The sequence below is a fragment of the Lotus japonicus genome, chromosome 1 (assembly GCF_012489685.1).
Source record: "Lotus japonicus ecotype B-129 chromosome 1, LjGifu_v1.2".
NCBI lineage: Eukaryota > Viridiplantae > Streptophyta > Magnoliopsida > Fabales > Fabaceae > Lotus > Lotus japonicus.
Window position 1 is genome coordinate 92,102,834 of NC_080041.1, and position 69,360 is coordinate 92,172,193.

The window sequence follows — 69,360 nt, forward strand, 5'->3', positions numbered from 1 at the left end:
AATACTCGTGAAATTTCAACATTTATCTAACTAGTCATAAGTATTATTCAATATCTTTTTCAGCTCATGCTTATGTCCCATGGTTAGTCTAATAAGAATATTAGATCAAACTCAATTCTGAAGTTTCCTTTCTTGCCAGGTTTCTTAGAAAGACATTCCTTCATTTGGGACCACAATTACATAATCCGACTATACAATTTCTATCACTTCAATTTTGAGATCTCTTCCATCCAAGGTTGTTATGTGTAGAGTCTTTCTAAAATCATTTTCCAACTAAACATACCTTCAAAAGAGCATGAGGTTTTCATCCAGTACAAAAATTAGATCTGATCTTCTTCTTGGTTTCTTTTCTTAGAAAAAAATGTTATCTTTGCTCCCTTCTTCCAACCAAACATACCTTCAAGATTTCTTCAACATACTGCAACAAAAACAAAAAAAGAGTACAAAAACATAGATCTCATAATGAAAACTATACTAGGAATGGTGATGGTAGATGTCTAGTTCCATTAGAAAAATTGGATTCAAATTCTTGCTTCTGAATTCTCACTTTTGGGAATTTAATTTTCAAAAGATTAATTTACCCAAAGTATTTTGGGAATTACACGGTGCAGATGGTATAAATAGGTTTTTTGTTGTTCAAAGAATAGGGTGCTTTTGGGCTTTTCCATCCCTGTTGTTATCATCGTAAGTAAATAGGTCACATCACTTAGTGCATGTAAAAACCAGGATAAATTTTTAAGTTGAAATAAGAATTAATTATTGAATAAACTATTTCCAGTAAGTCAGTAACTTTTATAGAAGTAAAATTGATCCTAACCAACGAAAAACATGCATTCAAATAAGTGACGGATCCAGAAATTTTATGTTATGGGGGAAATATATAAATACAAATTTGCCACACTAAAATCAGAACATAAATAACAAAAATTTAAAAAAATATTAGAATTATTCTTTACAAGTTTTCAAATTCTTAAAAAAATTTGCTCCTGCAATTCTAACTCGGGTGTGGTGAATGTTAAAGTCTCCCCAAAAATACAGTTTATAGGATTTGAACTCTCATCTTAAGGATTTAAACAACTACTTTCTACCACTGCCACCAACACTCATTGGATAACTTCATAGTCTCTTAAACAACAAAATAACTTTACAAGAAAAAAAAAGAGAAAAATAACAATCAATGGTAAATAGTAAACTTGGAGGACAACTTTGAAAACCAAACGTCAATAAATGTAATTAGAAGTAAAGCCATAAATCATAAGTTAACAAACACAAATCACATGTATTAGTCCATGAAAGAAAAAAGGAATAGAATGTCATGGGGGCAATCTACTACTTCTTATTCATGAGTTTGGATTTCACTATTCCTACAAAACAACCAATCACATTATGCCATCTGTCCTTATTTTTGTTACTTTTTCAAATTTTGTTTATCTCCACCGTTCATCTGATCTTCTTCTTTTTCCTGATTTCCTGTTTTTGGACCTACTTCTACGTCACATGAGTGTACTCTCATCCATCCATCGCAGCTCAATGTTTCCTCTCCAATGTCGTCATCGTCCGCTGGCTACTTCTATTGCTTGCTCATCCATATCTACAGCTCAGTTTCTCATCTGCTCCCGTCTAATCGCGTCTCTGCTTCATTCAATTGCATCATCGCCGACCTTCCGTGTTCAAGGAGGTTTCGCTCGCCGGAAATGGTGGAACCAGCCATATTTCGACAGGTACCTCCATTCATTGTTATTTGTTCATCCTTCTTTCTAAATTCCAGATTTGAGTGCATTCCCAAGGAGCAAATCTAGGATGAGCAATCCTTTGGTATGTTTCCAGTCTAAATCACTTTAAATGTTACTGATTTAATTTTATTTTTTCATCCAGAATGTGAACTTGATTTTTGGAGTAAACATTTTAGGTAGTAGATTTCTCTATAAATACTCCCTATGTGGTGAAGGGAGAGTCATCTACCACCGCCGCTTTCCCTCTCTGAGCGGAGTCATCGTTGGGTCGCAGCGGAAAAAGCCACCAAAATGCATTCATTCAGGTACAGAGCCAACGCTCTGCTCACATTTGCCATAATCATTATGGCCTTTATGTGCGGCATGACTTCCTTCTCTGATACACTCAATTCCCCTTCTCCCTCTGTCCAAGTCCCGGTCCTGAAGATCAACTGGTTTCAAAAACAGCCCAACGGCAATGACATTGAATATATCAGAAGATTTGCAGTCTCTTTTCACGTGGAACACAAAACAGGTTTTTGCATTTATAGCTGCTGAATGTGAAACTCCAAAACATTCCTTGAATCAGATATCCTTGTGGGATGGTATCATTCCCTCTAAAAAGCATGCGAAGTTTTGGATCCACATATCAAATAAGTACCACTTCATTGATCAGGGAAGCAATTTGTGTGGTAAAGAATTCAACTTGACTGTGCACTGGCATGTTATGCCAAAGACTAGCAAAATGTTAACAGATAAAATAGTTATACCAGGTTACCGATTTCCTGAGGAATATAGATGATGATGCCTTCTTGTCATGTTAATGTTTTTGCTGTAACTTTAGCCTTTTCTATAACAGAGATAAAAGGTTACTTTAAAAAGCTAGGATTAGGGGAAAGGATTTCATGTTTTGGATGTTGGAAATCAATATGATTTGTAACTTTGAACACTTGCACATCCGAAATTTGGTTGTGAGTATTTTCATTCATCCTGCTTTCCCCTATCCCATTTGTACCTTTGTTCAACCATTTGTGTACTTTCACTGATTTCTCAGATGTCTGAAATAGCTGCAGGCTGGAAAAAGTTATCAAACTGAATTGCTTTCAGGGTAAAAGATCCTCATAAGCATAACTGTGCAATCTTTCAATGGGTTTCCACATATCTAATGCTTTTACTGACATGCTGAATTTATTTTTTAACCTTACCTCCACATCCTTCTGTTGAAACAATTTCCCTTTTAACATGAACTCGTGCTCCAGCAAATCACTTTTTGGATCATATTCAGCTCTGCATATCAGTAAAAGATGCAATCATATCTCAGTAATTTAAAATTTGAAATGAAAATAATGCAAATAAATTAGTGATACATGTAAGTCCTTGTGAGTTCATCTAATCTAACTCCATGATTGCAGAAAGATACTGAAGCGTGTAGCCACTCTGTCACAGGCATACCACATACAGCTGCATAATTAGCATAACCATGCCTCAAGCTATATATTGCAGCTGAAGTTCATCACATATTATTAAAATTACAACTTAAAGGCATTCTATGGCTTACTTTATATAGACTAACCACTACATTATTTAACAAAATGTTTTATGTTTCCTTACTCCTTAGTTTTGAGTACCTTATAACATTCATTATGTCCTACATCTTATAATTTTCCATGTGCATATGTCCCTCATGGGGAAATGATGGATGGAATTTTTCATCCATTTTCTAAATTCTGTGAGCATTCTCTCATGCACCTTGTCATCCATAACACTTTTATTTTTATGGTTTCTTCTTCTTTGGTTCTCAGCCCTTATCCCCATCTACCCATAGAAAATTCAGGTCCAACAATATCACAATGTTTCAAGAAATTTTGTTGAGTAAAGCCTACTGTACATTTCAGGTTGTTGTAGAATGTAGACTGTCTAAGGAGACACCTGGTTGTTTCTGCCATTTAATGTAGAAAACTTGAACCCAAGGCAGTGGAATATAGATGTTTTAATTGAATTTTGATAGAAGGAAGTGAGATAGACATCACCACAGTATAGGATAATAGACATAGGGAGTAAGGAATTTAATTAGCTTCTTTCAAGTTATTTTTCTACATCATTGGCTGGCTACTTTCATATATTGGTTGGCTACTTTCATGTATAGTTTTGTTCTACTATTTTTTTAAATCTTATTGAGGTAATAAAATGCTGATGTTCCTCATAGATTCCAAAGGCCTTCAGGAGTAATTCCTTCTTCAATGCTGGGTTTGGAGGCTTTTACAGGAAGTCTTGATGACTTTGGCTTTGAAGATTATCTAAGTTGTAATTATATGAATTTGACTTAATAATGCAGTTGCAGATTTTTTCTTTAAAATCAATACCAAGTTGTTGTACCTTCTCTTTTCGGTGTTTCACTACCAAATGTGTGTGTGTGAGAGAGAGAGAGAGAGACATACAGACAGAGTTCAGTGACTGTGTTAAAGAATTAGTGAATTAGTTTTGATCCATTAAATTGGCATGTATATTAGGACTAAGTTTATGATGTGGATGAAGTTAAGCAGCAGCTTTTGTGTTCCCACATTTTATTCTCATCCTGAGCCTTTCAGGTTGTGCATGATAAGTGTGACTGATGATTCTTGTGATTAATTTTGGTTGAATGACTACAGATAATTATCTTAATGAATTTCTCCGTTTAAGCATACAAATGGCAGAGTTTCACATAATATGGCTTCACTTGAATGAGCTGAAGTTACAGACCTTTGGACACACACACATTTGATTTGGTCCAACTAAAGGCATGGCAGTGGATTCGGGCAAGAGTAAAGGGCTTCACTTATACCTGGTATGAATGGAAAAACAATCCTTCAACTTGTATCTTGCTGTTGTAGACATCTTAGAAGGTGGGATTGAAGTGGGTAATTTAACCAAGTTTGGGATTAGTAAAATAGTGGTACCGTGATGCTATTCATGGCTGTGGGTGTGGGCATTTTAATTTAAAATTTTGTAATTTAGTATAGGCTACATTTTCTTTGCTTCCTTTTTGTTTTGTATTATGGGTTGGAGTACCTCTTGTACTTCCTTTTAATACATCATTGGCTTATTAAAAAAAAAAACAGACCTTTGGACATTCTCTTCAATAATATTGATGACATTCATTGTTTGGTGTTGCTTCTTATTGCAATCTCTTGCTATGCTTATATTTTTTGTGTCGAAAGTAACATATCCTGATGATTGTTGTAGTTCTTTCTTAGTCGACTGTAACACACATCTCTATATGTTTTAAATTTGAGTCTTCACTTCGGACAATGAAACTATATTTATATACCCTCACTAGTACTTTTACCCGTGCGATGCACGGGGGTAATTCATTTTTGTTTATCGTGTATATTTTTCTTTATAAATTTGTGTTTTTTTATGTTTATTTGAAGAAAATTTATTATAAATTAAAAGAAAAAAAATTAATTTTAGATATAAGCAAACATAAATTTGTATTTTTTTGAGCGATAATGTATTTGTTTTTAATTTGCATAAGCAAAATTATTTTATTTTATTTTATTTTTAATCAGCTCAAATGGCTAAATTTTAAAACAACAACTACGCGTGGAGGACAAAACTTACGATTGTTATTGCATAACACAGCTCTTGAAAATGAAAACATGAATTAATACTTATTAGTAAAAACTGTGTGTAATGCTCAAATATAATACTCCAGTACTACAAAACCTTAGTACCGTGAAAAAATTCGATAAGAGTCTCAAAAGTAAAAATCTCAATTTGGGTTAAGTTTAAAATTTTCAACAATTGACCTTGAAAGTCTTAAACCTTTGCCATGAATCATGAGTACTTAACTATAGAGGTGGTCATACGGATGGCAACGGATAGGATCGGGCACGAGTTTTACAATTACCAAACCCAAACCCAAACCCAAATCCCAGAACCCAAACCCAAACCCAAACACAAATCTTATGGGCGATAAAATGAAATCCATGCCCAAATCCATTGGGTTTCGGATTTACCTGAAACCCAAACTCATTAGTTACGTAGCAACTCAATTCAGAACTTACTTTCATATAAAAAAAAAGTGAAATTTATATAAAGAAAAAAAAAACAAATACTATTCATCATCCTCATCAAATACTATATATGTGTGTATGAGGGTTTTTTTGTAATTTTATGTTTCGGGTATCTTTGGGTTCGGGTTTGGACGGGTATGGGCACAGATTTAACTAATACCAAACTCAAACCCATAAATGGCTACAGTAACGGGCAAAACTCAAACCCAAATCCATTCAACTCGGATTTTGCCCGTCAAATCGGATCGGGTTCGGGCAGGTACCCATGGGTTTGGGCAAAATTGCCATCATGCTTGGTGCTTTCACTTAAGTTACAATTGAAATTTGTTGTTTTCACAACTTTTTAAACCGGGCTTTCATTGTTATTTACAATTTTCCTTCTATTTACTATCAACATATTATTCTATGAGACTCATTTGTAGCTATTTCTTTTTACCTCTCACCAGTTAAAAATTAATCATTTTTAAGTCTCTCATCTATTACAAATTAATCGCTTTGAAATTTTCTTCACACATTAAAAATTAATCACCTTTAATAAATATCTTTCGTACAATGTAATCATTTTTAATGTCTCTCATCTGTTACCCGTTACAAATTAGCTAGTCACTTTTAATGTCTCTTCATCACCTATAGTTACAATATATGTTAGACTCACCTACCAATCATTATTTTCTTGGTTTAATACATCAGAAGACCCCTAAAATTGTAAAGGGAATCAGTTCCAGGGTCTGAAAAAATTTCACATTAAATTGGGTCCCTAAGAATTTTTTTTTTATTCAATTAAGGTCAAATCTCAATTTTAACCTAGTCATCAATTACACGTGGCTTTTATAAATTAAAAAAATTTAAAAATTATTTTTTTAGAAAATTAAATTTTGCCTTAAAAAAAATTAAAAATATTTGCCCTTAAGAAAATTAAAAATTTGGCTTTTAATTCAATTAAAATTTATTTAATAAAAAAAAATAATGAGTTGGAATTAAAAATAATTTTTTTTTAATTTTTTAATTAAAAAAAATTATAAAAGCCACGTGGAATTGATGACTGGGATAAAATTGAAGGCTGACACACTTTGGCCTTAATTGAATTAAAAAAAAAAATTCTAGGGACCCAATTTGATGCAAAAAATTTTCAGACCCTGGATTTGATTCCCTTTACAATTACAGGGGCCTTCTGATGTATTAAGCCTTATTTTCTTAGTCCTTCTAATTCCAAAGACTATTTCATCCAGTCTTTCATTAGGAAAATTTGTGCTCCATTTTCCCCACACTTTCCAACCACAACCCAACCAACAATGCATAAACAACCAATGAAAAATCGTAATCAAACCTTGAAAAGTGAAAACTATGATTCTATTGGGCAAAAAAAAGGTCTGGAAACTTATAATTAAAACCATGATGGGCCTCAATCGGAAAGATAAATTATTATGAGGCTGGTGTTCAGCAACTATCATACTAATCTGATTTTGTTGAGAGCTAATACATGCATGGTGATCACTAAATTGTGATGCACCTGAATTAATAGTTGGTAGCCTTACAACGTGTTGCTGCCCAATAGGTCCCGAGTTGGATCTAGCCTGCAAGGTAAAAGGTGCTCTTCGCGTAATCTTTGACATCAATGTTTAACTGCCTTGAGGAAAAATAATTGTAACACCACATTTAACATCTTCTCTACCTGCGTGTAATTGCACTTTTTCAAATGAATAAAATAAATCATTTTGGTGAGAAGGGAAGTCATCTCTACTCAGAATCCACACCAGGAAGGACTTCTATCAATACTGATATAACTAACAATTCTTTAAAGCAAAGAACGCAAAGAACTTCAACATGACCAACAAAATATTTCTTCTTCTTAATTAAAGATGTGTTTCTAGTCCATCAAGGAAACATGTATATGCTAACAATTGATGTGTATGCTTTTGTCTGTGTCAAACTGTACATGTTAAGATTATAAATGTTAAGATTCCAGCTCTTAACTTGTAATCATGATTAATGACAATATGATATGTATAATGCTATGTGTTACTTCTTACCCATCAAAGGATTAAAAATGTAAGAAAGAATGTTTCTCACTAACTGGGAAAAAGCATACTGCTGTAGGTGTCAAATTAACCCGGTTTCAAATATGTACTGCACTTGTAAGAGCTTGGAGGAGGTTAGCTTTCAGTTTCAGACTGAGACTTGCTGCAAATAACCATGCTGGTTAAGGACTGGCTCTGACCATGTATCTGCAACAGTGCACACCAGTAATGTCACAATGCATCATGGTTTGTACAATGTCGACTACACAATGTTCAAACTGCTAATGCTACAATTAGTTCCAACAACCTTCATCTGCAAGAAGATGTCATACATTTCATAGAAAAATAACTTGGAAGTTCATATTCTGATATCAACACTAAAAAATACGATCACCCACGGGGATAATTAATAACAAATTACCTATAAATGTATAAGTATTTACACTGCCATGATTCCTTTTGCAGTGGAAATAAGATTCATATTTACCATAAAAATATTTCTACACACCCCTAAAGTAGGGAAGGATCATATTTTTTTAACAGTGATGAAATTTCATAATCAATGTCTATTTTTCCATCCTGGCTCTGCCAATATTTTAAGGAAATAATGAAGAAAAAAGGCACAGGTGTTTCACAATAAGATCACCTCAATGTAAGGTGCGGCAGCTGTAGAATGGTTCTCATTTTTCTTTGAGATATGCATGACCCAAAAGACAGACCACCATTAAAAGAAATCCACAAAGTATTCAACCCCATATTAGTTCCACACAGGCACAAAAGATTTCGGTGGACAACTAAGCTGATCATCACCGCCACTGAATTGAAAAGGAAAAAGAACATAATGATTTATGAGTACCAAACAGCAGTAACATAAGAACGATAATCATAAAAATAAAAATAAAGGCCTCGTTTTCCATTAAATCTAAATTATGAATTCAAAAAATGGAAAAGAGGTCTTTCCTGGTGGGAAATGGTCAAAAAGGGAAAAAGTCCAATTTACATCATACACTACCTAAACACACATCACTTCACCAAATCATGAAACCATAAGCAATTCTATAAATTAGAATAAAACGAAAATGATAGAAAACTGAAATTTAGAAATAAAAAATCCCTGTCAATGAAATAAGCTGGCGAAAAGGCAGAGCAAGGAAACTTAAAGTGCATCTGAAAAACCTGTTTCTTCCTGGAAGCTCGACGACAACACTGCAACTGTAGAGTCATACCCAACACCACCGTAAGCACCATTTGGTGTCACTTTTCGCTTAAACTCAGGCTTCCTTCGATCAATTGATGATCTATCTCACTTTCATCATTCAGCTTTATAAGATCAAAACCAAAGAAAATAAATAGAGAAGGTTGTACGTTACTTTTAAGACATTACTCTCTGACCACATGAAAATCCATGAGCGTTTCAATTTGGCAAACACTGATGGCAGAGAGAGAGAAAGAGAGAGGTATAGAGAGAAAAAGGGGTATGCATAAATTAAGAAGATTGGAGAAGGACTACTTACTTTTTGTAACGCTTTCGAAACGATTGCTTCAGAGAGACTGTTTCGCTTTGGCATTCACTTATCTTCTAAGAGGCGTTTCGTCGCTTGGAATGCGGTTGAAACTACTAAGCAAATGAGAAGTCAAGGAAAAACCAAACCGCTGGATCAAAGAAGAGCAGTAAATATGAAGCATTGCAATGAACGGCCAAGATGGAATCTTTGCAAAATAATGTGATCTCTTACTAAAATATCCATATAGAAAATTAGATTGTAGTGCAATAAGTTATTGAATTACTGATTTAACCTTCAAATTGCCAAAACTTCTTCTTTATATATAGTATAGATTCTCATTTATGTATGTAACTTATCTCTTTAAAATACATATCCTCTCTACTTTCCTTGAAGCTTGGCTCTCACTTAAAGTTATTGTTAAAAAAAAACTTCAATTTAATTGTACGACAACAACAATGAAAGCTTTATCCAACTAAGGTCGGTTATATGGATCACTCGATCCATTTGTTACTAATTATCTTTAACGTAATTTTGTTCCCATTGAGATCACTGTGGTTCTTATTATGAGTTCAATTGAAAATCACATAAGGGAGTTTTTAATTTGTAAAAGAAAAGTTTCCGGATAAGTGTTTTCCTTTGCTCAGTTTATCAAGTTGCTACTAACTCTTTTCAAATTAATATGTTTGCTTGCTAACTGTTTTTATTTAATTTTCCATTTCTTGAATTTCTTTTTATTGGTGATGAAAGATTAATTTTACCATTCTACTTTTGAATCTTTCGATTAAATAAAAATATAAAAATATTCACGTTTTCAATGAATGAGTCCGAATTTTCCGATGCAACAAAAAAATGAATACGTCCAATGGATGGTCTAATAATATTTTTTACCAATTGTGTTTTATTCTACTAATAAAATTATATATTTTACCATTATCTTGAATTTAAGTTGAATATATAATTGAAATTTTATAAATATATAAATTATAAAATATAAATAAATATTACATGGCACAAGTATTTAGTACTTCTTATTTGTGAGTTTGAATTTCACTATTCCTAAGAAACCACCAATTACGTTGCGCCATCTGACCTAATTTTTTTGCTCTAAGGTTGGGTACTAATTCAATTAACCAACATTTGAGCAACATATATTATATACCTTATTTGTACCTCTTTGTATGAATTATTTGTTTATCTTTTACATACAAGATTGAGCTGGAAATCACACCCACAAGCTCCATAATAACTGTAAAGAGTGAACCAAACTTAATATTGCAGTGTTAGCCAATTAATGTCTATAAGTAAATGAAACATTGATACATAAAAGGAAGATAATAAGAACATATAAGTGTTCCACTAATTAAAATTGTATGTTTTAGTAAATATATCATTGTATTATTTCATATATATCAAATACTCAATAATTACCTTAAAAAAAATACTCAAAAATTATAATTAACAATTGATTTGGTAAAAAATTACCCGTGCATCGCACGGGCAAACGGGCTCTATCCTAGTTAAATATGTGTGAGGGCAATCAGGGACGGATGCAAGTTAAGGGTGATGGCCTGATGGGGGCAAATGACCCCACCTGAATTCCAAAAAATAGGCTATAGTCTGATAGAATATTAGGATACTAGTGTAATATTGCCCCCAGACTACATAAAATGCCCCCACTATCATTTCCACTAGGTAATACACTCTTTTGTTTTCTTTAATTTCTATTTGATAGTATATCCGATCCATTGTATCACTCATTCTTATTTCCATTTGATAGTATTCTTCTCTAACAATACAACACCATGTCCATCACTTCAGCCCTCTTCCCTTTTTCTCATCCAGTATTAACCCCTTCTTATTCCTTCTAAAATTTGTCTCAGTTTCTAAATGCATGCATACCAAATATTTGATAATACCAATTAATTGGTTAGGCATTTTCCCTCGAATTACATGTCCTGATCAAATGTTTTATTGTACTTTTCAATTCCTAATTCTTGCTTTTTTTTGGCACAGTTAAATTAAGTTAAAAAGGAGATAAACATTCATTCAGACCAAGTGATGTTTTCTTATATACTACTGTGATTTTTCCTTTTTTTTCCTCTCCCCCTACTTGTATTGGGTTGAAGTATCTCTTGTACTTCTTTTCAATATATTCTTTTGGCTTATAAAAAAAAAGAAATGTAAGATATGATAAATAATGTGATAAGAAAAGAAGAGAGGTAGGAAAAAAATTGAGTAGAAATGAAATGGAATTGAAAGTTATTTGTGAATAAATCAAAACGAAACATAGAAAACAATTAAAAATTGAACAAGTTACAAATATGTTATATATATGTGTGTGTGCGCGCGCGTATATATTGCCCCACAACTTAAAACTCCTAGATGCGTGACTGAGGGCAATTAACCAACTAGTATTATAGTTATAGTATATTTTGCCGAAGAAATATTGATGATTAGCTGTGTATCATGAAGGTAGCATGTGATTCATGTCAGTTCCATAACTTTTTTAATCAGATGATATCAGTCCATACACATGCTGCAACACAACGGAACGGAGTTGAGCTGATACGAACGAACGGAACGCGGACTCCAAGGCAAAATCAATAATGCAGATTTAATTACTCTCTTCAAGTCCGTAGCTCTGCAAAGAAAGCGTCTGTTTGTGTGAGTTGACAGTTGACACACTGAGTGTGAGAGAGAAAGAGGCATGGGGAAATCTACCTCCTCCTGCTTCAAACTCATTACATGCGGCGGCGGCGGCGATGCGGTGGAGAACCACGCATCTCAGGTCAGTGACTTCAACAAACTAGCGCTCTCTGCTTCTTCTTCTTGCATTCTTCAATTAGTTCGATTGTGATTCTTGTTTTCCAGATTCGCATCTTCTAGATCGTCATTCTTAATCTCTTTGATTATCATTTGTGCATGATGAAGCTAGGTATGTATGAACTATCATTCTGAATCTCTTCAATTTCATATTCCAGTTCCAGGATTCTACTGATAAGCGTGGTTGGAGTTTCCGCAAGAAATCTTCAACGCATCGTGTGCTTAGCAATACCGCGACTCCATCTTCTACTGCTAATAAGGAGAGTTCACAATCTAGTAATTTCAATTTTCAACCACTTCCTGAACCTAATCTTGTCAACAAGATTTCCACACCAAATCAGAAACCCCAAGTGTCAGAAACTAATGTCATTGATGATGCTGAGAGTAATAAGGTGGATGTGAAGAATCCACCAGAGTCTTCTGCTGCCACTGTATGTTTCTCTTTTGAGGTTTTGCTAATCAAGAATCTTGATATAGAAAGAACAACTGTAACCTTCTTGTAATGTATATATCTCTTTTGTCTTGTTAATTTCAGGCTCAGAGAGAACTGCTGCAGGTTGAGAGTATAGTGAAGTTGCAAGGTGCTGTTCGCGGGTACTTGGTTCGGAAGAATTCTGTGGGAACCCTACATTGTGTTCAAGCAGTCACAAAAGATGTGGATGAGAAAACCAAAGATTGTACTTCTGACATTGACTCAAAGCCCACTGTTGGGGATTCAGTTTTGCTTACTGAGGATGAAGGGAAGGGGATTACTTATGAGGATACTAACTTCAAGTTTCAAGCAAGCAGGCCCACATTATCTATTGTAAAAGATGACTTGGAACGGGCTCCTGCTGAAGAGGCAGTTGCTTATGATGATGCTAAGGTAGCCTCGGCGGAAACTGAGTCCTTCCAAAATGAAAAATCAGTATCAGAAGCAAGTGCCCCACCGGAGCTTAATGTGAATTATCTTGATCAGAAGCCTGAAATCCCCGGTGACAAGCAAAAAAGATCTATTAAAGGATTTGTCTCGGACCAACTAGATGCTGAAGGAAAGAAACCTATAAATGGATCAAGTAAGGCCAGTAATCCTGTATTTTTTGCTGCACAGTCGAAATTTGAAGAGCTGAGTTCAATGTCAAATTTAGGTAGGACAAGCAGTTTGCCCTATCAAGATGCTGCGAGTGAATTTGAATCACAAGGAGACACCTCTTTTGTCGTCACGGATACTGTACATAGATCAAAAGAGTTAACATCTGAAAATCCGGGTCCCCATCTTTCAAGGGTTAGTGGCTCTGAATGTGGTACTGAACTCTCTATAACTTCCACTCTTGATTCACCTGGTGTATCAGAGGTTGGCGCTATGGAAAATGAGCGAGGTGCCAAAGATTTAGTAGAAGGGACGGGTAATCTTGAAAACACGATAAAGCATGATAATGAGGGCAATGTACCATGTACCCTTCCCGCGTCTGACTTAGCTACCTCTGTTTCGAATCAGTCAGAGATTGTGGATGACATCAGTGTCAATATGGTTCCCTCAGTGGCAGCTGTGGACTCTGGAAAGCCTACTATAGAAACTGAGACAAATGCATCTGACTTCCAGAAAGAACAGGCAGAGGCTGTTCTGCATGATTTAAAATCATCTCCCGATGCTTCACCTAGAAGCCATGTAACTGTCCCTGAATCACAAGGAACACCTTCAAGTCAGGTATCTGTGAAACCTAAAACGGGCAAAACCAAGAGTAGATCCAGCAATAAACGCAGTTCCCTATCAATGGGTAACAACTCACCTGCCAATGCAAATCATGATTCAGGCTCAAGAGGCAGTGGGGAGCAACTGCCTAAAGATCAGCGCAATGATGGGAAGAGACGGAATTCCTTTGGCTCAGTAAAACCTGATCACATTGATCAAGAACCTAAAGATAATACTAGTAGCAATAATTCTCTTCCTCGTTTCATGCAAGCTACACAGTCTGCTAGGGCCAAACTCAATGCAAATAACTCTCCAAGATCAAGTCCAGATGTGCATGAAGGAGATGTCCAAGTTATAAAGAGACATTCCTTACCTGGTTCCACAGGCAGGCAGGTTTCTCCACGAATTCAACGATCAATGTCTCAAGCACAGCAGAGCACAAAGGCAAACAGTGAACAGTCTCCTCAAGGTAATTTCTAAATTCTAACATATGAGGAATCTTCTTTACTATGATTTGGAAGTAATATGTACAATAGAACTTGGGGTCCTTTTTAACATTATGGTTAACTTATAAATCATTGTCTTAGTTGTCAAGAAATGACTGTTCAACTAGAAATGGAAATCGCTAATTATTTAGGGAGAGCAACTATGGATGAAGGCTATGTGCTAAACATGAATCCTGACAATATGCTTACTGTGTCTGGAATTTAGTTTGCTGATACTATATTATCAGATTTGATTTTCTGACCATTATGGCTGTTTAGGGAAAAAGTAAATGGAATGACGCTTTTTTATGCCTAAAAATGTCACTTTATGATCATCATACAAGGTGTAAAATAATATTGAAATGCCACTTAGTCAAGGCTGAAGTGGGTGGCAGGCAGGGGAGGGTCTGAGGGAGGCATGGGTTTGGGGGAGATCTTAACCATAGTTTACTTGTTCATGAAAAATCTGGAGTGATATTTTATGCTTAAGTTGAGTCTTTTGAGCTTTAATATTTTACATCTTGCTGCCTATCTTTCTTAGGCCAACATCCTTGTCAATATATCAATGCTGCTCTACTAGAAAGATATTTGTAATTCTTGTTGCCTTTGTTACCCTTCTCTTCTCTTTGTTTTATAAAATCAGAAGGGGTGTAATGGTTATTAACTCAACACACTGGTGCATTACATATACATGCTTGTCCCCACTTTCTAGAGGGAAACCTAGTAATGAAGAAAATAAAATATTAGTGTTCTGCTTTGTGAATTGCTACTTACCACTTTACTTGTGCTTCTTCCAGAGAGGAAATGGCTGAGGTGAATTGACAGCTGAAGTGTGCTGACATGCTTCAACAATAGAGGTGGCAATTTGGAAGTTTATATTTTTTTTAATTCTTTCTTTGAAGGATAGCTGCTCTGTTTTATATTCCTTTTTGGATTTCTTGATCCTTGATTCCTTGTACCTCAAATCTGAAGGTGCATAGTTTGGTCGTGACCCGTTGTACGTATGCAGTGCATGTTTGGATATTCTTTTGCAATTGATTTCAAAGCTAGAATTATTGATGAGGAGAAACTTTTGAGTTTTATAATTGATTCTGAAAAATGAAGTTGGTCCAAACATGCTAGTAAAAGCGAGAGAGGCTTTATATATGTACATTCTTGTTGCTCACTTAATATTGTTACTGTGAGCCGCACACGATCTGTAAGTTTCAGGGTGCCGACTACAAGTGCCCATGGCCATTTTATAATATTTTGTGCGTGTTTGGGTTATAGTCAGATCAAAATTGAATATGGTAAAAGTGATTAAAAATCAAATGTTTTTTTTTTTGACATAACCAACCACTACTCACGGTGCTTGATTGAAATAAGTAGTGAAATCATTACCAACCTCTACAATAATATTGAGAAATAATCATTACCAACTACTATTAATTATTGTTAATTTTTTATTTGAGTGCATTTACAAGAAAAACAATTGTTAAAATTGCTTTTTGGGTGTGTAATTACTAAGATGTGTCTCCTGTCTTCGAATGCTAGCTCAAGTGGTAAGAGCTAGAGACATAAGCGTTTGGGGGGAAATGGGTGAAGGGTCCAAGGCCTCGAGGAGGTCTGATTTACTAACATTTCTAACAACTAACATTTGCTTATAAAAAAAACTACAATGTGTCTCCTAAGAAACTGTAATCGCCTTTTCGTATGCATGACTCTTATAGGGTTAAAACTTTTGTTTTTGCCCTTAGAGCTTGCTTACCACTATTAACACGTTGTTGGTGTAAATTAAGTATCTTTGATACATATATTAGCAAATTAAAAATAAATTAATCTCACCAATTTATTTTCTAATCTTATTCATTTGAATGTTTTCATATTCACAATTTCTAAGTTTTATTTTTAAATATATTTTTCTTCAATGTTTTGCTTTTGACAATTTTTAATAATATCATAAAGATAAATTACATCATTTAAGGATTGGTTTATGGACCTTCTCCTCCCCAACCTAAGTTATATGTCCTCTAACTCTTACCACTCGAGTTATCCTTCAAGGACGATAAATAAGATCTATTGACGATAAATATAAATTGGTAAAAAATGGTGTGATGATAGTTTAGAAATAAAGTGACTTTGACACCTCTCCACCCTCCACCCAGAGGAGAGTGAAAGGAGAGAAGACTGAGAATCGGAAGATATGAAAAGTGATTATTTTCGGACAATTTTAGTTGTTAGTAATATTAGTAAATTAGTTTCTCTCAAGGGTTCGAACCTTAGATCATTCATCTTCATCCCAATCCCACTCAACCCTTTTATGTTCTCTAACTTTTACCACAAGTGATGTGATTGCAAAAGTAAAAGAAAGATAAAAAAAGAAAATAAGTAAAAATTAGATAGGAGATAAAATAATGTGTGAACATATCATATCTGGATAATATAGCTCTGGATATTCGAATTTGTGATTATGTCATGTTTGCAAAATATTTCCGTATAAGTGACGATAGAGAAATTGTGCTGAGAAATGAGAAGTTGAAAAGGGTAGCCTGGGAAATCAAATGGAATTAGAGTTTGAGTTGAGTTGGATTCGAAGCATGTGAACAGCGAGTGACGATTAGATAGATAGAGAGATAGCGTGAGTGACGGTGGTTTTTCTGAAACAAGATTCACAAAGTTATAAATAGGTCTTCTCTGTCTCTGACTAGGGTTTACTTTCTCTCTCTTTCTCAACTCTTTGTTTGTTCTAAATATGCGTGGATCGCATAGACGAGTTTCATGGGCTTCTGATTTTAATCTTTGTCAGGTAAAAATTCTCTTCTCTTGCACAGAAATCCCAAATCTCTTTCTTCTCAACCCTGGTTTTTCATTTTTCATTTTCTTGTTTTTGCTTTCTGTTCTTCTATTAAGCCCTCTTTGCATGCCGATCTTCTTCTCTGTCTCTGATTTTGAGAACCTCCACCGACTCGTGTGCCGAATCTTCCTTGAGTACCATCTCAACCTGATCGGTGTTTATCGAAGGACGGAAGACCCGAATTGAACCCTACTTCAAATTTCGAATTCTGGAGGACTTTTGAATCAAAGTTTAAAATACTAAACTGATGATGATTGAGTTTAGGTTAAGATGCCTATAAAATTGGTCTTAATCAATGGGAAAATGAATCAAAACAAGTAATCAATTTTGGATGAACTCTAATTCAAGTCCCAAAGAAGGTGCTAAGATGATAATTAAATCTGCAAAGTATGTGAACTTAGAAGATTACATATGTGGACAATGAACTTTTTCTGAGCCCATATAACTAACTACACATTTAAGGAGCCTGATTTAAATTTGAGAACAGTTTAAGTATTTCTTTTTGAATGAAATGGTTGTGTGTGATAGAGATAGAGTATTGGTTGAATGTTCATTTTTATTTAGGGAAGCTCAGGCATTTTCAGTATCACCATTTACCAGGAGTTGATGGTTGTTGTCATGTGATTAGCACAAGGTTATTAGTTGCTTTTGCAATCTTTAATTTAATTCAAAGTAAGTTACATGGAAGACTATATCACCAGAAATCTTGCTTCTGTAATGTGAAAAAGGAACCTATCAGGGCAGAATTGAGGGTCTTATGTTAGCTGTTCTGTTGTGCCTTGTTTTTATGCCCCTTCCTGCCCTATCTTTTGTAGATTGTACAAAAGATAATAAATCCTTTTGACCTGGGCCTCTTGAAGAGAAGGTCATGGATAACCTTACATTTCCAAGATGTTGCTATTCAATCATGCCTTTTGCTTTCCATATGCTTTAAATGGCTCTGGAAAATGAAAATTCTCTTTAGTTGGATTAGATTTTAAATAGTTTGAGATGTGTTCTCATTGTATGTGCTACTACTTGCAGATTTTATTTCCAGAAAATTTTATAGTCTTGCCTTTAGCCTAGAAGTTTTTGGCCTTCAGAAATGTAGGGACTAGACGGTTTTTGTTACCCTTCAGAAATTAGTTTTTAAAGCATGTGAGCTCATCCTAAACTTATCTCAAGTTTCCATTTAAGAAAAGTACTTTGAAACTTGTTACAGTCTTTTTGTTAGCTTTCTATGATTAAAATTTAGCATAGAAATGGGCCTATGATTCCTTCCTGGTATTTCCTAATTCTTCATGGTGTATCCTTGTGGTTGTTATTTGCTAACTTCTCTATTTATGCTTTATGACTGTATATATGAATTAGTTGATTCATCCAAACCATTTTTGTTCAATTGGCTATACTTTTCTTGCAATCATTTATATTGAAAAATATTTTGAGTTTCAAATTTATGCATTTTGCTGTTAACTGTTGCCATTTTTTTTGAACTTCTGCATAACTGATAATATTAGTGTGGTTGCAAATGTGTCGATGAGTGAAGAGTTAAAAAATAAGGTGACCTTTTGTTTTTCACTGCTATTACTATTAATTAGGGTTTTCTTGTATCCAAGCTGTATTGACAGAAAAATTTGTTCTTTTTCTGTTTGAAAGGAGACTAAATGCAAGACCTCAGCCACTTTCAATGATATTTTCTGGAGATGTACTGCAGGTGCATGCAGAATTATCAGAGGAAAAGGTTACAGAAAGTCTTGGTTGGCCAGCCTATTAACTCAGATAACACTGTCAGAGTGTGACTGAATATAAGTTTTAAGATGTCTCTGTTGTCTGAAACTTGGATGAAGAGGTGGAGATGGATCTAGTCAGAGACATTTTGAAACAGCTTGCTATTTGGATTTATGAATCTCTTTATAACTTCTATTCAAGGATCTTAATTTGATGTTACCGTCCCCAAGTTTGTATGCACAGTCATTGAGAGAAGCGCAGATTCACTCATGGACAACTCTTCTACTATATGCAAGTTTTACTGAGAAGCAACTGTATCTTGTTTAGTAGCTGAGCAAGATTGTAATCTTAGTTTCCCATTGAATAGTGTTCCCGTCTAGGTTGAGGAGATTCTGGATGCAATTTTTTTTAGTCTGACACTAGGCTGTGAAAATCTTTAAAAAAATACCGTGAAGTAGAAGGTATTTGTGCTCTTTTAAGTACGTATTAGATGAAACTTATGGATAGCAAATTGAGTACCTTTTGGTCGTTTATTCAGGGTGCAGTCACAATTTGAATGCGAAAGGGCTCATGATATGATATGATATGAAATCTCTCTGTATTCTGCATCTTTGTTTGACAGAATGTGCTAATTCTTTTTAACTGTCCCATTGTATGTGTGTTCTAGTGACTACTGACAACCATTGACATTCAATCAATAAAGATTATACTTGGATAAAATCGATTAAGAATTGCTTGATTGTGTATTAGCCTAATTAATGTATTATTACGGAGTGAAAGTGATTATGGTGGTAGTAGATTCATTAGTATTTTATTTTATGAATGGCATTTGATTTTTCTCTATGTATTTGTGGTTTGTACTTTGAAGTATGTCTGTCTATCTATCTATCTATGATTTTCTATCTTCAAGTATTTGTGTATTCATAGAATCAGTAATTAGTCATTTAAGAAGATGCTGCCTAGATATTGGTAATGAATTAGTGTTAGAAGATAGCTAAAAGGCTAAATACCATTGTTGTCAAGATTAGCTTTGATCTTGAGATTGTACGATCTTGCAATCCAAGCAGTGGTCTCCAAACTAGATGGAATGTGAGATTGTGAACCAGTGGGATTGCAAGTGGGAATACGATCTTTTGCAGCCTTTTGCCACTGTTTTACCCATTTAAGATGCTGACGTGTTCTTCCCCCTGACGTTCATTCAATTCAGTGCTCCTGTATCTTCCCTCTGACTGTTTCTGTTTTAATTTTATGTTCTGCACTTGTCTTTTCTTTTGTGTGAAAAACTTATATTGTGACTTAATGTGATCCTATCTTTTAAATTTTCAGCTTAAGTTTACTTTAATGATGTGATTTAGAGGTTATTTTCCTTATGCATTTGATTTTCTATGCATATGTATATGTTTTAAGTATAGATGTAAAATTCTGCATTTCTATTTTCTAGTAGGATCTTACTATACAATCTATGATTCTTCAATTTCTTTACCTCCCTCTCTCAATCCTAAATATGATCTCCATCTTGACAACATTGCAAAATACTATTTCTTTTTTGTTAAACAGGTTAGGTTATTCTTATCAGATGAATCTCCTTCACAAGTTGGGTTAAATTCTCAAGATCACCTCCAAGCAAAGACATCATTGCTGTTGCATCCAGGTGGAGCTGGTTCTGATGACTCTCTGCCTCCTGGATTTGAGGGAACTCATGCTTCAAGTCAGTTTGAGATTAATCTGTCCCAAATACCAGTTATTAGTTGGACTAGACCTCCAAAGGTAGTTTTGTGTCTTAGTTGTTAGTTCTATGTTGAACACTTTCCTTGGAAATTTTCTTATTATCTTGATTCCAAAATGGAAGAAAGTAAGAGAAAAATGGTGAAATGCATGAGTTTGCCTTCAATATTGTATAATTTTGTGTACTTGTTATTCTTTCAGATTGTGCTAAATCTCACATGGCAAGTGGTGGCTGGAGAAGAGAGCAAAGAGGTGGAGGATCAACATAAAAGGGAGCTGAGAGTACTTGAAGCTATTTATCCTCGCATTTCGTCCATTCCTTCAAAGTTTGTGTCTTCTCTTGCCTTCTACGATGTTTTTTCTTGGTTTCCATGCTTTTTGTCATGACAATTTTTTCCTTCATGTAGCCCTGCTGTTTCAGTGGATGTGGAAAATTCCCATCACATTGATGGTCAAATTCCTTTGATACCAATTACTCCTATTGAAGACGATGATGCGGTTGCCGATACAGTATCTAATGTTTCACAGTCTCTTGAACAACCTACTGGTATATTGAAGGTTTCGAGCTCTGCTACAAATATGCACTTAGCTGGTGGTCTAGGGTCTGATGTAGCTGCTGCAGCTGCTGCTTTAACCAACATAGTCAAGAGCAATGAACGTGGAAATTTGATTGACCATGAATTACTTAAGAATATTCTCAGGAGTCCAGAAGTGATTGAGAAGTTGGTTAGAGATTATGGAGTTACTAATAATTCACAGTATGTACATAATGTGGGACCATCTTCAGCAGCTTTTTCACGTCCTCCTATTGCTACTAATCAAGGAGAAAATGCTTTGCTCTCATCGGTTACTTCTTCCTATATTCACCCAACTGGAGGCCAGGCAGCAAGCGTTTCTACCCAGTGGGTTCCTAGGCCTGTAGTGAATTCAGTTAGTGTTGCTTCCCCTGTTGAGGTCCCTTCAAAAAAAGATGCAAACTACTATAAGAGCTTAATTCAACAACATGGAGGAGACAAACAAGAAACATTTCCATACTCTAGCAGTAATCAGATCCAGCAGCCAGTAAACCAATATGAGACAGCATACAATCCTAGAGCGAAAGCGTTGAGACCAAAGATAATGAAGCCTTGTATCTTCTTTAACAGTTCTAGAGGGTGTAGGAATGGAGCTAACTGCTCATACCAGCATGATGCATCATTCCAGCAACGAGGGAGTACTGTGTCCGGGATACAAAGCTCAAAGAGAATGAAACTGGATAATGAGATTAGCAGTTAATTATCTCATTTTGATGCAGAGGGCTGAATGCAGGGTCCATATCATACACATTTGATATGGTCAAGTTTACATTTTATTTTTTAAGTTATTGTCGGGAGCCTAATTTGCTGCAAGTTTTCGCGATCTTATATTTTGTCATTTTCGGATGAAAGGCTCTTGATTTTCTTCCCTTAATTGAGAATATGCCGAAATCACTCCTCTGGGTCATTCTTCATGAGTTTATTTCAGGATGTCTTGATCTTGCATTTGATTGCAGGTACCACCAGCTGGATCATGTATTGATTTCCTTTGGGGGAAAAATCTAACGATATAGTTGGCATTTTTGCATTTTAATATGCTTCGAAGTTAATATTGGTAAAAGAAGAAAACGAAAAAGCTTTGCTCATTTGTATGTGCTGAAATATTTGTGTCGTTGACATGAAACTTATGCATGTGAGCACTACTGGTTTTTCTCTTTCTCGCTCACACTCTAACTACATCCATAATTAAAAAAGCTCATAAACCTTGTTGTACCTGTTTTTTTTTTTTTTTTACAAAAATTGCTACCCAGTTACGAGTTTGATGTTGTAATTGCGTGTTCTGAGTTCTGAACATCTCCATTCCTTTACTCATTTAGTGGCAGGGATTTACAAAAAAAGCGCCATAAAACTTACTTTTTTTTCTCAAAATCATTCATTATCCGTTTCGTTTGGGAAAAAAAAAAAAGATTAGTAGAGAAAAAGAAGTGAAAAATATGGTAGATTTTTGTAGGTAGTTTGGTATGATAGAGATTAAAAAAAATATATGTGTATCTTTATTCCATTTTTTTTGGTTGAGTAGATAAGAGAAAGAGATGAGGTGACTTTAGTATAAAATGACTTTTGTTGTTGTCATCATCTTTGATGAATGTCACCTTTGTTTGCAAAGGGAAACAGTTGTATGTTCCTTTCAACAAATGTGTTTTTCAAGATTTAAACTTGTGTTCTCATCCTTATGGAGTCTAGTTTGCTTACCACTAGATTTGTTGGTTATAAAATGACATTTTTATTGTAAGTGTAATACAATTTGAGGGATAAAATAGGTGAATGAGTAAAAAAAATATTTATCTCATCATATTTCTCTTCAATTTGAGGAGATTTTAAAAAGTAGGTGGACCTCACCACTTCATTTCTCTCTCACCTCTTCTATGTTTCAACCAAACGGGGTGATTTTTTATTTCTCACAAATCTTTGTTCAATGGACCCTAGGATCCAAAGTTGCAAATTCTTATGTTTCCTACTACCGAATGGTCAATCTTGATCCACAACGATTAGAGATCTGACTAGAGATATTGTCAGGATAATTGTAATACAATCATCACATGTAAACTAATTTTGGAGGTAGAGTTAAGCTAATTTCAATTCTAATATAACATTAGAGTATCATAAATTCGTTTGTTGGACACTTTTCATATATGAGTTACCCTGTAAATGTGAGTCTTGCAAATTTCACTACGCCTTTCTGAAGCAGAAAAAAAAAATCACAACATGAGAGGATGTGTTAAAACTTAGAAGTCTTACATTGATTATGTTAGATTTAATTTAATTTAAATAATTTTTATAATTTAATTAACTTTGATAACTTTTTAAGTTTTTTTCTTTGCAATTCCTTATGTTACAATATCCAACATGCGATTGCGTATGAAGAGAAAACTGTGAAAACTAAACCCTAACTAAGCCTTCTGGGTCCACCTTCTTCTTCCTCGAGAGATTGTGAAAATGTTGAAGTTCCTATCAAAAGTGAAGATCGAGTTCAGTGCGCTAGACCCACGAGCAGCATCATGTATGGAGTTTCTCGCACAATGCAACTCACGGAAGGCGAAGGAATCCAACCCCGCTTGCGAGGTGGAGGTCAAGCGCGGAAACGTCGCTCATCCGCCGCAGATCACCGTGACGTTCGTGAACGGTGTCGAAGAAGCCTTCGATGCAACAGCCACGCCCGCCCACAACATCAGAAGCATGATTCTTGAAAAGGGTCAGCTCCTTGAGACCGAACAGATGTTCCGTGAGGCAGGAGAGGCTTGGCCTGTTATCATCCCTGAGGAGGAGATTTCGCAACACGCTCCCGGTACCAAAGTGCGTTTCCATTCTCTGGCTTTTCTCACCATTTGAGCTTTTGAAGTGTGTGAAATTGATTCATTTTGTTGCTTTGCTTGTGTTTTGATTGAGTAGGTTTCTTCTGTTAGGCTCTGCATTTGATTTTAGTGCGTTTGGTTACTACAATTGATTCTAAAGACAAAATTAATTTTGGGGAGCTTATGTGAGAATTGATTGAGAAAAGTGAAGTGGAACAAAGTCACAAACCATGTTATGAGATAAGCTCAAATTAGCTAGATTTAGGTATAAGTGATTATTAATAAGTGAATATGCAGCTTATAGGCAGGTTTTCATATGCTTACCAAAACAATTACATAAGTGTTTATTATGCTACAAGATAAGTTTAAATAAGTTCGGCTAAACGGGTCTTTAGTTGAACACTCTGTTTGTATATTTCTTGTATGTTGATGGGATGCTGCTGCATTGTTGTAGTAGCTCTGGCGCTTAGATGTCATAGTAATCAAAGCTGAATGACACATTGATTACTTCATTACAAGCTGTTGTGTATTAGTAAGTGCCTTGCCTGTATTTCTAGGAACAGGTAGTATGGTGGTTCTTCTAACAGGAGTTGCTTGTTGTTTTACTCTGCTCACCCCAGTTGTACTTTTGTGTAGCATTTCTTGCCTTTATTCTTTTATAGGATGGAAGACAAGTGATGATTTTAAGATATGTTGAGGTTCAGAAAGTTGATTTTAGTCATACTATGTAGTTTAGGTGCAGCATAAGTTAATGGATCTGATAAGAAGAACACCAGCTGTTATTATATATATGCAGCTGGACTATTTTAAGGTCCAATCCCGGGTTTCCCTATAAGGCAATCTAGTATTTTTGCGTGTGATACAATGGACTTGATTTCTCACTGCTGTATAAATTGTGTTGCAAATTTCAACTACATGGTCAATTAGTCGTTTGATGGAGCTTTTCCCAGTTTGTTCTCTTTATGTGTTACACTTTTTTGTACAATTGCCAAGTATCTGCATGGCTTTACATATTTTGTTTCAATAAACTCTGGCATTTTTTGTGTTGGGTTTGGCTTCTATTAGCAATCTTCAATAACATACTTTCAGCTTGTGAATACTGCCTATAGCTATACCAGCTTTAATTATTTTTGTTTGTTTTTATCTGCCCCTTCTTTCAGCCTAGGAAAGCAGAAGACAAGAAGCAATAACTATAAATTGTTGAGCGCAGTAACTGATGGACATTGTTCTGGGTCTGTTGCGGTTTCCATTGGAAGGAAAATATGGCATCTGATCACTATTGTTGCATGCCTTGCTGTAGTTTAGGATTATTAAGCAATAACTATAAATTGTTGAGCGCAGTAACTGATGGATATGGTTTGCTTAATAATCGATGCCTCTGAATTCTATAATTTGGAAACTGTTGTATTGTTATGCTCAAATTTGTTTTCTTCTGATTGATGCCTACAGAGTTGTGTGAATGTTGTTGCATTTTTAACTTCAAAATGTCTTGCACAATGCTGTCAAATAATATCAGATTATTGATTCAAAAGCACAATGTCCAGGGTTCAATCTATTGTAAGTGTCCCTATCAACTACATCAAATTCGAAATTCCTAAGAAGTTAAAATTACCAAATCATATTGCATTTATGGATAATATTTGTAATTTATCAATGAAAATTGAATCAACCTAAGAACACTTAGTGTATGAAACGATTATCATAACATCCTTTGTTACATATTAGTAGTTGTTATTTACAATCAAAAGAATACATTTAAACTTCTCTTCATAGTGATGAAGTCTAATCTGAGTCATCAATTCTAAGCTATTTTGGAAGGAGGGGGTCTTAGAGAAGGATGTGCAAAATGGCCCTCAAGTAGTCCTTTTGCTAATACCTTGTAAGTTGCTTCGGTGAAGTGGACTCCGTCCCAACTTACATATTTTGAAGGGTTGGGGCAGACTTTGGAGGCGGAACTTCCACATTGTACACAACATGCTTTTAAAGCTTCATTCTTATCAGAACTAAACCCTGTATCACACATTCACATGTTTGCATGAATTAGAAACAATAAATCATAATAATATTAGCAACACATGGAAGTGTTTTATTCCAATAAAAAGCCAACATATCACACCAAATTTTTGGGGCGCTTGATACAAACGTTTGGTATCGTTGTAGTAGTCAAAATATATTATCTCAGCTTGACGGTACTTCTTTCTTAGTATCTTTATGGCATGTTTGAGCTGCTTGTTATAGTTCTCCATGAAAGTATTAAAATGTATCAAGCACCCAAACTGATCATAGTCCGATTTCTTGGTACTATTTGCTAATAAAATAGTGCCAGCAGAGCAACCGATTGGGACGTTTCCAGGCACCGCTAGCTCCACTGCACCTTCTTCTATTAATGCCTATAAAATAGAAGAAATGAATATAAAATCATTTTTACCTTTATTTACAACCAGGAACCAATCAATTTCATAGCTAACATTCTAATATTTGAATTTGATATAACATACAGCGGTGACATTGGCAATTGTTTGAATAATTAGAGGGACTCCTCTTTTAAGTTCTGTCTCATTTTTAAGTGAAAGAAGTGAGATAATATCATTCCCACCAATCTCTCCCACTAAAAATAATGATTTTTTGAAGTAGTTATCGCACTCTGAGTCATATAATAGAACAAAATTTGTTAGCCACATTGAGAGGATTTCATGTACTTGAAAGAAACATCATTCAAATTTCAAGGAGTTATAGTAAAACCTTTTCTTTTGCATAAGGAAGGTTTGAGCTTCTTGAACCAATCAAGTTGGACACTCAATGATTTATCCGATGTTGGTTGATAGCCTCCTCTCTTTTTGAAATACTCTACATCAAGTGCAGTAGCACCAGAAACGGCAAAATTTACTCCTTTCTTGATGTCTTTGGCTTTGGTGAGATTCATATAGACTGGCAGATATTGAAAACCATATGCTTTGGCTACAATTCAAATGGTCTCACGTTAGTACATTATTGAATTACCCTTCTATGATTGTTATGTTGTTTTTGTATAGTTATATTAACAAATTCTCTATCACCCTAGTTTCAAACAACTTCACTCTATATTATTTTGTAAAGTTCAGATTGAGTCCTCTATATCATTTAAGAATCCCTTCATATTTAGCAGAAAATACAATAAATCCATCTTATGATGAAGAATCTATTGAAGAATATGCATTAGAAGACCATGTTAGTAGTATTTCCCTTAACTTTCATTTTCTTTTTAGATCAATAAATTATATTTAATCCCTCTATAAAAATGGAGTAAAAGTACCTATGAAATCTATCATCAATCTTCCATCTGACATACGCCCAGTTGGATGTTTGAAGTACGTTGAGCCATAAGAGTTTTTATTTCCTGGATATTGCGGGTACAAAATACCAGCATTTCCAGTGTCACTAAAAGAGTCACCAAAATTGAATATCGCCTCATAAGGAAGAGGCTTAGCATTTGAAACAATATTTCCAAGGAAACCATATACAAAGTTGATGCTTAAGAGAATGAAGATATTCATGATGTTAATGTAAGCTAGAAAAATGGTGCTTGCCGAAAATGAATAATATGGAAATTGATAACTATTTGTAAGAGAATGAAGATCTTCACACCAGTTACTTATTTTGATCACCACACAACTATCACTATATTATGGAAATTGATAACTATTTTTATTCTCATTTAACTAGTACTTTCCAACCATACACTCCCATGAACACCGGGTTCTTACTTGTGGAAATTACTTGTTGTCATTGTTTTGATTCTTTCCACAGTTTGTTCAATGCAACATCAACGCCGGACCTCAACATAAGGAGCATCATCCTTGAAAAGAGTCAACTCTTCGAGACCTAACAAATGTTTCATAACCCACACCAACCATAATGATATAAATAAACTATATATATTTTTTTAATCATTTGACCACCTGTCTCCACGGGGAAAAGGGGTCCCACGTGACTAATTTGGCTCGGGATACAGTAGTGATGTCCCTGGTCACAAATGTATTATTTCATGTAGCTTAAATACTTTTTTGTGGTATCGTGATTTCAATATAAGACAATATGTAACATTTTAGTGGGTGTCACGTTAGAGTTATAAAATTATTCATGTGTCTCTTATATATCTAATAACTTAAGCTTTTGGGATAATTGGTTCTTAACACGGTATCAGAGCTATGGCCAAACGGTCTAACTTTGATTCTGAGTGCTCTCAATTCTTCTAATAAAAAGTTGAATAACACAGGGTAGGTGAGTTTGTGCATGATCAACGCTTCAAGCCCAAAAGAACTCTTACGTGAAAGGCGTGTTACAAACCATCCATTTGACTCTTACCCAACAACTTAAGTTTTTGAGATAATTATTTTTTAACAGATACGACAGACTTGATTTCTCATCGTTACATATGTTAATTAGTTAATTAGAATACTCATATTGACTTTAAATATGGTTAAATAAATCCTTATATGGAATTAATATGGAATACATTAGTCATCGCCCCTAAACTAGCTTTTTGGAGTATAAAAGCTAACTCAAACTCTAAGAATATAGTTATGGGAAATAGTAAATACTAAATACAACAATGTAGTTGTTTCCTGGTGCCTTGTTTTCATGTGTTTCCTCTGCATATACAATTGCAATGTCTTGTTTTACAGTTCTAGATTCAATAACTTAGTTGTATGTTGAGTCATGAGTGTGAGTTTTATTAAGTATCTTCTACTTAGTTATCTAATATAACATACTTTCTATTTGTTAATGTGGCCTATAACTGTAGCAGTTTTACTTAATTATTTTGATAAAAAATTCTTAGTTCTTGTATTTTTATGTGCCCCTTATTTTGGCCAAGGAAGACATAAGAGCAGAAGCAATAGCTAAAAGGTTTACCAACAAATGCTAATAGTTATGCATTTAATTTGAACATGTATTTTATCTACTATTTTGTTGGTTTAAAATTTAAATGACAAAAAAAAAGATTTTTCTTGAGCAAAATATTGAATTTGAGTTTTAGGAATAAAAAAATAAATTCAAGACAATTATTAATATCTATGCAATTATCAAAAAATTAATTTAATATTTATGCAGTCATGCAGAGACCAGAGGCAGGCAGAGACACTGCACCTTTCCCAGTATTCAGCATTGAATATATGGCAGGTAGTGACAACAAGGGAATAAAACCCTTCAAGTGAGTCATGTTTGAAACTCCACTACCACTATCCTCCAAATCTATACATCCTAATCAATCTTGTGTTGCTCTTCTTCTTCTTCTTCTTCTTCTTCTTCTTCTTCTTCTTCACTGATCCCTTATCTCTTTCTGCAAGATGGGTTCTGTTTCTCTCAAGATAGGGGATGGAACAGCAAGGTTCAAAAGAGCAACTCTGTGTTCTTCAGCAACCAACATTCTCATGATCTTGGCTGTTATCACCACCAATCTCTTCGCTCTTTACTCTTTCACCGCTTCTCCTAAAGTCAACCACACCGAGCTGCTACTTCACCAAGCCCACAAGAATTTCTCCCTCATCTCAGAGCAGGTCACGCTCATACTCAGAGAAATTGACCAGTCTCAGAAGAAGCTTGCCCAGATAGAGAAAGAGCTTCTCGGCTATGACAGCGTCGATCTTTCGAGACCCAATATCGCAATTGAGCTTAAACTCTTCCTCAAACGCCACCAGCTTCCTCTAGGCAAGGATTCCAAAACTGGAATCACTGAAATGGTTTCCTCTGTTGGCCACTCCTGTGAGAAATATATGGAGTTCTTGTCTCAGTACATGGAGTACAAGGCTTTTGGAGCTTGCCCTGATGATTGGAGCATGGCACAGAAGCTGATTTTGAGAGGGTGTGAGCCTCTTCCTAGAAGGAGGTGTTTTTCAAAGACTATTTCTAAGGTAGGGGTTTACCCTTTTCCCTCTTCACTTTGGAAACCTGTTGCTAATAAAACTGTTAATTGGAGTGGTCTTGGGTGTAAGAATTTTGGATGCTTGAAGGGTAAGAAATTAAGCAGAGAATGCATTACTTGCTTTGATTTGGTTAATGGGTATGAGAATCATAGGTTTATCAAGGCTAAGAGTAAGAATGATTTTCTCATTGATGATGTGTTAGTGTTGGCAATGGGAAGTGGTGGAATTAGAATAGGACTTGACTTGGGAGGTGGGTCTGGATCCTTTGCTGCTACTATGGCTGAAAGGAATGTTACAGTGGTTACTACCACCCTGAACATTGATGCTCCATTCAGTGAGTTCATTGCAGCAAGAGGGCTTTTTCCTCTTTACTTGAGCTTAGATCATAGGTTCCCATTCTATGACAATGTGTTTGATTTGGTTCGTGCTTCAAGTACTTTGGATGTTGGAGGAGAAAAGCCTGAGAAGTTGGAGTTTTTGATGTTTGACATTGATCGTGTTTTACGGGCTGGTGGTTTGTTTTGGCTGGACAATTTCTATTGTGCTGATGAAGAGAAGAAGAAAGCATTGACTCGGTTGATTGAAAGGTTTGGATATAAGAAGTTGAAATGGGTTGTGGGAGAGAAGGTTGATGCTCTTGGATCAGGCAAAACTGAAGTTGTGTTATCTGCTGTTCTTCAGAAACCTGTGAGGGTGTAAAGATGAATCCAATAAAGGGTGAAAGGTGAGAATAATTGTGCTTCTGCTAGCTCTGTTTCACAGACAATCTGTGTGAAATGTGAATGAGTAACTTGTAACATAATCAGAGCCCATTAGAAGTGGAATAAGTGCTTGAATGGTTGTATTTTAAGAGATGTTGTATATCTTATTCAGGCACTAGGTTCTTTTAGTTATCTTGTAGTTGATAAATTGCTAGTAAATGTAAAATGAATTACATTTTTAAAGTTATAAAGTTTACTCAATTTTAAACTAGACGAAGGTCAGTTTCATAAGTGGTTTTGTTGGTTTGGAGAATGTCCTTCACTAATCGGTCCTTGGTTTGAAATCAGCGAAATATCGAGAGAAAAGAAACTAGATAAATAGTCTGGAGTCAGTTTGGTTTGGTTATTGTGCAAGTTGATTAAAAAAGTCCAGTTCAGTTTCACATGGCTTGACCTCACGCAAATTAGTGATATTAGTCAATTTTTTATTGAAAAATCTAATAAATTGGTAATACTAAACATTGCATTTCTCAATAACTTTTTTGTTGGAATCCTTCAACCAACGTCTTCACAACGAATTTGGTTTCTGCAGCTTTCTTCGATGCTCTCTAAATAACAAATATTGATACATTATATGTCCAATTAAGTAAATCCAACAGTCACCAATTAATCCTTAAGTTTATTGATCAATCTCAGAAAAATATGGATTCATCTGAGATGAAAACTGACCAATCCTACAACCAGATTAGCCACTCTTAAGATGACATTATGTTACCAGTGTATTTCTACATCTAACGGCACACATTGTATTTTATACCAATCCATGTCTCTCTTGTCATTGAAGGGAATATATTTTTTGACAACTTGAACTTATATACAAACACACAAGTATTTGTGGGAACATCTTACAATGTCATGTTTTCAAACTCGTACGTTATACAAGCCAATTCAATGACAACGGAATAAACTACATTTCCCACAACAAAAGCCTTACAAAAAGAGGTTTATTAATAATCTCAAATACAGCAACCTTCACCATTGACACCTTGCAACACACCACTGTTTAGAAGCTCCATACCCTCTTCATTCATCTGCTGAACCGTATGCCAGAAAGGGTGAAGGATACTTCACACTGACTCGTACACAAGATGTTAACTAAGCTCTGAAATTGTTAAAACTAAATTTCCCAAGGATCATCCCGCACAAGCAGAACATCATTCTCATAATCCACATATACCAATTTCCATCCTGAACCACTTGTATCGTTCAGCAGACCAGTCAGTCCAAACATGCACTCAATTGCATGGATCAGTTCGTTCATAGTTCTTGAAAGTGGTGACATCAATTGAACTTCCTACAGAACCTGCCTTTTGCGTCTGTCAGATCATACAACTTAAGCGATACATTAAAAGTGCCAACAGGCAAAATCATGTTTAGCTTCAAAATTGGTCACAACATGCTATATCATAGCATTTATGTCCCTTTTGAGATATCATTAGTAGTATTAGTGCTAGTTTGGAAAGAGATTTCCACTACAAACCTTGGTATAGGTACGCCTACGTGCAGGCTTTGGAGCTACTTGCAGCCATGAAGAATTATTCTGCAGCAAGCTGCTTCCATCAAAATCAATATGGCTTGAAGATGCAAAACCTGAGTTGTCCTGGAATACTTGCAAGGAAAAGGCATGTGATTCTGCTAAACTCACAGATGATATCTGTGACTGGACATCTTGTCTAGTACTTAAGTTGATCACCATGCAATCTCAAAAATTCTTTTCCTTCAATGTGCAACACTCATCCAAGATGACACTTGATGTTAGTATATGTGTATTCTGCATGTAGCGAGCTCTGCTCCTTTGGCTTTGTTAGATCTACTCCGATCAAGACTCCATCTTTCCTCTGCTACGCTATTCTTGGTTCTTGTTCGTTCCCTTCATATGCATTATCAATTTTGAGATAATGTCTTTATCTAGACTATGTTAAAACAAAAACTGGAAGCCTATAAGAGCAATTTAACTGTGTTAGTGTAACAACTCACCTGTGTTTCTTTCTTTTTTAAGTCTTTCTCTAGAAAACGAGTCAAATTATCCTTATTGATAAGTTATGGTTCATTAGTGTCTTGCTTTATTCAATTAGATTTTATACTAGTAAATACAAGCAAAATAAATGTTGGGAGATTGGTATAAAAAGTTTTACTCTTGAATTAGTATTAACTGGTCACGTACATAAATCACTTATTCAACCACGCTTGTGAGAAATTTAAAAGATATGGTATATGTTCAAAGTCCCACAACACTTCAACAGGTCAACAGCATACTATAGCATACTGCAAATCTTGACCAGGTTTAATAAACGAAAATACACATATTTGCCACAAGTATCGTTTGAACAGCAGCATTGTTTTTGTTGTTTCAAATTCCTAATCCTACCTATTTGTGTTATTTTTTATGTTTATATTATTTTAGAGGTAGGATCTTTTGTTCCGTATTATGATCACACATTGTGTGTCTATTTCCTAAATAGAGCTTACAAGTGTGACAAACATGTTCAAACTGTAGTCTTCTTGCTTTAGGAAGCCATAACTCATATTTTTTACCTATATAACTGTTGTTATATTAAGTAATCTAGCAATCCAAACCCTTAGATGTCAGTAATCTATGCAACAATACAGTCTTAGAGAGGCAGTTTGTTTGATGCTAATTTTTCACATCTGTAAGGAAAGTCAATAGAGGCTCCAGTGAGAATATCAGATGAAATGGATGGTAGCTCAATTAATAGAAGCAGAAGAACAAGGAAAACATAAGAAAAAAACCAATAAGATAGACCTTTATGTAAATGTTCTCTACAAACAAAATTGGATTTTTGATAGAGCAAAATGACAGGCGTCATTTGATTCACGTTGTCAACCAACCTAGAAATTAAAATAAATTGTAGTGAACATGGCAACTAATTTAAGAATTTGGCTCCAAATCCCATTTCATCCATCACTCTACATCTACCTATTCCCCTTATTATCAAACATAAAGTTTCAAAAACAAAACATAAGAAACTCACAACATCCTGAGTCTACAACAGTAATAAAGAGAAAACAACTCATACAAGAAACCTAGATAGAGTACCTCAGAACTGAGATGTAACTTCAAATTGCTACACAGGATTCAGCGTCTTTTACCAAGGGATTTATGATGCAACGCTACCAATCCTTGAAGAGATTCTAAAGACCATGTTTCCTCATTTTGGGCATATACCTTTTGATTTAGAGAGTCTATTATTATGCTGACATTACCAAACCCATATATCTGGTGACCATTGTGCATTCTACCAGGTTTGAGCTTGAATAGTAAACCATGTTGCTGAGCATGGGCCTCAATGACTTCTTTCAAGCTCAACTCATGCGCACCATCAGCATTGACAGCACCGCCCAAGCTTGCAGCAGCTTGTTGTTGAGCATAGGCTGCTTTCTGCTGAGCCTCAAATTGTCTTTGCTCAAGTACCCTAAGATAGCTTATATTCTCCTTTAAACCGGGTTGGACCACCTCCATACCTTCAACAGCCTGATTCATCATACCAAGACCGCGATTAAGCTGGAATCGAATACTTTCATTTGCCAAAAGTTCTTTTGGAATAAGTTCTTTCCATCCCAAATACCATTTTGTAACTTCTTCAAAGTTGGGATTTGAGCACAACCAATGATACAAAACCTGAAGCCACTTGGAAAAGAAGAATTTCTCCATCATATCAGCCATGAGATGAATTGGAATAGCTGAAGCCCAGTTCATTACCCAATAAAAGTGATCAAGATTTTGATTTGCTGGGTTCACTTGGAATTCTTGCAAGACAAGCTGCAACTTTGGTACAATAAAACGAAGCATAAGTTGTTCCCAACTTACAGAATCAAATACAGTCTTCCAAGGAGACAGAATAGCATACGCAGAACCATCACTTGGGTGCCACGCACCAAGAACAGTACTCAATTTGAAACGAATCACCTGGTAGATACCCTCCAACTTGTGCCCTAGCAGAGGTAACCATGGATGCACCCAAGTGTGGATAGGAATGGTCTCACGATGTGGTTCCCAAGTATCTACAGCACTTGACAGTTTTGGCATGACTATATTGTCCAATATAGTTGCAAGAACTGAAGAAGGAAGCAACTTTTCCCACGACTCCAGAAACCGCAGCATTGGCTCAGGATCCCGTGCCTGCCAGGTATTGATACCAGATATTCTAACAGCTGGCAACACAACCTCTGAAACCAACTGAGCATAAGGTGATGAATCATCCCAAATGTCGAGACAATCTTCTCCTTGAAGCAATGTCTTCCACTGTGATACCAACTCCAGCCCATGGGATGGATTTCGAAGAGGATCCCATCCTTGGAACACTCTAATAAACAAAGGCAGGGCATACGAGCAAGCAATGCATGATAAATTACACAACTTGTAGTTATCAGCATATTTCTGGTGCAACTCCCTAAAGCATTGGGCAAGGGAATCCAGTGTTAATGTTCCTGCAGTGTTCTCTTCTCCGATTTGGTCCAACACATCCATTATTTTCTCAAAACCATCCAGCTGCTTCTTTTGAAATGCTGCCTCACTTTCTAACTTCTCCTTTTCTTTTTTCAAGCTAAGTGCTGTCTCCCTCTCTCTCCTCAAATCTCTATCAATCTCTTGGATCTCAGCCTCGGCCAACCGAACTATTAACCCTACGTTATGCTGAAGTTCTGGCATCGGGACATCTCTTTCCTTTGCTTTCTCCTCAGCATTCAAGTCAGACAAATTTGTATACACTCGAACCTGCGGTCCCCTCATATCTAAAATCCTGTGAACAACTTCAGAATCTTCTTCTTGCTTGCTCGCCAACAACTGCTCGGCAGTTACATATTCTTCCTCCTTTTGCTTCTTCTTCGACCTCGATTGCCTTGACCACGACCTCTCTTTCGTCCTACCAACCGTCGGCTGGGCAGCTTCAGACACACTCTGGCTCTCCACCTGCAAAGCAGGCAACGGCGCAGCCGGAGTCTCGTTATTAAACCCAAGACCAGAGTTCTTAGCCCTCAATCTGGCCTCAATAGGTTTCAAAATACCCTGCTCATTCTTCCCAAGACCACCCCCTTTATAACCCATCCTCTCCAACAACTTCATCCCTATTCCCTTAGTATGCTTCTCGAATTTCCCCACATCACCCGATACATCCTGACCAGCAGCACCCTGCCTGTCCCCTCTCTTCTTCTCCTTTCTCTCCATCTGCCTCTCCCTTTCCCTCCTCATTGCCCCCTCCTTAATCATCTTCCCAAACGCCGTCGGCAAGAACTTCTCATCATCATTCTCATCCGACTCATCATTGTTTCTATCAGAACCATTGCCCGCAGCACGACCGGAATTAAACCCTAAACCAGACCCTGATGTGCTAGCAGACCCTAATCCCCCCATACCAAGACCTAAACCAGGCCTACCATCACTAACATCACCATCCCTCTCATCCTCATCCTTCTCTCTAGAATTCTTATCAATCTCCTCATTAGGCATAAAAGTACCTGTAGAGACAAAATTCACCGGTTTGGTGAGGTCTTGCTTTTTGGACATACTGCGATCTTTGCGGCGTTTTCTGCTGGAATAATCATCGTCGGAGTCGGCAAAAACTCCATAGAGCACATCGTCTTTGGTTTGTGCATGCTTCTCTTTGCGCTTCCGGTAGTAATACTCGCCGGCAATCCATTCGCCGCCTTCGAAATCGTTGTCCATTCCGAATCGGTCCATCTCTTGGTCCTCGTCCATGTTCTCTCCCTTATTAACTCTGATGAAAACAAAATTAGGGTTCAAAAGGGAAGAGATGAAGCAAGTTGAAGTGAGAATCGGGGAGATGAAATACCTGGGTGTGGCCAAAACGACGACGCTACCAAGGCGGTGCTTTTATATGTAGGTCGGTTCAGTTTTAAGATATTATTTTTTGAATATATTTCCCCCATAAAATATTTAAACAACTATATAAAATTTGCATTTTTAGTGTTAACTGAAACTAAAGAACAAAAAAACTAATCTTGTCTCCAACTATGTAATTATGTAAGGGCTGAGATTCTAGGAGTGTTCCATGGGTTGCGCTTGTGTTGGGATCTTGGATATCGTTGTGTTGTGGTGCAGTTAGACTCCATGTTGTTGCGACAAGGTCCACCTTCCACCACTATGCTCCCATCATTAGCTCGGCACTCTCTTTTTGAGATAATAGCTGGTGGTCTTGCTTTTGCTTTTCTTTAAGCATTATGTACCCAAAAAAAATGTAAAGCAAGCCGCCGAATCAAATATTGAGTATGAGAGAACATCGAAGAAAACCGCATTACTTGCATAAGCCTAAACATTACTTGCACAACAAACGGCTTGAAGGAGACATTTCAGGAGCGAATGTCAATAGAGATAAGCTCATTTAAGACATCATACAAAAGAGAGATCATGGATGGGGCATCAAGCAAACAAAAGACATCCAAGGAATATCTCAACTCACCTAACAATATCAATAAACATGTCAAGCTCATTTAATTTTCTATATTGACTTATAAAATGATTTAAACAACTATAAATAAAAGTAATAAAATTTGTACTAGTGCAAGTAATAAAATTGCATTTCAAAAATAGTAATAAAATTTGTCAAAGTCAAAATTTATACTAAATATTTATGACCATTCCATCAAGTTCTCTAATTATGTAATGACATGTGTCTAATTTTTTAAAATTTAACAATTAAGTCTTTAATAAATATTCTGTATTTTTAGAACTAAAGTCTACTTGTTTTAACGGACAACTTAGCAAAATAGACATAAGGAATAACAAATTTGATGTAAGTTTTTTCATTCTCAGTAACATTTTTTCAATCCTTCAACCAATATCTTTAACAACTTCCTTCCACCCTCTCCATAAAAAACTATTGATCAATTAAGTAATCCAACTGTCATTAATTAATCCCTAATTTTTTTTATCAATCTCAGAAAGATATTGACTAATCTGAGGTGCAAAATAACCAATCCTACAACAAGATGATGGCATTATGTAACCGTTAATTCATGGGAACATCTTATAATCTGTCATTATCATATCCATACCTTATACAAAACAACTAAATTTCGCACGACAACTGACTTCGGTTTGTGAGATTGAGAAAAGTAGAATGTCTAGAGTACCATGGTTTAATATTCTCAAGTACAGTTAGTTATATGAATTCTACAAAAGGAGGCTTAATAATCTCAATTACAGCCACCTGAACCATTCATCCCTTGCAAGGCACCACTGTTTAGAAGCTCCATACCCTCTTCACTCATCTGCTGAACTTCTGCAGGTGATAGAATTCTGATGCACCGAACGCAACCTACAAATTCCCTGCAGAGAAAACCTGAGTGAATATATGCAAGTGACTCCTACACAAGATGATATTTCTTAAAACAGTGGTTTTATGTTCTGAATTTTTTAAAATTAAATTTAACAGTTCTAAGATCTACTGTTTGTTACTTCAAATGGATCGGTCCGGTAAGACAATGCTTAAAACTAAACAAGACGTTTGCCAACACAGAATAAGCTACTAGTAAAGTTAAGTATCGGGTATTACCCGTTATAACTAAACAGAATTTTGAAACTTACTTCCAAGGATCATCCCCCACAAGCAGAACATCATTCTCATAATCCACATATACCAATTTCCATTCTGAACCTCTAGAATCGTTCAACAGACCCTCCAGTCCAAACATGCTTTCGATTGCGTGGATCAGCTCCTCATAGTTCTTGAATGTGGTGACATCAATTGATCTTCCTACAGAACCTGCCTTTTGCACCTGTCAGATCATAAAACAAAACCATGGTACATTAAAAGTGCAAAGAGGCCAAATCATGTTTAGCTTCAAACTTGATCCTAATTCTTCAAAAGTGAAAGCAATATGTTGTTATTTTGAGGAGTAAAATAAAGTTTTTATGTGTATTTATAATTAATTTCTTAGATTTATTTTAAATCTAACTCAAAAGTTTAAGCCATATCCTAGCAGTTATGCTTGAGATATCAGTCATACGAATAATAGTTTGGAAAGACATTTCCACTATAAACCTTGGTATAGGTACGCCGACGTGCAGGCTTTGGAGCTACTGGCACCCATGAAGAATTATTCGGTAGAAAGCTGCTTTCATCAAAATCAACATGGCTTGAAGATGCAACACCTGAGTTGTCCTGGAACTCGTGTAGGGAAAAGGCATTTGATTCCGCTAGACTTGCTGATGTTACCTGAGACTGGACATCTTGGCTCGTACTTAAGTTGCTCACCATGCAATCTGACGGGTTCTGATACTTCCTTTCCTTCAATGTGAAACACTCATCCAAGATAGCACTTGAAGTGAAAGAAGGATCAGCCACACTCACACTATTACTACCATCAATATTGATGCTGCTGTAGATTTCACTCAGATTGTTGCTCTCAGAAGAATACCTCATCCATTCATCCATGTCTAGCTGAGGAAGTGGACCATTCACAATATGAGAATCAGATTGAGGAATATCAACCGCGGATGGTGTTTGGTTTTGATTAAGGAATGCCAATTGTTCTGCAAGGCTTTGGGGGCTAAGAGGATTGAATGCCATTTTCTCGACGTTGCAGCCTTCGAAGGAAGGGAAGTCAAAGATACCAACACTTAACCCCTCAGATTCTGATTTTGACTTATCAGAAACTGTTCCAGAAGACAGAGGATTATCCACTTTGGTTGGAGGATGCAACTTTTCAAGTTCATCACTTTTCAACTTTGAATGCAAGTTCAAGGCATTAGATTGGTCTGGTTTCGGTTGAAAATGTAGATTTACTTGTGGTGTGCTCATTGAACTTGCAAGATGAACTTTATGGTAAGCTGTTGGCGGTATAGTACTCACTTCTTCCAAGGGACCTCTCATAGCAGCATATTCTTGTTGTCTGACCCATAAACAGTTTCCAGTATTGTTAACAAGTTGAGGTTTCATAAGAGTTTTGATCATTTGTTCAGAGTACAAATTTGGCATGGTGTTCAAGAGCCCCACAGTTCCATTTTCAGGAACTGGCATAAAAGGTCTTCTTACTAAAGCGTTCCTCCCGTTTTCTGCACCTATAAACATAACTAGTCGTCACACAAGAGACTTATCCACAGATTAGGAAGATAGAATTAATAAACTAACCCAACAATCCAGATTGCAATGGCCGTTTAAGACTTGAAGCCAAAGATTGAAAGATGAAAAGACTTTCAGGAGTCTCAATGTCCCACGAACTAACTCTTTTCTGCTTATCCGTACACCCTGGTTCATCCCACTCCACCTGTTTACCAGAAGCTATAAGAACATTAGATGTTCTAGTGAAGAGTTAGAAAGGCACACCAATTATTCTGCCTACACTAAGATCAATACTGGAAATCATAAACGGTAGAAAATATCAAACAATCTATTGTAAAAGAGAAAGATTTTGAGGAGCAACTTAATCCACCTGAATATTTTGCCACTTAGAACCAGGCCATTTTAAAGGATCCAAGTCACTAATGCCGACTATTGTACCCATGTATCTGCAGAAAGATAAAGCATATGTCAACTATTTTCCTGCATGTTAAAGATTCCATTTCAAACACATCAATAGTAGAAACCAGGCATAGATTTGATACTCTATTTTAATAGTTCTATGATTTCTACGTAACAAAAGCAAAGAAGCTAAATGATGCATAATTCAGACAAAATCAGAAAATTACCTGCGCTTACCCGATTCCTCTGTCTCAAACATCATTCCAAATCTCATACCAACTGAGAGCTGGGTCTCATATACAGCCTTTCTGTATTTAGCCAGTGGAATAACAAATTCTGAAGGGCATGCTCTACACATAAGTAGAAAAACTTATTACACTCAAGAAAGTATCCCAGAAGTTGTATTTGTTGTAAAGCAACATATAATTTGGTTCAGATGAGAGCAAGAACAATTTAAACATACCTTGGATTGTAGAAAATGGTGAATGGGCTTCGATTAGCAGCAGCATGAGCTGCAGCAGCAAGCACACCAATTTGCATACTATCGGCAGAAAGGACTGATGATGGCAGTGATGTCTGTTGGCGATTAGCACGCCTAATACCAACTAGCAACTGCGATTTCTCATCCCTAGTAGCAATTGACATGTCATTTTCTTCAGTATAAACAAAGTTGTGTAACAACGCTCACAAGTCATAGCCGAAAGGTATGAGTTATCAACATAAATTTACATGATTTATATATTGTATTGGTAAGGCACCAAGGAAAATAGATAATACTAGAAACAAGTGTTGGTGATTTTAGAATCATCAATGTATTTTAGTAGTAATGTGATCTATTATAGGCTGATGCAATTACGCGTTAGGCTCGGAATCGAGTCAGGTTAGTGCGGAGTGCACGCTCGGTGAGCCAACGCATAATTGACCGCGAATACGAACCGGGGTCCAAGGGGCGGGGTTTGTGAACGTTTGTGACCCCGTTCGATATTTTTTCTGAACGTTTGTGACCCTAGTTTGAAATTGTTTGAAAAATTGTGACTTATTTTCGAACTGTTGTGATCATTCGTGCAAACACAACCTCTTATATAAGGTTACTTGCAGCCTAAGGAATTTTAGACAGAAAAACAGAAACAGAATACAGAAACAGAAATTCGAAAAACAGAACATCTCTACTTTCTTTATCTGTTCTCTTGTGCCAAGAAACAGATTGATTGTCAAGTATTATCCCAACAAAGATTTCGTGAACCCAGGCAATTATAGGGTCGAAATAATTTGTTCGGAAAGTGGACGCTCACGATTCTTGACTTTATCCAGGATTATCACAACCAGTTTTCTAACAACAAGAACTAGAATATTTGCAGACTTCCTTTTGCACAACCTAATTACTAATTTTACCATAATGATTTTGCTAGCAAGTTGCATCTACTTGATAAATAATCTATAGCACATGCAAGGACGCAAATCTTTAGCACATTTAGGTAGCAGTACAAGTTACCGGATAAAAAGGACAGAGTCGCCTGCTCTAAGCCTCTTTAAGCCCACAAACGAACTCCAACCAGTTGTGAGAAGGTGTCTCTTCGGCTGACCTACATAAAAACAATGCAAAGAAAGCATAGGTGAGAGTATGCAGGAAAAAAAAATGAAGCTTGTTGTCCTGCCCCTTAATGTCAATAACAATATATTCCTGCTTTATACTACTAAGTACTAGATCAAGACACTTGAACACCAAAAGCATCCTCACCGCGGTATATATGTCGGAATGTCCATGTATTATCATGCAAATCTCGAACAACAAGTTCCTGGGTTGGTGGTTGAGCTGTGTAGTCCTGAAATGAATGTGTATTGGGAATCAATTTAGGAAACAACATTTTCCTAAGACAAGGGCAAAATGAGATTTTCAATCAGCTGGTGTTAAGGCCATACCAATGGAGGAAAGAGCTTTTCTGCTGCTCTGCGTGGTACCGAGAACCCACCATGTGTGCTTGTGTCACTAGCAGTTAAAATTTTGCAGAAAAACTCAGTGGGATGCTTGCTGAGCTTTATCCCAAAATCACATGTAGGAAATACATCTTTTTCCTAACACATAAGTTTAAAATCAGAAGAGAAATCATCTAATCATTTTGGGATTTTACTGTTCAGAAACAAAATGATTAGTAAGCTTACAGAATCCAGTGGTTGAAGACTCATTTGAGCAAAGACTTCGTCGGTTTCTTTGTCTGCCTATCATAAGAGATATAAATATGGTATGAAAATTAGTAAGCGTTCTAACGATACTCCTTGTAACTGAGCCATAAAACTCACTCACATGAAGTGTGACATTTTGGACTTGGCACAGCAACTGAGATGGAAGATTGGTGTAGTTTGGAATCTGTGAGGTTACTATCCCTAGAGTAGAAGCAGCTACCTGTTTATTAAGAAAATAGGAACAAATCCTTAAGTCAATCAATAATCTTGTTCCAAGTGGAAACAACCCAAACTAGGTAACCATCTCTTAACTATATTGAAAAGTACACATGGTTCACACAAACAGCAATCAGTCAATTTATATTAAAAAAATGTCATTGGTTTTTTACAATCCATTACTCAAAAGATTGTGCAGCCTAACAGCACTAAAGTAATGTTAAGACATGAAAATTTGAAAACAAAGAGATTCACTTCACCTGCTCAATATGTCCCTGAGGAAAGTAATAAGCAAGACTTCCTAACTGAGGCAAGGATACAAGAGGGCCTGCGCAAGCATGCCATAACTCTGGATTTATACCCTTTGGGAACCTTGAACCTGAAATTAGCAGGAAAAAACAAGCCTATTACTAACAGCAAAATCTTTCCCTTTCAAGTTTTGAGCTTGTTTAGCTCAATCAAACTTGAAAGTGACAACAACAATAATGAAACAATGTTGATATATTCAACATACCACAATGTTCCTTCAGCAGATTCATCTCAGCAGCTACACTCCCACCTCCAACATTATGACCTCTTCCTTCTCCTAGAGGTTTGGTTTTTACTTCAACTGAAACCATACTCTTCCTATGCTATTGGACCAAACAATTCAAAACATCCGTATTCTGCTCAGCATCAGCATTACCATCATCATGCAGGCCCTGCTGCATCAGGCCAATTCTCTCATCTATCCCATTCTCTTGTCCTTGGAGAGGTCCAAAAGAAAAGAAAACAAGTACTACCACATGGGTCCATCTTAATAAGAGAATCTCATTTGTTGTCGGAGAATACAAAGAATCCAAGCAAGCTATAAAGCAGAACTTTTCAGAACAAAATCTGCAAAAAGGGTAGAAGCTGAACACAACAAGCAAGCAAGTTAAAACCCATGAGTTAAAAGCAGAGCATCCTCTGTTTTATTGAGTTGAGTAAAAATGTATGTATATTTTTTATATGAAAAGAAACCGACCCTTCAATGAAAGCACTCATGATACCGATGCTGATACAGATTCCTTGTTCTGATACAGATTTCTCGAGCCTGAGCATTAAGCACCAGGACCAAAATCTCGTCTTCTCTCTCTTCATTCTGTTTGCTTGAAACAGGGAAGCAGGGTAAAAGCTCCAAGCACTTTCTGCACAAGGTAGAAGCATTTGCAGCTTTAATCAACATTTGTATCAGAAAAAGCAGAGGGGTTGAGTGGAAGAATGAGAAAACAGTACACTAAGCAAGGCACACTATCAGATGAACAGTACTATTGAGATAGATATGTCATTCGCATGAGGGAAAAGCTCAGAATGTGACCAATAAATGTCTCCAACTTGTCGTGGGGATTAGGGGGGTTCACAGGGTTGTTCTGCACTGAGACGTGTGTTTATGCTTTGGCTTTGACTGCTTCTCCTGTCTTCGATTGCCTACATTAACATTGCATCACCTGGTAATTTTGTTTTCTACTAGTATTTTCTTGTTTTGTGTGTGGAAAATATAAAAGGAGAAAGGTAGGAAAAGTCACACAAATAAAAAATAATGGAACTGTTAAGAATTAAGCAAGGTAAAATATAAAAATTAAATAAAGAATTTTCATATCGGATGAAAAATATGAAAAATTTCATACACACATAATGCTTTGGGTAAAAAATGTGAAGTTTTTTAATGGTGTGATTTTGTCTAATATTGTGTGTAACATAATGCTTTGGGTACATTAAGTCTTTGTCTAATATTGTGTGTAACTCACAAAAGTAAGGGCGTTGTTGACGCAATAGAGGTATTAGAGCAATCGTACCACCTTCATTTACCGCCAACCAAACTCACACTTAATGAGAGATTGGTAATAACTTACATTTAATGAGACATTAGTAATTTGGTGATAACTTACACTCAATGAGAGATTGTTGAGAATTATCAAATGTGACTACGAAATAAAAACAAATGAATAAAATCATAAGTGTCAAATTGGAAGAAAAAAAAGTTGACAGTATATAGGTGATAAGTGAAATAACGCACACATATATTGTTTTAAAGCTTTGAGTTAAAGATGGGGTATTTTACTTGTTCGATTTTCTCTTTGTCTGATTTTTTTAAAATATATGTATGACTCCTCTCATACCACAACAGTGAGGGTCATGATAAAAAGTGTTGGACAATATATGAGTTAAATGTCCATATGTTTCCTTAAGGTTTTGGATAAATATGTTGTGTCATCTACTAGCATGGTTTGCTATTTATCCAATGTTACTAAAGAATAAAAAAAATGAAAAACACGCAACAAACTCTAAACTACAAAAGTCGTCATGACACCATGGCTGAATCGAGTAATGCATGGTTGTCAAAGATGCTTAGTTTGATACCAAAAGGGTTGTCCAACAACACTTGACGACTGCTCACACCTTATTACCTCTGAGTTTCACCGTTAAAAACTATTGTCTAAATCCTTGGATCGTCATTTTGGTAACTAGGGAAAAAAATTTCCCATCGTCCACATGCATATCTTTTCTCACCATTTTCTTGTCCACATATCTTTTCTCACCATTTTCTCTAATTAAGATTTTCTAAAATACGAACTATTATTCTTTTATAAATTCTTTTAAACCACAAGCATTTTTAATTAAGTCAATCTTGTCCAAACCGGACATGACTTAGATAGGCAACAAAACTCTTTCTACTAAGTACGTAATGCATTTTTATTCACAATAATTTGTACCTAAGACATCTATTTAAGTTAGAACAACCTTGTGTAATTAATATAAACGTTGGGTGATCTCTCATCTATTTTTGAAGAAGTAATGTAATTTTAAAATTACATTACATGTCCTAACTTTCTGAATGTAATTTGCTATAAATAATTATGAAATGAAATTTTTGCATTCAAGAAATTAATTTATGAAGCCTTTTTTTTCAAAAATTTATGAAGGCTCATCAAACTTACATGTACATTGGTTTTCCTCTTGTAAAAAAAAGACCATACATGTACATTTGGAGTTTTTTCAGAAGGGAATAGTGGGGTTATAAAAATGGATGGTAGCAAAAGCAGCAGCCAATGAACTATGGTGCTTTGTTGGGCTAAAAAGAGACTATTGATTCATGGACTCAAGTCCATGCTTGGTTCTACCTTCGTTGGTGATTTGGATTTATCTTCAATTGGGTGCATGGACCAAACTTCAATCGGATCCACAACAAGATAATTGGCGCCATTTTTTTTTTGTCAATAAAAGGCCCCACTTTGTTGATGGCTAGAAATTTTGCTAACCCCTAAAATTGTTAGCCCAGATACCCATAATAACTAGAAACCAAAATGGAATGCAATTGTGACCCCAAACAAAGTACGATGTTATTTTTTTGTTACAATAGAATGTTTTTTGAAAAAATTATAAAATGTTTCCATAGCACTCGTGTAATTAATATGATGTTTTCTAAAAAAATCATAAAAGATACTCCCTCCGGTCATATTTATAAGTATGAAAGAGAAGAAAAATCTTGATCAGAACCAAATGAAAGTTTGAGCTATATTAATTATTTTTTTTTCAATGATGCACTTATTAATTCTAACTTGTAAAATGTGTCTCTTTAATTATTCTCTCTCTTTCCCGCTTTCCAACACTAATAACAAAGTGTAATTTTGGAAGTTTAATTTGATTCAAGATATATTTAATGCATTTTATCTAGTTTAACTACATTTCTTAAACTATGTGAATTTTTTTTTTGTTGCTTATAAATAGGATCGGAGGGAGTATAAAAAGATTATCTGCATTGTGTATCAAAAATGATTTAAGAGATGTTTATTAAAAAATTAAAAAATATAGTGATTTTATGGTATTTTGCTGTGGAATCCAATGTTCTATGAGAACACTGGTACCAAAGAATTGATGGCACGTACGTTGTATTTGTCACAGTGCCGGAGGTAAAGCCAAAGGTGAAAGAAATCCTAACGTTGCTTTTGTGCTTTTAGTTATGGAATCGCAGCTTTTTGCACTGATTTTGTGAGTTGGCGTATGGTCCTTGTCTCAACTTGCAACTTATGGAAAGCATCTTTTATATAAATGTGTTTTTAGTCCTCTAAAATAGTGAATTATTAATTTTAATGCTCCATCCATTTTTTTACGGTTTAAACTGTTGTTAACATATTTTTTGACAGTTTTTATGTACTAATGACTGTTTTTAAATAGTTACAGATGAGAGGACAAAAATGGAAAACCACTAAATTGGCAGAATAAGTTTGCATAAGAGTAAAGCGAATGTTAGTTAATGCAGTGCATGTGTACATGGGACACAGACAATTTGAAAGGAGTCACATGTGAAGCTTGGAAACGTGCGCTGTGCAATGTGGTTGATTTGCAGGTGGACAAGGCTAGGCTACTGAAACTAGAAATGGGCGTGACTACAGCCTCGATCTCCACTCAACTTATTGCCAAAACAAACACAGAATTAAGCTCATTATAACCAAACGCACTGTGATTCTCGGCCACTTTCTGCATGTGCACGATCATCACCACGTTTCCATATTCGTACAGTGCTATGAAAGCCACTCAAACATATGCCAATCGGTGTAATATCCATTTACTAGTATATAATTAATTTCTCAACAATACTATGGGCATGTTTCATTTTTGCATTTTACTCAATGTAAACGTGATTTCAAGTATTTCAAGGTATTGACGGGGAAATTATAATTTATTACGTGAGTTTAATGTGGATTAGAAAAGTAGAATTTTGAAAATATTGAGTTCCATGAAAATATTTGACATAAATTATGGAGCTATTGCAAATAACTATATCACTATTTTTTTGTGATCGATGTGGTGTCTCAATCTAATGGGAAAATTGTCAAACTTAAAAAGTACTTATGATATCGGACTTCACCCTAGAGACAGGTAAGATTCAAATTTACAACTTATAAAATACAATACTATTATGTCATACTTTACGGTGGAGATTAAGGTGAATTCTTTTGAAAATGGACCATCGGGGGACCAAGGATGGTTTCACTAATCCCCCTTCTCCCAAGTCCAAACCCTATGTATTGCCATCGGTTCTTTCTCCCCGTCATCGCCTTCCAAAAAAAAACCTAGCAACCAACCCTTTCCCCTTGCCATTCATAGAGAGCCACCTTACTTGATTCGACTCATTCCCCAACTTTCTCCTCATACCGCGAAACCCAGCTAGCAGCCACATACAGTTGCAATCTGAAACCTCTGGCTACCATCCAATCATCTTTGTCCGCAAGTCCCAGCCACCGAAACAGGAATCCTCAACTCTGAACTCAATCGATCTCCTTTATGAGAAGGGGGGAGGAAGGATAGACGATTCGGTTCACAAGGACATATACTAAGGGTGAACGAGATTGAGGGAGAAAACACATGACGAGACGAAGGAACAACATCAGTGGACATGACACGACGATGTTGAGCTTGCCACAGTATTGTACAAGGGTTGGGCATAGGGTTACAAATTGAGATTTTTGTAGATGAAGGGTAACCTTTGTTTGATATGTTGATGGTGAAGAAGGTGGTTGTCGTGGTTGTTCACCTTTCTGGTTTGGGAATGTGTGGTCCTTTGGTCAGTAAAAAGGAATCAACTTAAAGTGGATGAGGACTGTTTCATTTGGCTATCCAACTCAAGCGTGTTGTTGTAGAAAGCAAAAAATATAAAATATTGTCCCAGTTTCTCCATCAATCGTCCGCCGCCACAAGCTCCAACTCCGTCTTCATCTTCTCCAACATGAAATCTAGCATACAAAGCCCCATGAAACCTTAAAGTTTGAAGCTTTAGTGGTTTTCTGGAAAAATCGAATGGTAGATTCGACATAGGGAGGTTCATATTGGCATCGTCATCACCAAATGTTGCCAAAGACAAGGTCCTCGAAATTGGAGTTGGTTGTGGGTAGAGTCACAACGACCTAGGGGTGAGATGAGTGTGGTAAGATATATTGACAAAGATAATATTTTACCACTTGTTCGAGCATATTCATTTAAAATATATTCGTCTTACAATTAATCTTACGTTTGACAATGTTTAACGCTTGTTCCACCGGTGTTCTAACAACAATGATATATACACACCTCATATTTTAAACACTTCATTTCCACCTATTTTTGTTTCTATTTCTCCCCTCTTATCATCTATTACATTTCATACTTTCTCTCTCTTACTTTTTTTTCTTCCTATCTCTCTTCTCATTCCACCTCTTCCACTTTTTTTGAGGTGTGTAAGTAACATTTTTCGTGATCTAAAAGAGAAAAAAAAATATTGCCCACCCTACTCTTCACCCATACTTTACTCATCAAACTCTTGGGTTGAAATAACTATCACTTCTTACTATTTGTAGTGTAACTTTTTAATATTTTCATTCCTTTTTTCATTATATATCTTTCCATGTGCTAAATGCTTTAACCTTTAAGTGAAAAATTAGCCAGTCATGAGCATCCACGGCCGAAAGGGTTAAAATCCCAAGTTAAGTATTAAAGAATGGCTATGATGATGATTTGCACATTCACTTGTTTGTTTTGACTTTTGAGGTCTAAAATCATATGGTACATATGTCTTTTCTTATTTTGTCGTTTCATTTGTTTTGTGGCGATGCATGCAATCTGATCTATTACAATCAATGGATAAAGCGGTTTCGTCTTTTTTTTTTTAAAGAGAGACTAAAAATCTACTCTAATTGATGATGGTGATTTGTCATTATAAAAAGAGTTTTGATTCCTGTTATTTCTCAATTACACGTGTTTTCTCTTTCTGTTTTTATCTTATTTTTCAGTACATCATTAATCAAATCTATTATTTTTCTCCTTATATTTTTATTACAAAAGATGCGCTTTGAATTTAGAGAGTGGCCAATTTGTTTTCCTTAGCAAAAGGAATCTCATTTGCAACAATTAATGCGCTTTGAAACACTTAAAAGTTTAATGCTTTTCAAAAAAAAATTCTTATAAAGGTTAATGGAGAGCCAAAGTCAAACACCGTTAATGATGAATAATGTTGCCGGTTACTTTTCTTCAACCTCGTAGTTTTTTTTTATAAGTAAAAAATTATATTGAAGCAAAATATAAGAGGTACTTCAATCCAATACATAGATAGAAAAGAAAGCAATAAAGCTAAAAACAATACATAAATTTCTCCCTACAATGTTGCAGAAATACACCCTCTTGTGAGCAAGCTATAAAAACATCGTAATAGTATCTAATATAGTCGTACCTAGTCAATAGTACTTCGGTAAATTATTTTATAGGACACTTAAATTGTTTAGAGTTAAACGTGAAAATCGTTTATAAACTTTGTGTGAGATTTGATTTTAATCCCTTGCTGGAAAATCTTCATATGGATGCCCTCGAACTTACGTTTTTTGTTTGGAAACCGTTTTTGCCGCCGATTTAGCTCTGACCGCCGCTGCCAAGTGTCACTATGACTTTGGGCCTATATGGACAGGCCACATCATTTCATTAAATGACTTGTATTGTTTTTATATAAAATAACTTAATAATTTAATTTTAATTAAGTCCCCAAAATCTCAGCTAATTTAATTTCTAACCCTAAAACTAATAATCAACACTAACCTAACTTCTACCCCTTCCTCCTTCATATCAAAACCCCCAGTTTGAAGAAACCCATAAATTAGGGTTCTTCATCTTCTTCTTCTTCTTCTCCTCCCTCTTCCTTTCTTATCCATCGAATTCATCATATCTTCTCCCTCAATTTCTTCTTCCATTCTTTCCCTTCCATCGAATTCATCCTTTCCTCTCCTTCGATTACTTCTTCTATCTTCATTCACTCGATTTCTTATTCTCTCTTCTTCTGGTTCGATTTCTTTCCTGTTCAACCATGTTGGAGCAGATGAACACTACCTTCTCATGGTGCACATGTTAGGAACACTTGCAGCAATTCGAACATTTCAGGAAGCAGCAGTTTATATTGTCTTGTCTTGTTGTCCCATGTACTGCAGTATGTACAATTGGAAGGAAAACGAAGCAACCGAAAGCACGAACCCCTGTGTGTGTTAGTGTTATAATCTTCGTGACCCCATTTTCCGCAACGAAGAAACTCTAGGGGAACTCAACTCTAAGCCGTGGCTGGTGGCTGCTCTGTTGCTGCCCAAGTGGCAAACTCTCTAATACCCTCCACACCTTCACCGACTTGTCCAAACCGTTGTACAATATCCACCGCCGCTCATTACACATCGTCTCTGGATCCTTCTCCGCCGCCAGACACTTTACCGGCCCGTTGTGCCCCGACAGCACCGTAATGCACGTGCGCTCGTTGCTCAACACCGACCTCTTCCACACGCAGATTGCCTTGTTAGCAGAACCGCTGAACACCAAACTCCCCACCGTCGCAAGACACAAAACCGCCAGCTTGTGCCCGCTCAACACCCCGTCGCGAGAGGACCATGGCAATTTTAGATTTGGATAATGGGGAAAACATTGAGTTGTAAGGGGAATTGTCTGCTACCATAAGAAATCAAGTGAATGAAGAGAGAAGAATGGAAGAAGAAATTGAGGGAGAAGAGATGATGGATTCAATGGAGAAGAAAGGAAGAAATGAGAAGAAGATGATGAAGAACCCTAATTTATGGGTTTCTTCAAATTGGGGGTTTTGATCTGAAGGAGGAAGGGGTAGAAGTTAGGTTAGTGTCGATTATTAGTTTTAGGGCTAGAAATTAAATTAGTTAAGATTTTGGGGACTTAATTAAAATTAAATTATTTAGTTTTTATTTTTCTTAAAAAAAATTACACGTCATTTAATGAAATGATGTGGCATGTCCGCATAGGCCCAAAGTGACACCTGACCACGACGACCGGAGCTAAATCAGCGGAAAGGACGATTACCAAACAAAAAACGTAAGTTTAAGGGCGTCCATAGGAAGATTTTCCGGCGATGGATGAAAATTCAATCCCGCTCAAAGTTCAGGGGCAATTTTCACGTCTAACACAATTGTTTATTTTCCTATTATCCATGGCCAAACGTGAATAAAATTATCGTTATTCTAATATTAATGATGATTTGTGTATACACAATATGGAAAGTTTCATTCACAACAGGTTTAGTCGGCCCAAATAACAATCCAATCTATCTTCTTTATTGTAAATTTAAAATACCTACACAACTAATGACTATCTAATTGGCTGACCATGACGCCTAAGTGCAGAACTTTCCCTCTTTTAACCAACCGGCTCAACATAAATCCAAGTTATTAGAATTGTGGTCCAATCTGTCTGAGCGACTTCAAAGTCTTAATGCACCCCTAAAGACATGTTGACAGAAGGTTAGTTTAGTAATTTGTTATCGATTGTTTGGTTTTAGGCATGGCAATCGAAAACTCAAATGATCCATTGAGACATTTGTTTTTCAGTTTTTGGTATTTGATTAACTTGATTGTTGGTTATTATATATAGTTCAGTTATTGCGATTAAAGTTGATTTGGCTCCGTTTATGAACCTTTACCTATGGTTACCGATATGTGTTCATCAATAATGAAAGTTCCGCTAGGTGGTCAAGATAAAAAAATGATAAAGGAATCGTCGAGAGTTTTTAGATTTATTCTTAGATTTGGGTTTAGATTATTTGTTCTTAATTATAATCTTAGCTCTGGCTTACTTTGCTTCATAATATTGTTCATGGCAGTGATTCGAGAGGAAGAAGAAGAAATTGAAAGATGGAGTTTGGGTGGAGGAGAAAATTAATGTTTTTCTGGTTTGGTCCTCTATAATCCATGTAGGTATAGAAGAAGAAAAAATTGTACACATAAGAAATCATAAATTTTTCACATAGGAAAAAAATACCAAGTGATTTAAAATGTGATGTGAGTGATACAAATCATCAAAAAAATTGGGCAAAGGAACTAGAACTTGTGTACTTTCATAATGGACGGATATATTTCAACAACAAAAAATTAGAAACTAAACTCAATACTTCACTATTTAACAGGATAAAAAATTATTTAACCCTATATTAAATATAAGCTTTGTCCAATGAATAAATAAATTATTGTGTAAACGAAAGTGTCTAATACTAATCTCTCAAGGTATATATATATATTAAAGTTCTACTCTTGACTCGTCTATACATGTGATGTAGTAAGTGCATATTATGAAATTATTTTATTAATGATTTTAATGTCAAAATTAACTATAACAAATGTGCTTCTATGATTAATTTTTATTTTGGAATTGATTCTGAAAAAGTAGAAAGTATACATGCTATAAATTGAGCATGCATGGCTTGACAAATAAGCAAGAAAGTGGAGGATGAAAACAAAAAAATATATAGTAGAGTTTTGTGTGTAGTATTAGTAGTAATTCTAAATCGAACCCGGATATACTAATAAAGATAACAAGTGGTTGACTTAAAGAAGTCTCACATTGCCTAGATTAGCAAGTTTACAAGTGTATATATAATAAAGAGCACACACAGCCATTGCCTTAAGCCTAAGATTTTGTGGTGTGTGGTTCTAACTTAGGATTTCTAACATGGTATCAGAGCTAGTCTGATCCAAGCCATGACTTCCGCTTAAAAAAAATACAAAAATAAAAATAAAAATACAAAATACAAAAAAAAAGGAAAAAAAAAAGAAAGAAAAAAATGATATACAGTACAAGGCCTCTGAGACTTAAGAGCAGAAGTCTAACACCTAATGACCGTTCCGCTGAGCTCAAGCCCAAGATAAAGCAAGCCAAGACCTCTAACTCAGACGAAGGAGCACAAGTCCAAGGAACTCCGATGTTCCCGTTGGAGTACTAGCCCAGACAAAGAAAGTCGAAAGGCAGACTCAGACAAAGGAGCACAAGTCCGACGACCACTGATGTTCGGAGTACTAGGCAAAGGCAAAAAAAAAAAAAAAAATAGAGTCTCACTTGAGGGGGAGTAATAGAGATAACAAGTGGTTGACTTAAAGAAATCTCACATTGCCTAAATTAGCAAGTCTACAAGTGTATATATAATAAAGAACACACATACCCATTGCTTTTAGCCTAAGCCCTAAGATTTTGTGGTGTGTGGTTCTAACTTCTAACTTAGGATTTCTAACATATACATCGGAATAAGGTTGAAAGAAGAAAAGTATGATCAAATCAATAGCTTTGGAATCATATAAAGTATGACAGTGAGGTCAAGTAAAGGTGTGTATATATGTGGGCATGGGTCCGCATATTAGTGTGTGTATATATGGCTATTTCATTAACAATGCTTTCGTACAAACAAAGCAAAGGTTGAAAATTCCCACACACCAAAAAGATCAAACGCATATAACTTATAACAATTATTAAAATGACTTTCATTAGGCTTAAATATTATTTTAGGCCTATAAAATATGATATTTTTTTTGGCCCCTACATTTCTATTTTTTTCATCCCTATAAAATATGATATCCTAAGACCTAAGCTATATGAGGGTGAGGGTGGTGAGGTTCATATCTTCCATAGCATGGACCCTTATCTAACTTGGTCATATACTTCGTGCTTTTGAATTGTGCAAATAGTTTTTTTTAGATAAGCCATACTAACATTAAAAGGCACAAGGTATGATAAGGAGAGGCTGACCATGCATGTGGTGAAAGATGGGTAGGTTGCCAACTTGCCATGGAAATACCTTGAGCAGGTCGATTGAATACTGTATGTCATGGAAATGGCAAATTGTGTTGTTGCAACATGCAGTATAGGCAGATTGAGATGTAAAATATGAACACAATTGTTTCCTTTTTGGTAAAGGAGCGACATAGCTAGACGTACGTTAATATGTTATCTTGCTAAGATATTAAAGGATACAAATTCTAGCTGGAGTTGTAATTAAATGGCTTCTTCTATATATATATATATGCATATATATATTTATATATATAATTCAACCCGTAAATCAAATGATTATAATTAAATTAAAGTCATTATTATGTTTTGATTAGGCTGTGATCAATATGATGTTGATTGATGTCTTGGAATAATTTCGGGCCTTTATTTGATGTTTAGTTCCTCTAATCGCATTGTTTGCAATTCTAATTAATTAATACTCCTAATAATGATTATAAAAGACAAAGAATGCAAGTCAAAATATCATCATGAAGTGAAATGGGAAACTTCGTAATAGACACTGGGGACAAATTAAACCACCCTAAGTGGGTCTTCGTTCCGATTACTGACAAATGTACGGCTGGATAAGATGAATAATAAGAGTGATCATGTTCCATTCTAAGCAAACATCTGGTTGGTGTGTTGGTGATTGAAAATAACACCCTATGGAAAAAGGGTTCTTAATTTGGACAATTGTGTTTGATCAATGATCCGGTTGATAGTATAAATACACTTGTAATGTGGTTGTTAACTTGTTTGCTTCACACCAGTCCATTTTTCCTTTTTTTATTTCAATTTTAAGCCTTTGCTTCTTAATCAACGTGTCGACTTCTCATCATTCAATAGTAATTATATATGCAATTTAGATGAAGAGAATATCTTCAACTAAGAACCAAAAGTTTGAGAGAACTTTGCTGTGGACTGACTTTTATTGTACAACTTCAAAAAGCTAGATGGTATGTCACTGAGAGAAGGCTTTAATTTACAAAAACGACTCACACAAGTGAAGAATATCATACACTACTAATTCAAGACGTGTGAAACAAATTCATTGCATCCAACTTTGGTTCAAGAGTAGCAATTCAGGGACCATACACTTCAGATGTGTCTCAATTCCAATTCAGATATTTTGTTTTTTTACATTGATTAATTTCATTTGATCAAAACTTGGTTACGGCTTAATACTCCATAGTTTACACTTTACAAGATAAAAATGCATTTATGATCATTAATTAACTTGCGGTGCAAATGACATGTGGGCTCAAGACAGCATAGTAGCACAAGGCATTGGTTAAGGGGCGGAACTTAAATTGTGATAGGGAGAGGACACACGTTTATTTATACTGATATGATTATTATAAAAAATTATTTATTTAAGATTTAAAAATTTTAGGGGCCAAAACTAGTATTTTGTCAAAGCATAGGGACCACATACATGTTTAACCCTTTATTTAGATATTTACCTTGTGAATTATTTGAACACTCCCAACTACTGAGAGGACTTTATGGTTGTTCTCTCGTTGCTCCATGACGGGAATTTTTGATTTCATTTCTATGCTTCTATCATTAGTTCGATCAATCCGGGGCCTTTTTAGGTAAGACACTGGCGAGTTGAGTTGAAGCACACTCTCTGTTAGAGGAATGCAATGGTGGACTTTCTTGCAAATGACAGAGTGTAGAGATCTCTTCATTTGAGCTTTCTTGAGGTCCTCCATTAACCATTCGATCTTTTGTTAGTGGATGACTACTGCGACACCTCATTCTTGAGGCGCTAGTATTGTAGTTGTTTTCTTTTTCCTTAAGCATCTATGAAAAAAAAAACTATTGAAGTTAGAAAATTGTGTTAAAGTGAACACTCCCCTTTATAGTTTCTACTAGATATATTTAAGTGTGTGTACACAACTCATTTTCAAGTATTGGTAAGAATTAATTCATCAAAGAATGCTAATTCAGGGCATTGTTTTCTTCCCATTATATTGTTGCATGAGTAGTAGTCTAAAATATTGATTTACATAATAATGGGTTATTTTTCTCTCACATGAGCGGTTTTCCTAATCGAACTTGATAAAGAATAAAAAAATACAATATGGATTTCAAATTTCCATCAATTAACCAAATTCACAAAATAAAAAAAAAGTTGTACGAGTAACTGAATATAAGCAGCAGCACAATGAATTCATATCATTCGAAGCCGCCAAGTCATCCGTTGTGGAGCTAGCTACACACCAAATTTGTGAGCTCTGAGGGAGCCGGTGACGGTGGTCCAAACCAAACGCGTAATAATCACACTTTGTCTCAAACGCCAGGAAAAAAAGTCAAATTAAAATAAAACCACTACCATATTCCCTTAAACACTTTTCATTCAATTGATAGTTGTGCGGTGATTATTGTTCACGTCATCCTTTAACTACAAGGTTGGAACTCGACTCTTACCAATGAGAATAAAACAAATTTTGTAATCAACTGTTTATTTTTTAATGTGAATATCATATGAAGAGAGATTAGTTACTGTTGTCGACGGTAGACAATAAACACTTTTGTGTTATAAATAATTAAAAAACAAGCTTGTTCCTTGATTGATGAATATTGAAAAGTTGTAAAAGGGAAAATAACAGTCACAACTCACAACTCACTCTCAACTTTCCTTTCCTTTCCCATTATCGGATACAGCTCACTAGCTCAGATGCTTCCTTGCTTCTGACACAAACAAACCATGTTTAATGTTATTCTAATTTCTACCCCAAGGTCAATTACGTCAATCCACCTACAAACAAAAATTGCAGCATAAGAATGGGAGAGCTAGATTTGCCACCCCAACCATTAGATTTCACACCCCTAATTTTCGGATTTTCAAGTTCCGAAATTAATTCGTGATTTTTAGTTCAAAATACATCTAACACCACACTTTTGAGTAAAAAACCACACTTTTGAGTAAAAAACTGCTTCGGAAACCTTATTTCCGAAATATTTCGGTAAGTGGGGTGACATTTCTAATGATTGGGGTGCCAAATCTAATAATCCAAGAATGGTGGAGAAATAGAAACAGCATTTTATGATAGTTTTGCAGAAAAAAATAACAAAATTTATAAAAAGGGCATTATTGTTTTTTCAGAGCAACTAGTCCAACGTTGTGTCCTTCCTTTTTAAGTCTCCAGACACAATCACCTTACAATTTCAGATTACCATCTTTAGGAGAAGAGGACCTTACAAATTTCACCCTCTGTGATCTCCCATTCAATATTCCCATTCACCATTGTTGCAGGCACCACCTACTCTGGTATGCTGATTATTTTACTCTCACTTTTTCATCTTCACCATTCACATTTTTCTTCCAACTTGAAACAGTTTCAGTCACTGAAACACTTTTTTTTGTCGGTGACTTGAACCTTCTTCCAAACACAGAAGAAACCAATTCAACCTCTTAGCAACTGGTTAATTAGGGTGCATGCTTTTAATCTTGGTTGCTGTAAACTGATTAATTTGGATCTAATTTTAGTTACTAGTATTTATTTAGTAATAATAATTAATAATTAATCATTATTATTATGAAAGCTCTCTTTCATCTTTTTTAATTATTATTATTTATAATAAATTAGCTAGCTTGCTTTCATGACAAGTTTGGTTTGAGAGCAATTGAGGAATAAAATAGTGTTGTTGTAGCACATTAGAGAGATGATATTGATAGGGAAGTTGCAGCAGTGGTTAGATCTTGATCTTGAACAAGATGGAGGTTACATTAATGAAAACGTGATACCATTGTCTTGTGGATATCTGTCACTGTAGAGCCAGTACCACCCTAGCTTCAATGCATTTTCACCAATATAGTAATCTCTCAACACCAGGGACACTAGCTTTGGTTCAACGTTTTACATTTACCGACAAAAAGTCACCAAAATTCTCTGCTTACTTATTGAAAATTTTAAGGTCTAAATTCATTCCTGCTTGATGAAATGATGTAGTTGAATTGAATACCAAGGTTGAATCACAATATTCTGTTTTTTTCTGTTTGTAGTGTGAGAATTTTGCTTGCATTAGTATAAACAACCTCATCCAACTCTTCACTTACATATATATATATTTGATTCTAGCTTCTGTAGAGAAATTCTACACGGTCTTTATAGTTTCCGATGGATCGGCGCTGGCCATGGAAGAAAAAATCGTCTGATAAGGCTGTGCCTGAGAAAGTAGCTGTTGCATTGGACTCCTCTGAAGCTTCCAACCAGGTATATTTATAGTATGTTTGGATTAACTTCTCTTTCATAAGAATCAATTATGGAATCCAGAAGAACCGTCTCCCCAAATTGTTTCTGGTTTCAAATAAATTGTATTAGAGTTTGTGAACATGCACTTATTGGCATTTTCTCAAACAAGAAAAATGTACTTTCAAAGTTTTGTGCCTAAGATTTCCCCCTGGTCCTCGCTGCTATTTTGCAGCTAAGTTCCACTTTATAGTTTTAATTTGAGTCTGACTATTTTATCAATTTTTTATGTCAGAGATTTTGCCTATTTTGCATATGAACTTCTTCTTTAATTATTTATTATATTGGCTTTGTCATCTTATATATTTTCTGTGTTGATTTACTTATGCAAACAGGATAGCAGCAAGAAACCAAACTATGTCCAAATCTCTGTGGAATCCTATTCACACCTCACAGGTTTGGAGGATCAAGTGAAGACATATGAGGAAAAAGTTCAGAAGCTTGAGGATGAGATGCAGGAAATGAATGAAAAGCTTTCAGCGGCTAACTCTGAGATTGAAACCAAGGAAGGCATGGTAAAACAACATGCTAAAGTAGCTGAAGAAGCTGTCTCAGGTATAATGCTTAATGATTTTATACCACCTCAAATAGCATGTTTCGATCAACTTATTTTTCTTGGAATCAATTTTGGCATCTAGAAGCTATTCATTACTCACATAAGCTTCTCCCTGGAATTGATTTTAATTTTAGAATAAACTGTAGAAGTATTACCAAACATGCACAAAGTTGTTCAAGCTTTAAACTTCCTTACTATAAATTGCTTCTCAATGTTCTTGGAATTTAAGTTCTATTGACACTCTGCAGGCTGGGAAAAGGCTGAAGCTGAAGCTTTGGCATTGAAGAACCATCTCGAATCTGTCACTCTTTTGAAACTCACTGCTGAGGACCGTGCATCGCATTTAGATGGTGCTCTTAAAGAGTGTATGCGGCAGATACGGAACCTTAAGGAAGAACATGAACAGAATATACAGGAAGTTTCTCTCTCGAAAACCAAGCAATTAGACAAGATCAAGGGGGAACTTGAGGCTAAGATAGTTAACTTTGAACAGGAACTCCTTAGGTCTGCTGCTGAAAATGGGTCTTTGTCAAGATCCTTGCAGGAGCGCTCTAACATGATAGTCCAATTAAGAGAAGAAAAAGCTCAGGCTGAGGCGGAAATTGAGCATCTTAAGAGCAACATGGAATCGTGTGAAAGAGAAATTAATTCACTTAAATATGAACTTCATGTTATTTCCAAAGAACTGGAAATTCGCAATGAAGAAAAAAACATGAGTATGAGGTCTGCAGAAGCTGCTAACAAGCAGCAAATGGAGGGCGTGAAAAAAATTGCCAAGTTAGAAGCTGAGTGCCAAAGATTACGTGGTCTAGTGCGGAAGAAGTTACCTGGTCCTGCTGCACTTGCACAGATGAAGCTAGAAGTTGAAAGTCTTGGCCGAGATCATGGAGAAAGTCGATCAAGGAAGTCTCCTGCGAGGCCTGCTTCCCCTAATTTCTCTCCATTACCTGAGTTCTCTTTGGAGAATATACAGAAATTCCAGAAGGAGAATGAATTTCTTACAGATCGTTTATTGGCAATGGAAGAAGAAATGAAGATGCTGAAAGAAGCTTTGGCTAAACGCAACAGTGAATTGCAGGCCTCTAGGAGTATGTGTGCTAAAACACTGAGCAAGCTTCAAAGTTTGGAACTTCAGACAAGTAACCAACAGAAGGGATCCCCAAAATCCATCATGCAAATTACCCATGAAAACATTTTTAGTCAAAACGCAAGCAACGCACCAAGCTTGGTCTCCATATCTGAAGATGGAAATGATGATGCAGGAAGTTGTGTCGAGTCTTGGTCTACTGCAATAACATCTGGGATATCCCAATTTCCTAAAGAAAACTTCACTGAGGAATCAAGCAAATCTGAATCCATTAAGAAGTTGGAACTAATGGACGACTTTCTAGAGGTGGAGAAATTTGCTCGCTTATCAAATGATTCCAATGTACATGCCACTATTTTAGTATCTTCAGATACTAAGACAGATGACATTGTGACCAATGATGTATCAGAAGTCGGTACTGACAAAGATGGTCTTTCTGAAAAGAATGACAACTCAAATCCATTGCCAAATCAAGTGTCTTCTGGTGCTTTGATGTCAGCACCTGGTCCCCAATCTGATGTTGGTGGTTTGTTATTAACAGAGCTCAGATCAAGAATATTACTGGTTTTTGAGTCCATTGCTAAGGATGCTGATATAGGGAAGATTGTGGAGGATATTAAACATGTGCTAGAAGATTCACATGACACATGTGATAGGCAGGACAATCCTGAAGATGCTGGTCTGAACCTTGAAAAAGAAACCATTTTATCCCAGCAACCCAAAGAATATGTGCAGATAACTTCTGATTTGGAAGCTGCAATTTCACATATTCATGATTTTGTTTTGTTCCTCGGCAAAGAAGCAATGGCTCTTCATGACATATCTTCTGATGGAAAAGAAATGAGCCAAAAGATTGAGGACTTTTCTGTCACCTTTAATAAAGTTTTATGCAAAAATGCAAGTCTGTTGCAATTTGTTCTTGACCTGTCTTACGTTTTAGCTAAAGCAAGCGAATTCCGATTTGATGTCCTTGGCTATAAACGTACAGAAGCTGAAACTAACAGTCCTGATTGCATAGATAAGATTGCTTTGCCTGAAAATAAGTTAGTTCAAGACACTTCATCTGGAGAAAGATATCAAAATGGTTGTTCACATGTTCTTAATCTCTGTTCTGATCCTGAGGTTCCTGATGACGGAAATTTGGTCTCGGGCTATCAAGCGAACGCTGCATCACAGAAGCTCTCAATGGAAGAATTTGAAGAAATGAAGCTTGAGAAAGAGAAAGCAGTAAATGATCTGTCAAACTGTACTGTGAATCTTGAAATGACGAAGTCTCAATTGCAAGAAACTGAGCAACTTCTGGAAGAAGTGAAGTCACAGCTCGCTTCTGCTCAAAGGTCGAACAGCTTGACTGAGACACAACTAAAGTGCATGGCAGAGTCTTACGAGTCACTCGAAACACGTGCCCTGGAGTTTGAAACTGAGCTAAACCGGCTGCAAATTAAGATTGAAACTCTGGAGAATAAGCTTCAAGATGAAAAGAGGGCTCATGAAGCTGCTTTGGCCAAGAGCAAGGAGCTAGAAGAACAGTTACTAAGGTTAGACACCAACTAAATATCGTAAGGGATATTAATGCTGAAATTTGCATTGTTGCCCTACTAGCCTGCTATTGCTTATAGATTTATGTATTTTGTATTTATATTAATCTAACTAGGAAAATGTTGGATGAAAAGCATGGTGTTATATATTTAATTTTATGAAAACCTATGTTCCTAGTTCTATTTCTGATTTGAGTTACTCTATCTGTCAGGTTTGAGAGCTCATCAGCTGATAATGACCTCAAGACTCCGCAGGTAAGGATCTAATTCCACTGTGAATATAAATTACATATTGAATTTCATGTTTTCTTATATATATGAAGTGTGGGAAATTTTCATATTTTGCTAGCATGTATGGACCAACTTATATTTCTTCCCAGATGCTAGTTACAAAAGTTTTTTCCCCAATTTTGACTTTAATCAATTCTAGAAGGTTTTCCTAACACACATTCTTTTGATCGGCTGAAAATCCAATATTGATTTTTGTTAATACAGGAGAGAGATTTGGCTGCGGCTGCTGAAAAGCTAGCCGAGTGTCAGCAAACTATATTTCTTCTGGGCAAGCAGTTAAATACTCTCTGTCCTCAATCTGAGCCAACTGAATCTCCTCACAGTAATATTAATCCCAAGTTTGAAGGCTCAAGAGTGGAAGAACCTGCTACTAGTAGCCCAAATTTTCAAAATTTTGGTCAGTTGGAGATGAACAATACTGCTACTGCATTTGTGAAAAGACCAGGTTCTGAGTCCCCTTTGCAGTTTTCCAATAGTTTGTTTAGCCCATCGGATAACGATTCACACCTTCCAGCAAGATCTCCAGTGCAGCATTCAAAATCAAAACCAAAACACAGGCCTTCCAAATCAGCCTCTTCTTCAGCTTCTTCCGCCACTACCCCGGAGAAACAAGCACGAGGATTCAGCAGATTCTTTTCACCAAAAGGAAAACATGTTCATTGAGCTTGCAGCTCCCAGGCTCTATATGATAATTCATAGTTAGTTTTTTTGGGGAGGTTTGTGTAGTTTAACTAGGGAATGCCATGAGTGTCAGGTTATTCTTGTATGTAATGGTTGTACATGGTAACTATATGTTGTTTGTTTTCTTCTTTTCCTTTTCACTTTTTGCTGTGTAAGGCAAACAATGACATGTTGTATTTTACAAACCTATCCATACCTTAATTCTTTACTAGCAGGAATGAATACAGATTGTTCAACCGGTTGCCATGTTTGATCTGTGATAGGTTTCACAAATATATCTTGGTTGTCTCAAGTAAAGGGTTTTGGAAAATAATCAAGTCATGTGATGTATGGTAGTCGGCAGACTAAATGTAACTACAAACTAGCTAGTTTGGCCTTTGCCATATCCCGATTAGATCCATAGGGCCAGATTCGGCTACGAAATAATTAATTTGATGTCGGTCATAATGGTTAAAAGTTGTTGTATGAATCCGTTGAGAGTTCAATCTCACCAGCGGCACTCTTGGAGAGTTGGGGAGGGAAGACATTTGGCATTTGCCATATCCAATCAGAATTTCTCCGGCAATTTAAATATACCCAAAAAAATTAACTAATATGTAGTCAAATTTAATGATTTTGTTGATGGTCTAGTCTATTTGGGTTTAGGAGCACCGACACAAGAATCACCAGCTGTTTTTGGTTTGGGCCAAAGTCGTTGTTAATTGTTTTTGTTGTTGTTCTTCTTCTTCTTTCAATAAGTACATGCCGGGAAAAGCCTTGTCCAGATACCACATAGGCCCCATTTGCCCCAACATCCAGACATAAATTAGAGGTTTCAGTTTAATGTTACAATACAAATGTTACAAATTCTATTACACTGTGTCACTGTGTTACAAATTGAAACTTAGTCGACCAAAGCAAAAATGAAACTTAGAAACCAAGTGGGTTGATGAATACTTTGTTTTTTAAGTAAATAGTTGAACGTTCAATTCTAAGACTGAGTGTATGAATAAAACTTTTTAATCAGCTTCGTACCGCTTAATGCACTGATATGAGATGAGAGATTAATCTCACAAGTCATAACTACCACGGTTACGATTAAACAAAAATGAAACTTAGTAATTTGTTGTGCATCTATACACCACTTATTTTTGTGATCTTTAGTCAAAACCTCCAAAACCAAAGAGATATTTCTTATTTGTGTACTTAACCTAATATTTTAATGACCTAATGTATTGATCCATCAATTCAATAGATGACTAAGATTACGCACCCAATTTGTTGCGTAGCTCTTTTTCATGTGGTCTTGACCTTCAGCCTACGTTTTGAAATCTAAACCTAACAGATACTGCCCTACTATATAACCCACCTCCCTGGCATGTGGCCCTCCTTGTCCAAAATTCAATAAAAATTTGATAACAAAAAACATATACTTAAAACTTAAAAGTATAGAATTATGTATATGCCACCAAAGTATGTCTTGTGATTCATATGGTATGTTTGTAAATTTTTTATATGTAGAAAGCAATGTATGTTTAATTTGTATTGAAGTTGAATATCGTTCGAAATGTGTAAAATAGGCCAAATCTGGCTTTATAAGCAAGATGAATGTGCTTTTAGGGGTTTTCCAAACGTACCCTTACATTACTAAATTCATTGATAAATTTATAAAATATCATACGGATGAACTTGTGTATCGTGGATAATTTTTTTTTAATTGAACCAAATATATTAAACGCCTATAGGAAAAGAAACAAGTACATTTATGTTCACTAAAGGAACCACGTTCAACGAAATCTCTTCCACTCAAACTGCATCAGAATAGGTCGATGCATTCCAAACTAGAAAAATCATTAGCTTCAAAATTACTAAAACGTCTGACAAAAGTAAAAAACAACATCAAAAGCAAAAACCAAAGAACGACATTCCCTAATGATAGAACCTATATAAGAGCAGCACTCTACCCGTCCTATCCACGATTGATACAACTGCATACAGTTAGTCTCAAAACACACTCACCAAAAGCCCAAGTTCACCACCAACGCCACAGTCCACCTCAAGCAAGCTGCCTCCGCCAAAAGAGGGGAGAGAATCAGTCCTGGATTGGAAGAAGCGACGCCATAACTATGATATGTTTTGCTTATATAATTATATTTTAAAAGTATTCGACTAAAAGAATCATTATCAAAATCCTATTAAAATATATGTACATGCCTAATAAATTGAAATTGTTAAATTTCAATTGGTTTCACTATCGGTGGTTGTCATTTTCCCTTGATTTTTTTAATATATCACTCAATTTTAGAAAAATACATTCCTTAATTAGACACGTTGGTAGATGATAAATGTTTTATCATGCACATGATTAATTAATATAGTTGGGACAAGTTTAATGTGACACAATAACAAACTGATTTCATGCTTAATTATATTTTCATGTGTTTTAATTCTTTCCATTACAACATAAATAAATGTATGTACTGTATGCTTTGATGAGATTATTACAACATATCTATTTTAAAAAAGAACAATAAAACAAAGGGACCTGTGGTCCACCGGATATATCCAGCCAATGAAACTGTTGGCTATTATATTTATACCACTAATCTGATGAACCACACGACAATTAACGGGTAATTAGAAAGATCTAAGAATGAATCTACACTATCTCAGTGCAAAGCATAATTACCCTAAAATTATACTTTTTGACAAATAGAGGTCACTCTCCATAGAGTCTCTAGACTCTAGAGTGTTTGAATGGTTTAGGACACGTCTTCTTGGGAAGAAAAATCGCCACAAGGATCTAAAACGCAAACATAAACACAACACAGAGAATCTAACATAAAATTTTTTATAATCAAAGAAAAATTACGGTTCGTCTTTGTTTATATACCAAAAATTACAAACAACAAAAGAATGACACTTCTCTCCCTATTATCACATGAGTGGTGCTATAACACACGACTACAACAGTATTAAATTGACAACAAATCATGTTTTAAAAAAAAAAGGAAATTATAAGTGCTAAATCAAATACAACTAGTCGAGTTTGAAGCGCACTTGGGTGGCTCGGGTGGAGCATATCCTTCGTGTAGGAAACTCTTGTGCTGATTTTTTGGCTAAGGCGGGTGTAAGATTGGATACTCTCACCACAAATTGTGTGTGAGGTAGACAATATTATTTATAATAATAAAATGACAGAATATGCTAAGAATATTCTGAGGCATATTACAAAATAAAGTAAATAATAAATAAAGAAAATATCCTGTAGGATAGTAAGTCTATTTATCTCTAACACCCCCCGTCAAACTTAGCGTTGGATTAGGACCAACTCGAAGCTTGAATCTAAAAAGGTCAAACAACGGACGAGGCAACACCTTAGTGAAAATATCAGCAAGCTGGAGAGAAGTAGGCACATGGCGAACAACTAAACGACCAGAGGAAACCAGCTCACGAACGAAGTGATAATCCAAGTCAATGTGTTTGACATGCTTATGAGCAACAAGATTCTGAGCCATAAACAAAGCACTCTGGTTGTCACTAAAAAGAAGAGGAGTCGCTGATAACCGAACACGAAGCTCGTGAAGAAGATTAAGTAACCAAACTAACTCAGACGCAGTATTAGCCATTGCCCGATACTCATATTCACAACTAGAGCGAGCAACAGTAGGTTGTTTCTTGGCACTCCAAGAAAAAAGATTTTCACCAAGAAAAATAGCGTAGCCATAAGTAGAGCGACGAGTGTCAGTGCAGCGAGCCCAATCAGCATCACTATAACCAAGAACAGCTGGGGAAGAAGTGCGACGAAACGTAAGACCAAAATGTTGTGTGCCACAGACATAACGAATAATTCGTTTGACAGCCTGAAAATGGTCCACAGTCGGAGCTTGAAGAAACCGGTTAACCGTGTTAACAGCATATGTCATATGACAAGTCAGGACGAGTAATTGTCAAGTACTGCAAGGCTCCAACCAAAGAGCAATAATGTGTTGGATCTGAGTAAGCATCACCGGAACTGACAAGATGAGATCCGGCAGCCAAGGGTGTAGAAACATGATTGGCCTCAAGCATCATAGCACGGGAAAGCAAATCATGTGCATATTTGGCTTGTCCTAAGAACAAACCATCAGCTGTATAAGTGATCTCAAGACCAAGAAAGTAGCCGAGCTTACCCAGATATTTAATGGCGAACTCGGCATTAAGGCGAGCAATAAACTGAGTTAGAAGAGAGGGATCACTTCCAGTAAGAATGATGTCATCCACATAGAAAAGGAGATAAAGAGTAATACGTCCTTTGTACAAAAAGAACAAGGAGGGATCAACCCGACTACACGAAAAACCATAACGCACGAGAAAAGAGCTCAAGCGCTGAAACCAAGCACGAGGCGCCTGTTTGAGGCCGTACATGACCTTGTTCAACCGACACACATGACTCGGGAAACGAGGATCAACAAATCCATGAGGCTGCTCCATATAAACAGTTTCAGTGAGATGATCATGAAGGAAAGCATTTTTGACATCCAACTGATGAAGCTGCCAATCATTGAGCACGACAAGAGATAAAATGAGGCGTACAGTAGTAGCTTTGACAACATGACTAAAAGTAAGAGAGTAATCAAACCCTGGAATCTGCGTGAAACCCTGAGCAACCAAACACGCTTTTAAGCGCTCAACAGTGCCGTCACTATGGAATTTAGTGCGAAAAACCCATTTACTTCCAACAACATTAGTAGTGGAAGGACGAAGAATCAAAGTCCAAGTGCAATTCTTATGAAGAGCAGAAAGTTCATCCTCCATTACTGCCAACCAGTGAGGATGCTGAAGGTATGAAAAACGGTAGAAAGGGGGGGGGGGGGTTTGAATAACGTTTTCAGAATAAAACTTTCACCTTAAAGATTTTAACAAATCTTTCGAGAACAAAGTGTTTAAGATAAGAGATAGAAAAGCACTCAAGGATTTTATCCTGGTTCACTTGATAAATCCCTCAAGCTAATCCAGTCCACCCGTTAAGGTGATTTCTTCCTTCTTAGAATGAAGGCAATCCACTAATCAGGTAAATGTTACAACTGCACTTGAAACCTACAAGTGACTAACAATTACACTGACTTAGCTCACACTAAGATTCACTCTCTTAGTCTTCTCTAGGATCCGATCAAACTTGATCTCCTAAAGGTAACTAAACAACTGTTTAAGAAAGAATGTTTACAAAGAAATTGCTTCTGAAAAGCTAAGAGTAAACACAATGAATTCAGATGAAAGAATGCTTAGAAGGTTTTGAATATAGCTTGCGCGTGTGAGATTCTTCCAACCGCATCTTTCAATCTTCAGCCTCTATTTATACTCCAAGGATTAGGGTTTGAACGATGCATGGAAATGCTACCGTTGGAGGGCAGTTCTGGAAATTCCAGCTTCTGCTGTGGCTGAGAATGTTAGGTAGGTCGTCAGGATAGTACATTTGCTTTTGTACTTGGATAATGACTTGACCTTTAAACCTAGTAGACTTCTGATCAGGGGAATGCTTCATGTTGGAACTTGTGAAGCCAGTTGATCAGAGTCAGAGGGAAGCACAGATCCTCTGACCGTTGTATCTTCTGATTCTGAACTCAGAGGGAAGTACATGGTCTTCAGAGTCATCTTGCTTCTGGACATCAGAGTTTCCACTTTTCAGCTTCTGGATCTTCAGAGTCTTCTACACCATCAGAACATCTGAACCTTCAGAGTTTCTTGGTTGTCAGACCGTTTGGATCTTCAGAACTTCAAGTGACTGAGTCCATATCAGAGCTTGTATGACTTTAGATCTTCTGAAGCGTTTCTACTGTTCAGAGTGAACATAGATGTTGCGAAAGCGTTGCTTGGGTCACTTTTATGCACAGTGCTTCTGATTTGTGTGAGATTGAATTGAGGTCAGAGCCTGTAAATAGCACACTCAGAAAAACACGTTAGAGTACCATAATTGTTCATACTAAAATTTTAACTTGTAATCATCAAAACATAGAGTTGTATTACTCGATCAAAACTTGATCTTACAGATGCTTCATAGCAGATTTGAAACCCTAAGGCTCAGTAACAGCATGCAAAGCAGTGAAAAGACCAGTAGGCTGAGCATGAACCAAGGCATAGCGCGAATTCGGCTTTAAAATACCATTCTGAGAGCGAGTCCGCGGTCGAGCAGCAACAGGTGCAAGAGGAATCTGAGCTTCAGGAGAAGAAATGGCCGGCGGTAAAGCAGGCATAGGCTGAGCCACAACAGAAGGAGAGGCCGGCGGTGAAGCAGGCGTAGGCTGAGCCACAGCAGAAGGAGTGGCCGGCGGTTGGGTGGTTGCTGCTATTTGCCTCAGAGGCACCTTGAGGAGAACCAATATCAAAAGTTTGGACATTTGGTTCAGAGGTTCCAAGGTGTGGTTCAGAGGTTTCAACCTGAGGATGTGGTGATCTAACCGAAGAGTGGTTAGACACAGAGTTTTCTGGTTCTGGTTGAATGGGTTCTTGGTGAACTTGGTCTGGTTGGACTTGTTGGGCTAAAGGGTCTGCTTCATGCAAGGGGTCAGCCTGGATAGGATAATCTAGGTCAACTAGACGTTCTGGTCTAGGTCCAGGGTATCTCCTAGGGCTTGGTACTGTGAGGTAGTACTCTGGAATGGCAGACACTTTTTCTTTCCTAACTTCGTGAAATTTACGAAGTGACTCAGAGTTGTTGGAAGGTGAAGAGTCAACAACGTTTGTAGGAAAGGATACAGAAGTATAGGGAGTGGAAGAATCTGTATCACCAGTTCTACGATCAGGACGTTCTGATGCTCTGGGGACAGAGAGATCAGACGTTCTGGGTTCAGGTTCAGAAGGTTCAAGAATAATGGGTTCAGAGGTTAGTGGGTTGTATTGAATGGTAATGGGTGAGGTTGGTTCAGAGGGACGTGGAGTCTGAAGCATATTCCACAGAGGTGCTTCTTCTTGGGAAGGTTGGAAAAATGAAGACCTTGGTG

At 36.1% G+C, this 69,360-nt stretch overlaps 9 protein-coding genes, 1 long non-coding RNA gene and 1 pseudogene across 17 annotated transcripts; 6 read left to right on the forward strand and 5 right to left on the reverse strand.

Annotated features, from left to right (window-relative positions):
* Positions 1-2,024: 2,024 nt before the first annotated feature.
* Positions 2,025-2,514, forward strand: LOC130732231 (signal peptidase complex subunit 3B-like; annotated as a pseudogene).
* A 4,586-nt stretch (positions 2,515-7,100) lies between these two features.
* LOC130727802 (uncharacterized) lies at positions 7,101-9,447 on the reverse strand. 3 transcript variants are annotated; one of them, XR_009015442.1, is made up of 4 exons: positions 9,300-9,447; positions 8,962-9,105; positions 8,432-8,600; positions 7,101-7,992 (listed from the first exon to the last, which is right to left on the reverse strand). It is a non-coding gene; the product is annotated as an uncharacterized LOC130727802 (long non-coding RNA). The 3 variants fall into 3 exon arrangements; XR_009015441.1 differs by having other exon boundaries at positions 7,101-7,439; positions 7,798-7,992; positions 8,962-9,431; XR_009015440.1 differs by having other exon boundaries at positions 8,962-9,429.
* A 2,260-nt stretch (positions 9,448-11,707) lies between these two features.
* Positions 11,708-15,339, forward strand: LOC130727803 (protein IQ-DOMAIN 32-like). The gene is made up of 4 exons (XM_057579051.1): positions 11,708-12,078; positions 12,272-12,544; positions 12,649-14,254; positions 15,068-15,339. Exons 1-4 carry the CDS (start codon positions 11,998-12,000, stop codon positions 15,085-15,087), a joined length of 1,980 nt encoding a protein of 659 aa, XP_057435034.1. The 5' UTR covers positions 11,708-11,997; the 3' UTR covers positions 15,088-15,339.
* Positions 15,340-16,738: 1,399 nt separating this feature from the next.
* On the forward strand, positions 16,739-22,004 carry LOC130727804 (zinc finger CCCH domain-containing protein 6). Its single transcript, XM_057579052.1, has 4 exons — positions 16,739-17,055; positions 20,368-20,577; positions 20,737-20,861; positions 20,943-22,004. The coding sequence occupies exons 1-4, from the start codon at positions 17,002-17,004 to the stop codon at positions 21,808-21,810; spliced, it is 1,257 nt and encodes a 418-aa protein (XP_057435035.1). The 5' UTR covers positions 16,739-17,001; the 3' UTR covers positions 21,811-22,004.
* Positions 22,005-23,447: 1,443 nt separating this feature from the next.
* Positions 23,448-25,433, forward strand: LOC130727805 (uncharacterized). Its single transcript, XM_057579053.1, has 2 exons — positions 23,448-23,903; positions 25,063-25,433. Exons 1-2 carry the CDS (start codon positions 23,547-23,549, stop codon positions 25,090-25,092), a joined length of 387 nt encoding a protein of 128 aa, XP_057435036.1. The 5' UTR covers positions 23,448-23,546; the 3' UTR covers positions 25,093-25,433.
* A 270-nt stretch (positions 25,434-25,703) lies between these two features.
* LOC130732232 (GDSL esterase/lipase At5g45910-like) lies at positions 25,704-27,435 on the reverse strand. Its single transcript, XM_057584328.1, has 5 exons — positions 27,231-27,435; positions 26,645-26,860; positions 26,401-26,546; positions 26,010-26,292; positions 25,704-25,912 (listed from the first exon to the last, which is right to left on the reverse strand). Exons 1-5 carry the CDS (start codon positions 27,433-27,435, stop codon positions 25,704-25,706), a joined length of 1,059 nt encoding a protein of 352 aa, XP_057440311.1.
* Positions 27,436-29,025: 1,590 nt separating this feature from the next.
* On the forward strand, positions 29,026-30,777 carry LOC130727809 (probable methyltransferase At1g29790). The gene has a single exon (XM_057579058.1). It carries the CDS (start codon positions 29,230-29,232, stop codon positions 30,502-30,504), a length of 1,275 nt encoding a protein of 424 aa, XP_057435041.1. The 5' UTR covers positions 29,026-29,229; the 3' UTR covers positions 30,505-30,777.
* A 561-nt stretch (positions 30,778-31,338) lies between these two features.
* On the reverse strand, positions 31,339-32,262 carry LOC130727810 (auxin response factor 5-like). Its single transcript, XM_057579060.1, has 2 exons — positions 32,047-32,262; positions 31,339-31,882 (listed from the first exon to the last, which is right to left on the reverse strand). Exons 1-2 carry the CDS (start codon positions 32,260-32,262, stop codon positions 31,802-31,804), a joined length of 297 nt encoding a protein of 98 aa, XP_057435043.1. The 3' UTR covers positions 31,339-31,801.
* A 17-nt stretch (positions 32,263-32,279) lies between these two features.
* LOC130727806 (septin and tuftelin-interacting protein 1 homolog 1) lies at positions 32,280-36,649 on the reverse strand. 3 transcript variants are annotated; one of them, XM_057579054.1, is made up of 2 exons: positions 33,625-36,411; positions 32,280-32,436 (listed from the first exon to the last, which is right to left on the reverse strand). In XM_057579054.1, the coding sequence occupies exon 1, from the start codon at positions 36,280-36,282 to the stop codon at positions 33,664-33,666; it is 2,619 nt and encodes an 872-aa protein (XP_057435037.1). In that variant the 5' UTR covers positions 36,283-36,411; the 3' UTR covers positions 32,280-32,436; positions 33,625-33,663. The 3 variants fall into 3 exon arrangements, with proteins under 3 accessions (XP_057435037.1, XP_057435039.1, XP_057435038.1); XM_057579056.1 differs by having other exon boundaries at positions 32,282-32,504; positions 33,625-36,412; XM_057579055.1 differs by lacking the exon at positions 32,280-32,436 and having other exon boundaries at positions 33,306-36,301; positions 36,377-36,649.
* An 846-nt stretch (positions 36,650-37,495) lies between these two features.
* LOC130727808 (auxin response factor 5-like) lies at positions 37,496-43,803 on the reverse strand. Its single transcript, XM_057579057.1, has 16 exons — positions 43,661-43,803; positions 43,410-43,572; positions 42,918-43,297; positions 42,664-42,782; positions 42,309-42,407; positions 42,167-42,223; positions 41,927-42,079; positions 41,745-41,829; positions 41,499-41,589; positions 40,470-40,634; positions 40,234-40,356; positions 39,978-40,053; positions 39,677-39,812; positions 38,588-39,606; positions 38,131-38,321; positions 37,496-37,872 (listed from the first exon to the last, which is right to left on the reverse strand). The coding sequence occupies exons 3-16, from the start codon at positions 43,021-43,023 to the stop codon at positions 37,740-37,742; spliced, it is 2,553 nt and encodes an 850-aa protein (XP_057435040.1). The 5' UTR covers positions 43,024-43,297; positions 43,410-43,572; positions 43,661-43,803; the 3' UTR covers positions 37,496-37,739.
* Positions 43,804-57,099: 13,296 nt separating this feature from the next.
* LOC130727811 (filament-like plant protein 4) lies at positions 57,100-62,637 on the forward strand. Of its 4 annotated transcripts, none has more exons than XM_057579062.1 (6): positions 57,100-57,266; positions 58,078-58,212; positions 58,584-58,803; positions 59,053-61,429; positions 61,642-61,684; positions 61,925-62,637. In XM_057579062.1, exons 2-6 carry the CDS (start codon positions 58,117-58,119, stop codon positions 62,381-62,383), a joined length of 3,195 nt encoding a protein of 1,064 aa, XP_057435045.1. In that variant the 5' UTR covers positions 57,100-57,266; positions 58,078-58,116; the 3' UTR covers positions 62,384-62,637. The 4 variants fall into 4 exon arrangements, with proteins under 4 accessions (XP_057435045.1, XP_057435044.1, XP_057435046.1 ...); XM_057579061.1 differs by lacking the exon at positions 57,100-57,266 and adding an exon at positions 57,640-57,965; XM_057579063.1 differs by lacking the exon at positions 57,100-57,266 and adding an exon at positions 57,640-57,913.
* Positions 62,638-69,360: the final 6,723 nt, after the last annotated feature.

Bases quoted from the DNA above. Each gene is read 5' to 3' on its own strand.
- LOC130727808 (XM_057579057.1), bottom strand. From the start codon at position 43,023: ATGGTTTCAGTTGAAGTAAAAACCAAACCTCTAGGAGAAGGAAGAGGT. The intron at 42,224-42,308 runs GTGAGTGAGTTT...CTCTTATGATAG, and splicing joins TCCAAAATGTCACACTTCAT to GCAGACAAAGAAACCGACGA. The intron at 40,054-40,233 runs GTAATTTTCTGA...ATCTTTCTGCAG, and splicing joins GAGGAATCGGGTAAGCGCAG to ATACATGGGTACAATAGTCG.
- LOC130727805 (XM_057579053.1), top strand. From the start codon at position 23,547: ATGTTGAAGTTCCTATCAAAAGTGAAGATCGAGTTCAGTGCGCTAGAC. The intron at 23,904-25,062 runs GTGCGTTTCCAT...CCCTTCTTTCAG, and splicing joins AACACGCTCCCGGTACCAAA to CCTAGGAAAGCAGAAGACAA.
- LOC130727811 (XM_057579062.1), top strand. From the start codon at position 58,117: ATGGATCGGCGCTGGCCATGGAAGAAAAAATCGTCTGATAAGGCTGTG. The intron at 58,804-59,052 runs GTATAATGCTTA...GACACTCTGCAG, and splicing joins AGCTGAAGAAGCTGTCTCAG to GCTGGGAAAAGGCTGAAGCT. The intron at 61,430-61,641 runs GTTAGACACCAA...TCTATCTGTCAG, and splicing joins CTAGAAGAACAGTTACTAAG to GTTTGAGAGCTCATCAGCTG.
- LOC130727804 (XM_057579052.1), top strand. From the start codon at position 17,002: ATGCGTGGATCGCATAGACGAGTTTCATGGGCTTCTGATTTTAATCTT. The intron at 17,056-20,367 runs GTAAAAATTCTC...TTTGTTAAACAG, and splicing joins CTGATTTTAATCTTTGTCAG to GTTAGGTTATTCTTATCAGA. The intron at 20,862-20,942 runs GTTTGTGTCTTC...TCCTTCATGTAG, and splicing joins ATTTCGTCCATTCCTTCAAA to CCCTGCTGTTTCAGTGGATG.
- LOC130727810 (XM_057579060.1), bottom strand. From the start codon at position 32,262: ATGGTGATCAACTTAAGTACTAGACAAGATGTCCAGTCACAGATATCA. The intron at 31,883-32,046 runs GTTTGTAGTGGA...ATGATCTGACAG, and splicing joins GTAGGCGTACCTATACCAAG to ACGCAAAAGGCAGGTTCTGT.
- LOC130727809 (XM_057579058.1), top strand. From the start codon at position 29,230: ATGGGTTCTGTTTCTCTCAAGATAGGGGATGGAACAGCAAGGTTCAAA.
- LOC130727803 (XM_057579051.1), top strand. From the start codon at position 11,998: ATGGGGAAATCTACCTCCTCCTGCTTCAAACTCATTACATGCGGCGGC. The intron at 12,079-12,271 runs GTCAGTGACTTC...TTCATATTCCAG, and splicing joins TGGAGAACCACGCATCTCAG to TTCCAGGATTCTACTGATAA. The intron at 14,255-15,067 runs GTAATTTCTAAA...TGCTTCTTCCAG, and splicing joins CAGTGAACAGTCTCCTCAAG to AGAGGAAATGGCTGAGGTGA.
- LOC130732232 (XM_057584328.1), bottom strand. From the start codon at position 27,435: ATGAATATCTTCATTCTCTTAAGCATCAACTTTGTATATGGTTTCCTT. The intron at 26,547-26,644 runs GTTTTACTATAA...TATATGACTCAG, and splicing joins TTCCTTATGCAAAAGAAAAG to AGTGCGATAACTACTTCAAA. The intron at 26,293-26,400 runs GTATGTTATATC...TCTATTTTATAG, and splicing joins CAATTGCCAATGTCACCGCT to GCATTAATAGAAGAAGGTGC.
- LOC130727806 (XM_057579054.1), bottom strand. From the start codon at position 36,282: ATGGACGAGGACCAAGAGATGGACCGATTCGGAATGGACAACGATTTC.